At 36.8% G+C, this 72089-nt stretch overlaps 2 protein-coding genes and 1 long non-coding RNA gene across 5 annotated transcripts in view; 2 read left to right on the forward strand and 1 right to left on the reverse strand.

Annotated features, from left to right (window-relative positions):
• Positions 1–11048: 11048 nt before the first annotated feature.
• On the forward strand, positions 11049–26175 carry LOC128203066 (uncharacterized). Its single transcript, XM_052904321.1, has 4 exons — positions 11049–11173; positions 18490–20295; positions 20771–20889; positions 22117–26175. Exons 2-4 carry the CDS (start codon positions 18510–18512, stop codon positions 22255–22257), a joined length of 2046 nt encoding a protein of 681 aa, XP_052760281.1. The 5' UTR covers positions 11049–11173; positions 18490–18509; the 3' UTR covers positions 22258–26175.
• Positions 26176–33718: 7543 nt separating this feature from the next.
• On the reverse strand, positions 33719–54904 carry LOC128245729 (uncharacterized). The gene is made up of 5 exons (XM_052963956.1): positions 54749–54904; positions 42592–43177; positions 41836–41994; positions 38089–38146; positions 33719–36727 (listed from the first exon to the last, which is right to left on the reverse strand). The coding sequence occupies exons 2-5, from the start codon at positions 43147–43149 to the stop codon at positions 34455–34457; spliced, it is 3048 nt and encodes a 1015-aa protein (XP_052819916.1). The 5' UTR covers positions 43150–43177; positions 54749–54904; the 3' UTR covers positions 33719–34454.
• A 15510-nt stretch (positions 54905–70414) lies between these two features.
• Positions 70415–72089, forward strand: part of LOC128203191 (uncharacterized) — a 7221-nt gene continuing 5546 nt past the window's right edge. Inside the window, exons 1-4 of one of the 3 annotated variants that reach the window (XR_008255891.1) lie at positions 70483–70497; positions 70773–70839; positions 71499–71537; positions 71901–71988. This is a non-coding gene — a long non-coding RNA (uncharacterized LOC128203191). Of the gene's footprint in view, positions 70498–70705; positions 70840–71498; positions 71538–71900; positions 71989–72089 lie in introns of those variants that run through there. The other 2 variants (XR_008255889.1, XR_008255890.1) reach the window with 2 other exon arrangements.

Below are 72089 nucleotides of genomic sequence, written 5' to 3' on the forward strand. Positions count from 1 at the left end.
CGGTGGAGTAAAGCTCATTGATACAGTCATATTCTACGGTTGTATTTTCTACAAATCTGACACTTGATATGGAGCGAATGCGAAAAGTGGCGTTGTTGCTAATAGGGGGACATACTTTGGAGCATCTGAAGTGTGTAGTAGTGCTAAAGCTGCCGTTTGTCTGGCAGGTTAGGACATTTTTACCAACCCCAATCATACCATCAGTACACACCAGAGTGTTCTTGTGTCCAATTTTCGTCGGCAATTTTGACATAAACTCAGCGTGTGTTATGTTTGTTTCTGAAAAGCAGTATTGTCGTTTGCACGTGTATTTGTCGTCTTTTTCAGCACTGCAAACGCTGTTCCTGTCGCACGTATGATTTTCGCATTTTCCGAAACCTAAGTTAATGGGACTCAATCCTAATTTTTCATCATTGAAATCGCTCTTTAAAATGTTAATGCATTTTTTCTTTCCATCCGCTTTGAAAGTTTTTTCTTCACCAAGAAGACACAACGGCGCTTGTCTGCAAAAGCTTATAATATGACAGAGTGTTAATTCGTTACAAACTCTAACACAGGTGTTAAGTGTTGCGTTTCCGTCCAAAATGATTTCAAAGGCATTGGATATACATGGCCCTGTGTGCAAAGATAGTCCGCTGTTGTTTTGACCACTCAATACAGATTTGAAATTTATAATTTGAAAAACTATCACAAAACAGATTTGTTTTGCGATCAAGTTCAATTTTCCCATTTTGCTACATCTATAACGTTTTTTTTAAACAAGTATGTATTTTTCTTGTAAATTAATTAAAGGAGAAATCATGAGAACTGTTTAACGTTTATATCCAATTAATGCCCATAACCATGCGTGTGTTACAAAAGACTCCGACTTGCGAAGCTACTAGAATTTTGTATTTCTGTCGTACAATAACTCTTGGAATCATGGGTTTATCATTTATTCAACAGCCTTCTACAAAAGTATTGTTTAAAATAATAAAGTTGCATTGGAAATGTTGAATACAAATTCAAATTGCTTTTGACTGAATAATTATTCGTGAAAATAAGGGTTGTCACAGAACGTGACAAATGTCCCCGATTTCGGCCTTGTCATTAGTATAAACTATAAAACATATATGTTTTAAAACAGGTTTAATTAAAATCCAATTTATCTTAACAAACGCCTTCAAAAGGAGATCTATAGATCTACGAAGATTGGTTGAATGGCCGATTACACGACATTGCTGAGATACTAACTGTTGTTCATCATTGATAAACAATGTGACCTTGACATCTGAAATTAGAAGACAAATGTCAAGCGCGACATACATTCCAATGGAGCTTGACAATTTTGTTAATTTATATTAATTAATTAATTTATATTAATATTTAGCTAGGTAAGTGATCTTTTATCTCCTGACCTAAACGTCGTTTGGGCTCATCTGCTGGTCACGACCAACCTGCCTACCAAGTTTAAGCCAACGCGTTCTTAGGTTATTGATTGGAAACCATCGTTACGGACGGACGGATGACGGACGGTTGGAAGATTCGACTACTGTATCCCGCCCTTTGGGGTCATGCAAATATTGAAACTAATAAAAGGTTGAGAGCCCCCTTTGTCAAGCAAACATGCGTAGTAAAATAATAAAGCAACTTATTTATTATAATTGGGCCGATTGTTTCAGAACTTAGTTTAAGTTATAAACGTGATAAACGACATCGTGATTAACAATCGGTCCATAGTCTCTAATGAATCGATGATTTGCGAGTTAAACAAAACAAATACGATCACAAGTAAAACATTCTGTCTAGAAATTAAATAAAGACTAAAATGGTCTAATAGGAAACATATCCAATAGCGCAATGGAATCTACGGGGACGCACAAATAAATCACCTTTTATTGCTCTTTTTATACAATTCATTAATCAGTCAGTTAGAATGCAAAGTGAAGTTATTTATAAACGTAGAATAAACAAACATAGAACTAATATACATCATTAATGAATGGACGATAAGTTAGTTCCTTATTCCTTATTCCTTTTTCGAATAAGGAATAGGGAACTGGTTCCTTATTCCTTATTCAAAATAAATAATTGCAGATATGCATTAAATCACTTCTTTGTGATATTTTCATCACAATTAAACAACTTTGTGAATAAAATAATGCACGATAAGAGAAAAAAATCGAATAAGGAATAATAACTTTTTAAGTAATACATTTTTTTCCAATAACTATGCAGAAGTGGTCTACATAAAAAGTTTACAGAAATGCATTGTCTATTCAAGAAGGTTTTAGTGCTTTTAACGCCACTTTCTTAGACCAATATACGGGTTATGAAGATAATTTAATGGAAGGTTATTGTCCCAAATAACCTTTGTAATTTGGTATATTAAAGCTGCACTCTCACAGACTTACCGTTTTTACAACTTTTTATTTTTTGTCTTGGAAAGAGCAAATTTTTGCGTAGGTATCTGCAAACCAATGATATAAGATTTTTATATTAAGTTCAAAAATTGATGTTTTTTGCATTTTTCTTAAACCGTTAGTAACGGTTTAAGCCATAAAACATTAATTTTCGAACGGAAATATGAAAATCTACAATCTGATTTCTGATAATCTTCCATTAAATTATCTTCATAACCCGTATATTGGTTTAAGAAAGTGGCGTTTTACCTTAAACTATAGAAAGCTTGCTTCTGGCCTGAAGCCTCGGTTTCGTCTCAGCTCTCCAGAGCTCCCTGTTCCTGGTTATATCTATTGAAATTATCTACTAACTAGGTACCAGAATCGGATGATGTCACAATTCTGACCTAATTTCGTGATGATATCCCAAAAGCTTCCAAAAATATTGATCGGTTAATCGATAAATGTTCCTTATTCGGAATTTGGAGCGTTTCTAAAGCACTTTAAGCACTAAAACTCTCTAAAATAGACAATACATTCCATTAAACATTTTATATAGACCACTTATGCACAGTTATATTGTCGAAAAATGATAAAACGAGTAAGTTAACATTTTGAAGATTTCCAGATTTCTGTTCCTTATTCGGAGTTTGGTACGTTTTTAAAGCACTTTAAGCACTAAAACTCTCTTGAATAGACAATGCATTTCTTTAAACTTTTTATATAGACAACTTCTGCATAGTTATTTTGTCGGAAAGTGATAAAACGAGTAAGTTATTTTTTGACGCTTTCAAGATTTCTGTTCCTTATTCGGAGTTTGGTACGTTTTTTAAAGCACTTTAAGCACTAAAACTCTCTTAAATAGACAATGCATTTCTTTTATATTTTTACAAAGACCACTTCTGTACAGTTATATTGTCGAAAAAAGATAAAACGAGTAAGTTAACATTTGAAGTTTTCAAGATTTCTGTTCCTTATTCGGAGTTTGGTACGTTTTTAAAGCACTTTAAGTACTAAAACTCTCTTGAATAGACAATGCATTTCTTTAAACTTTTTATATAGACCACTTCTGCACAGTTATTTTGTCGAAAAGTGATAAAACAAGTAAGTTAACATTTTGAAGTTTTCCAGATTTCTGTTCCTTATTCGGAGTTTGGTACGTTTTTAAAGCACTTTAAGTACTAAAACTATCTTAAAGAGACAATGCATTTCTGTAAACTTTTTATGTAGACCACTTCTGCATAGTTATTTTGTCGAAAAGTGATAAACGAGTAAGTTAACATTTTGAAGTTTTCCAGATTTCTGTTCCTTATTCGGAGTTTGGTACGTTTTAAAGCACTTTAAGTACTAAAACTCTATTGATTGGACGATGCATTTATGTAAACTTTTTATGTAGACCACTTCTGCATAGTTATTTGATCAAAATATGTGTTACTTTAAAAGATGAAAATTCACCGTTTCTGTTCCTTATTCGAGTTTGAATAAGAAATAGGGAACTAGTTCCTTATTCCTTATTCGACTTAGTGTGCGTTATAAAGTACTTGGAACACTCCATCCTGCTCAATAACAACGCATTTATTCAAACTATTTGATAAGATCAATGTGCAATTGATATTTCGTAAAAAAAAACCATATATGAAGCACTTTGAAATTCAGTATTTTTTCGTAAATTCTGTTCGTTATTCGGATTTTGGAGCGTTTTTAAAGCACTTTAAGCACTAAAACTCTCTTGAATAGACAATGCATTTCTTTAAACTTTTTATATAGACAACTTTTGCATAGTTGTTTTGTCGGAAAGTGATAAAAACGAGTAAGTTAATTTTTTGAAGTTTTCCAGATTTTTGTTCCTTATTCGGAGTTTGTTACGTTTTTAAAGCACTTTAAGCACTAAAACTCTCTTAAAGAGACAATGCATTTCTTTAAACTTTTTATATTGACAACTTTTGCATAGTTATTTTGTCGAAAAGTGATAAAACGAGTAAGTTAACATTTGAAGTTTTTCAGATTTCTGTTCCTTATTCGGAGTTTGGTACGTTTTTAAAGCACTTTAAGTACTAAAACTCTCTTGAATAGACAATGCATTTCTGTAAACTTTTTATGTAGACCACTTCTGCATAGTTATCTGATCAAAATATGTGTTACTTCAAAAGTTGAAAATTCACCATTTCTGTTCCTTATTCGAGTTTGAATAAGGAATAGGGAACTAGTTCCTTATTCCTTATACGACTTAGTGTGCGTTATAAAGTACTTGGAACACTCCATCCTGCTCAATAAGACAACGCATTTTTTCAAACTATTTGATAAGATCAATGTGCAATTGATATTTCGTGAAAAAATAGCACATATGAAGCACTTTGAAATTCAGTATTTTTTCGTAAATTTTGTTCCTTATTCGGATTTTGGAGCGTTTTTAAAGCACTTTAAGCACTAAAACTCTCTTGAATAGACAATGCATTTCTTTAAACTTTTTATATAGACAACTTTTGCATAGTTATTTTGTCGAAAAGTGATAAAACGAGTAAGTTAATTTTTTGAAGTTTTCCAGATTTATGTTCCTTATTCGGAGTTTGGTACGTTTTTAAAGCACTTTAAGTACTAAAACTCTCTTGAATAGACAATGCATTTCTGTAAACTTTTAATGTAGTCCACTTCTGCATAGTTATTTGATCAAAATATGTCTTAAGTAAAAAGTTGAAAATTCACCGTGTCTGTTCCTTATTCGAGTTTGAATAAGGAATAGGGAACTAGTTCCTTATTCCTTATTCGACTTAGTGTGCGTTATAAAGAAATTGAAACTCTCCATCCCTTTAAATAAGTAAATGCATTTATTCAAGTTGTTTAAAAAGATTAATTTTTTATATTTCTTCAAAACAAATAGCAAATTAAGCACTTTGAAATTGAGTTTTTTTCGTCAATTCTGTTACTTACTCGGTTTTTGGAACGTTTTTAAAGCACTTGAAGCACTGAAACCTTCTTGAATAGACAATGCATTTCTGTAAACTTTTATGTAGTCCACTTCTGCATAGTTATTTGATCAAAATATGTCTTAAGTAAAAAGTTGAAAATTCACCGTTTCTGTTCCTTATTCGAGTTTGAATAAGTAATAGGGAACTTGTTCCTTATTCCTTATTCGACTTAGTGTGTGTTATAAAGAAATTGAAACTCACCATCCCTTTAAATAAGTAAATGCATTTATTCAAGTTGTTTAAAAAGATTAATTTTTCAAATTTCTTCAAAAAATTAGCAAATTTAGCACTTTGAAATTGATTTTTTTTTCGTAAATTCTGTTACTTATTCGGTTTTTGGAACGTTTTTAAAGCACTTGAAGCACTGAAACCTTCTTGAATAGACAATGCATTTCTGTAAACTTTTTATGTAGACCACTTCTGCTTAGTGTAAAAAAATGTATTACTTAAAAAGTTTTTATTCCTTATTCGAGTTTGAATAAGGAATAGGGAACTAGTTCCTTATTCCTTATTCGATTTTTCTATTATCGTGCATTATTTTATTCACAAAGTTGTTTAATTGTGATGAAAATATTACAAAGAAGTAATTTTATGCATATCTACAATTATTTATTTTAAATAAGGAATAAGGAACCAGTTCCCTAATCCTTATTCGAAAAAGGAATAAGGAATAAGGAACTAACTTATCGTCCATCATTTATGATATGGGAACAATACAAACTGAGTAATTTACGACATGAATGAGTGTCCTTCTTCAAGAGTAAAATGATAATTATATAAAGAACATTAATGACTATTCATAAACATAATAACAATGGCTATTTCTCTTAAACTTAAGCGCCGTGTAAACGTGGACCAGGTTACTGGAAATCTAAAAATAATCTCCTAGAAAATGCAAAATATATAACATATATATATATTGAAAATATTTTAAAAGAAATAATCCAATCAAATCTAACTAGACAAACAAATAGGAATTATGGAAGATTGAAATAAAAAATACAACTATCGAATTTTCAAGAAGAATAGGGGGAGAATGAAATAAACGTTGAGTCAACTAGGGAAAGAACATAAACAGATTCAAAAAAAACTTTGATAAAGATCAAGACGAAAGTTTATTAATAACCATTAAAAGCATGATAAATGATTTATAACAATTAAAACTATCGGAGCACAAATTTGCTCGACGGTTGATTTCATTGATCAAGGTGGAAACATACGAAATATTTCTTAGGCTTAGAAAATATCAAGGCAAACAAGAAAATTTATAAACTCACTGAAAGTTAATAATACACAAAATTCCCCTTATACGTCACACTTTAAGATTGATACAAACAATTACAATTATATTAACAACAAATACAATAGATTAAAATGTAGCAAATACATGTGTAGGTCGGTTTACAGAAGAAGGCAAAACTGCACTTTTACAAATTAAATTAAATAAAAGCTCCGGCTTGGATGGTCACACAGCTGAGTTCTTTCCACGATTTTCATATTTAATTGGTAATCATGTAATTGATTCTTTAAATGAAATATATGAGAAAGGTAAACTATCTTATACGCAAAACCAGGTGTTTTTTATTATATAAAAAGGGAGATCCCGATAATCTTGCTATAAAATTGCTGCGAAAATACTTGCAAAACGTTTGCAATCTGTTTTACCGACAATAATTAATAATGACCAACAGGGGTACTTAAAAGGTAGAAACATAAACTTCAATATAAAACAAATAAATTATAGAATAGATTTTGCTGATCTCTACTAAATGCAAGGAGCCATCTTATTTTTAGATTTTAAAAAGGCGTTTGATACCATTGAATGGCCTTTTTATTTTTTAGGGCAATGGGTAAAATCATTATATACAAATATTTATGTTAGATTTTCTAATAACGGATGTATATCCGATGGCTTTAGCATAATGCGAGGAGTTCGTCAAAGATGTCCCCTTTCTGCTCTTTTATTTAAAATAATTGTAGAAGTCCTTGCATTCAAAATAAGAACATGTGAAGCGATTGAAGGAGTAAATGTAAAAAATACCCATTTAAAAATCACACAATTTGCGAAACATACAAGCCTATTTTTGAAAAAGTACAATGAAATTGCAGCAGCTCTGTAACTTTTTCATACATCGGCAGCGTTTCCGGTATAAAACTCAACAGACTTAAACACAAGGTCTATGGATAGGCATTTCAAATGGCAATGATATTAATAGAATGTTCATTGTAAATTTCACGTCATATTATATCACATCCTTAGGTGTTTATTGTGGAAACAACAAAACTGAATGCATTAACACTAACATGGGGTAAACAATTGAACAATGCCTTTCTTGGCAAAGTCACTATAATAAAATCACTAATGCTGCCCAAACTTGCATATCTAGGTCAAACTATTTTGACTATTTGACTTTAAATCATGTTTTTTAAAACGGTTAACTTTTTTAATTTCATCTGGAATGACAAAAGAGATAACATTAAGCGTACAACTATAATAGGAAATAATCGTAGGTGGTCTGTAAGTTCATGACTTTGACTTCTTGTCCAAAATATAAACCAAACGCAAATTGGAAAATAATCGCATCATACCTTCTTGATCAATTCGGCTCAAATTATCTTGTCTTTAGTATGAATTTAGACTCACTAAAATCTCTTTTAACTTTTCAAATCTATTCTATATCAAATAGGCTACTGTATCTACAAATCGGACTTTACTTTGAGAAAGGCAGAACTGTATTAACTTTAGGTAAAAACATAGTTTTAAGTCACGCAATTTTCTAATTTCTCTTTGTAAACAAGCAATCGTTCAGCTTATACACTCAATAACATTTTTAAGGCCTCTAGAAACATAGGTTAAAAAACCATGAAAAGCTTACACGTGTGGCCTCCTGGTAGGCGTATTTATATTGCGAGAAAAGTGACCCTCTGATTATTCAGAGTAAAATTTTAACTCGCTGTTTGTAAAACGGCATTACCGACTAGCGTACACAACAGCCACACCAAACACTGACACGCTGTACATTTGACTACATTACTGACGGGCATACACAACAGCCACACATGTAACACACTGACACGCTATGTATAAGACGGCATTGCCGACGGGCGTATACAACTGCAACACAAATTAAACACTGACACGCTGTACATTTGACTACATTACTGACGGGCTTACACAACAGCCACACATGTAACACACTGACACGCTATGTATAAGACGGCATTGCCGACGGGCGTTATACAACTGCAACACAAATTAAACACTGACACGCTGTACATTTGACTACATAACTGACGTGCATACACAACAGCCACACAAGTAAAACACTGACACGCTATGTATAAGAAGGCATTACCGACGGGCTTACACAACTGCCACACAAATTAAACACTGACACGCTGTTCATTTGACTACATTACCGACGGGATAACAAACAGCCATACAAGTTAAAACACTGACACGCTGTACATTTGATTTACATAACTGATGGGCATACACAAAAGCCACACAAGAAAAACACTGACACGCTATGTATAAGACGGCATTTCCGACGGGCGTACACAACAGCCACACAAATTAAACACTGACACGCTGTACATTAGACTACATAACTGAAGGGCATACACAACAGCCACACAAGTAAAACACTGACACCCTGTTCATTTGACGGCATTACCGACGGGCGTACACAACTGCCTCACAAATTAAACACTGACACGCTATGTATAAGACGGCATTACCGACGGGCCTACACAACACCCACACAAGTAAAAGACTGACACGTTGTACATTAGACGGCATTACCGACGGGTGTACACAACTGCCTCACAAATTAAACACTGACACGCTATGTATAAGACGGCATTACCGACGGGCCTACACAACACCCACACAAGTAAAACACTGACACGCTATGTATAAGACGGCATTATCGACGGGCGTATACAACAGCCACACAAGTAAAACACTGACACGCTGTACATTAGACGGCATTATCGACGGGCCTACACAACACCCACACAAGTAAAACACTGACACGCTATGTATAAGACGGCATTACCGACGGGCTTACACAACCCCCACACAAGTAAAACACTGACACGCTATGTATAAGACGGCATTATCGACGGTCGTATACAACAGCCACACAAATAAAACACTGACACGCTGTACATTTGAATACATAGCTGACGGGCATCCACAACAGCCACCCAAGTAAAACACTGACACGTTATGTATAAGACGGCATTACCAACGGGTGTACACAACTGCCACACAAATTAAACACTGACACGCTGTACATTAGACGGCATAACTGACGGCCATATACAACAGCCACATAAGTAAAACACTGATACGCTATGTATAAGACGGCATTTCCGACGGGCGTACACAACTGCCACACAAATCAAACACTGACACGCTGTTCATTAGACGGCATTACTAACGGGCCTACACAGCTGCCGCACAAGGAAAGTCAGGAGTTCGAGACTGGATGGCTTCTTAAGGGCCACCCACCAAGCTGCTGCTTGAATAAGCTGGCTGTGGAGTTGGCAAAATGTAGTGAAGTATGCGCATATGGTCATAATCTGCAGCCAAACCGATTTCTCAAACCGTAAAACTACATTTTTATAAATACGTGTCCAAATTGTTTTTGGACGGAAATGATACAGTGGAAATATTTTTCGTTGCCAAACTGTGGAAAGTTATATCAGATATTTTCAATCGACATAAGCTGTCTAAAAGTTCCAAGAAAGCAGGTCGGAACGAGTAAGATAAGGGGGATTTTGTATAAATAAAAATGATGCGTAACTTCGAGGCGGCGCCGATGTGTCATGTTGTTCGACACTTTGGTTGTGCGATACAGATTGGATACAATGATATGTGAGTCAGGTCACTCACGCCTAGTTTTAGTTTAGCACTATTAATTTACTTTACCCTGATTATATTTAAAGCTGACCGCTTAATTATAGAATCACGCTCGTTTCCTGGTTAATAACCGTTCTTATATGGTACCCTTTTACTTAAACTAGAACTGATAATCCTGAAAGAATCCAAAGATCCGCTCCAAGATTCATCACCAAAGATTATTCATCTCGCCAAGAAGCTGCGTCGCTGCCATGTTGAAATAACTTGAATTGCCATCTTTTCAAGACAGAAGGAGGCATCACAACGTTTAACCTTCACGTACCATATGGTGAAATAGCACGTGACGGCCATTGACATACGAGACTGCCTTATTCCTCAGATACGTTCAATTAGGAATAACACTTTTAAAGATCATATCAATGACAATTAAGTAAAAAATACATATGTAAAACAATGTTGTTGCTTTTCAAAATCGGACAACTTCAAACATTTCTTCTTTATCAGAACTATACTGTATAGGACTGGAATAAACTTAGTTACTCATCTGAGAACTTTTACTAACGCGGAACGCGCACTCCCCCGTCGCCAATATTGGTATGTACGACGTACCATACCTGTACAGATACAGATCTACATAGTTTATAAGCGGTAATGTATTTACATGGGTAAACTACATCAAGTAAAAAAATCATTTTATTATCCATAAAGATTTCCATCTAAATTTTCATTTAAGAACATGGCTTATTGGTGTTGAGTTCATGTTCATACGCTACAAGGGGAAGTAACCGTTGTATATGGATTAACCAAATTGCATACGGTACCAGCTGTAGTGTTTAGACGTGTTTAGTTAGACCCGAAAACGAAACATTCCGAAACAGAAGGAAGTTCAACAAAAAACAAAGACGGAAGATTAAAATCTGTTATTATGACTTAGTTATTTACTGTTTTAATTTTTGGTCAGTATCCTATTTATGAATAAACCCTGCATGCAAACGTTATTTATTCCAATGTCAAAGACAATGTAGTTGGTCTGCTCAGAAGACGAATGTGTTTTGTCAATTAGCAGTGTCCTAATTTCTAAAGAAAGATTTATAAGATAAGATTACATAATATTTAATTCGAGTAAAATATGTCAACAATACAACATATGTGAGCTATTGAACAAAGTTTGAGGCAAAGTTGGTTTGAAAAAGGTTGAATTTTAACACTTAAGATTTGATTTGCATGGTTTAAAACAATTAGTACAAACCCCAAATTTACTCGAGCAATCCGAACTTCTACACATACAGTTTAGTCGCCAATAACTTTCTCAAAACAGACAATATTGACAGAAAACAGCTGATTTAAATGAACTTATATTTTCAAACTTGCAAAAAGACATGATAATGAGATGTATTTTAATGTCTTTAATAAAAGCTAGCCTATATCCTTAAGTAATAAAATGAGACATGTGCTTGTGATTATAACAAATTGTTCATGCTATAAAATGCTTATAGTTCTTTCAGAAGTTCCATAATCTTGCCCTCAGTGACATTATCCAAACATTTCTTAAGTTTATTAAAACACACATCAATATCAATATCAAATCAGGCAAATTGATCAACTCTTTACTAACAAGGAAGTCCTTAAACCTGTTATACCACTCATCTGTTTTCTGTTTGGTGACTTTTGACCTCTTCATTTCCAAATCTGTCTCTGTCCGGGAGCTGATAATATGTTTGTTTCTGTTTAGAAATGCATAATACCATTTCTTACCAGGCCGACCTGAATTAAAAGGTGTCTTTTTTTTCTCTCGTTTCACAACATCTTGCACAAAATCTAAAAATTCACATGGTTTTAAACCAAGCCCACGCTGTGCCATTTCACTAAGCCACTCAGCCATTTTCTCCTCCTCAGCTTCAGTAAAAACAGAATTTGGACCTTTACACTTAAACAAGTCTACTTCTCCTGAATAACGTCTATACAGAAAGGAATAAGTAAGTGAGTTTTCCTCTGCTGCTTTCCGCAATGATTTTCCTTCCTTACTTACACTAAATAATGCCTTCCTCAGTCTTTGTCTCTTGTCAGGGGTCATTCTTCTACCATACTTCTTTAGAATAGTCTCTGCCTTTTTCTGGGTAGGAGTTGCTGGCCCTTTACGTTTTGGACACATGTACTTGTAACACAGATAGCATCATGGGAAAATAAATAGGTCACCATCGAAGGTAAACAAAGTGTATTCATATCTGCTAAAGGTTCCTGAAAACAATAACAGCGTTTAAATAACATTTTCTTTGATAATAATAATTATAGATAGTAAGTTTAACGATTTTGATTCGCTACTGGAGAAGATTCGTTACTGGCAACCAAACTGTACATCCGTAATAGGTGGACCCAAGATTTGATTGCAACATTTACATTCGCAGTATGTTCAAAAACATTTAAGCAAGCATGTCATTTTGTGTTACACCTGTTTGACTTATGATACAAAACTGTTTGACATATGTTACATTGAATTTATTGTTTACATGTATTCATACAGTACACTCCTCGCGGAACTACCACATTCCGTTTTCCTCGGCGGATTTTGGTCATCGCGGACACGACATCCAATTTATCATAATCCTCTTTCCTCGGTGTTTTCACTCGTTCACCCTCCGTGGCTGATCAGTGGACCATATAATTACAATCGCCGCGTTACTCTGGAGTGTAAACACCGCGAAACTCCGAGGAAACCGATAAGAATCTCCTACTGTACATGTATCTGATTTTGTGTAATTTATTTCAATACTGTTCTGTTATTGTATTGTTTCAATATTTTTGCTTACTTGCACATAAGACTCGTAATCCTTTGACCGCGCAAAAATCCAATATAGTTACATCGATGTCCATTTTTGACCAAGTTCTAATTATATCTAAACTCATTTGACTTCCAACAGTCCCAGTTACTTAAAGTAATGTAAACAATCTATTTGCTACGTATATTCAATTAATTTCTCTCAACTGTTTTACATTTAAACATGCAGTTTGATAAAGAATGCATTTTTCGCAATAACAAACATGCCAGATAACCAAAAGTAGTCTAAATTTAGCGTATAATACGTCACTACAAAATTTGCATATCACGTGTCTTCCACATTGTCAAAAATACTAGATTGCGTTTCATACGTATAATTTCTAATTATTAACTAAGAAGTTATAATTTCAATATTTTTAAGCACAATATTCATACCAACACCATAACTTTCATAATAAGTTCAATTGAAAGCTGAACTATATTCATTTAGAGTAGGAAATAGATTACGCCAATATATCATACATGTAGATTAAATCGGCGATTTTTTAAACCACAGAACATGAGTTACCATTATACTTTTTTAAAGTCATAATTAACAATGCAATTTAGATATTATCTAGAATGCGGAAAAAAATATTTATCACAAAGTAAATAGTGACAGAAAAAATATTCACACTTACATGGTACTCAACACCTGTATATTACTCTAAGCCAATTTATTTCTCAACAACACAAAAGCTGCATGATGTAATTATGGTAAATAAACAACACATGGTGTTATATCTTAAATGTGTGCGGATATCAACATGCAATTAACGAATATTAGTTGAAAGGTAAATTAATAACCGAACGGGATAAAGATGTATTGTTTTATTGAATAGGTATTCTTTTTAGCTCATCTGTCACTTTGTGACAAGGTGAGCTTTTGTGATCGCCTTTTGTCCGGCGTCCGTCGTGCGGCGTCCGTCAACAATTTACTTAAAAGACGTCTGCTCCTTAACCGCTGGGCCAATATTAGTAAAACTTCATAGGGATGTTCCTTGGTTGGTCTTCTATCAAAGTTGTTCAAAGAATTCATTTCCATGCAGAACTCTGGTTGCCAAAGCAACCAAAAGGAAAAACTTTAAAAACCTTCTTCTCCCAAACCACAAGGCTTAGGCCGTTGATATATGGTAGGTAGGATCACCAAATGGTCCTCTACCAAGATTGTTCAAATTATGGCCCTTGGGTCAAAATTGGCCCCGCCCCGGGGGGTCATGGGTTTTCTCTATATGTTTATAGTGAAAACTTAAAAAATCTTCTCCTCTGAACTTACTTGGCCTAGAACTTAGATATTTGTCATGATTCATCGTCTAGTGGACCTCAACAAAGTTTGTTCAAATTACGGCCCTGGGATCAAAATTGGCCCTGCTCCGGGGGGTCATGGGTATTCTCTATATGTTAATAGTTAAAACTTCAAAAATCTTCTCCTCAGAACTTACTTGGACTAGAGCTTAGATATTTGGCATGATTCATCATCTAGTGGACCTTTACAAAGATTGTTCAAATTATGGCCTTGGGGTCAAAATTGGCCCCGCCCCGGGGGATCATGGGTATTCTCTATATGTTTATAGTGAAAACTTCAAAAATCTTTTCTTTTGAACTTACCTGGATTAGAGCTTAGATATTTGGCATGATTCATCGTCTAGTGGACCTCTACAAAGATTGTTCAAATTATGGCCTTGGGGTCAAAATTGGCCCCACCCCGGAGGGTCATGGGTATACTTGATATGTTTATAGTTAAAACTTCAAAAATCTTCTCCTCTTAACTTACTTGGACTAGAGCTTAGATATTTGGCATGGTTCATCGTCTAGTGGACCTTTACAAAGATTGTTCATATTATGGCCTTTGGGTCAAAATTGGTCCCGCCCCGGGGGGTCATGGGTTTTCTCTATATGTTGATAGTGAAAACTTCAAAAATCTTCTCCTTTGAACTTACTTGGACTAGAGCTTAGATATTTGGCATGATTCATCGTCTAGTGGACCTCTACAAAGATTGTTCAAATTAAAGCCTTGGGGTCAAAATTGGCCCCACCCCGGGGAGTCATGGGTTTTCTCTATATGTTGATAGTGAAAACTTCAAAAATCTTCTCCTTTGAACTTACTTGGACTAGAGCTTAGATATTTGGCATGATTCATCGTCTAGTGGACCTCTACAAAGTTTGTTCAAATAATGGCCCGGGGGTCAAAATTGGCCCCGCCCATGGGTGGTCATGGGTTTTCTCTATATGTTAATAGTAAAAAAAAATCAAAAATCTCCTCTGAACTTATGTTGCTTAGAGCTTAGATATTTGGCATGATTCATCTTCTAGTGGACCTCTACAAAGATTGTTCAAATTATGGCCTTGGGGTCAAAACTGGCCCCGCCCCGGGGGGTTAGGGTATTCTCTATATGTTTATAGTTTAAACTTCAAAAATCTTCTCCTCTGAACTTACTTGGACTAGAGCTTTATTTGGCATGATTCATCGTCTAGTGGACCTCGACAAAGATTGTTCAAATTATGGCCTTGAGGTCAAAATTGGCCCCGCCCCCTTGGGGAGTCATGGGTTTTCTCTATATGTTTATAGTGAAAACTTCACTAGTAAAGTCAAGTAACGTCTTAAGTTAAACTGGATAACATATTTAGTACACATACCAATTTTCAATATGGGCCACATACAACAATTAATAACAAATATACATATATAGATACACATGTAAAATCAAGTAGTGACAAGAGCTTAGATATTTGGCATGATATATCATCTAGTTGACTTGTACCAATATTGTTCAATCTTTGGCCCTGGGGTCAAAAAATGGCCCCACCCGGGCGGTCATTGGTTTCCTTATATATGTATATGATGAAAACTTAAAAAATCTTCTTCTCCGAAACCAAAAGGCGAAGGCCTTAGATATTTGGTATGAAGCATTGTTTATCGGACCACTATTAAGATTGTACAAACTTTAGCCCTGGGGTGAAAATTGGCCAAACCCCATGTTCATAGGATTAGGTTTTCAATATTTGTATATAATGGAAGAATGTGCAATATATGACAGGTGAGCGATTCAGGGCCATTTGGCCCTCTTGTTTTTTTTACGAGAAAAATTGATTTTTATAAACGAAATCAGTGCAAATGTAATTATTTATTTTCAATAGTAGCAATGTAGTAGCAAAGCATACACCTCAGAGTTCCGCTTTGAGGGCAATAAAACAACACGATCACCGGCAATACTGGCAATAAAACCCTGACGGCAGATAACGAGCAACTTGGCGAAACTCTGCGGATTTTAGCGAGGAAAAAGCTTACGTATTCAGCTGATGTCCGCAATAAATTAAAAACCCTGAGAGTGACCGAGGAAAGTGGTAGTTCCGTGTGGAGTGTACTGTATATGCAAAGTAGTCTTGTCGAATGCTAGTCCATATAAATAGCCGCTTCAGAGTCTTTGACGATTTTTGATTTGGCAACTCTACACATCCATACCACACTTGTTGTTTTCCTAGCCAAGAATGACAGTTCCCAGCGCTAAGTATATTGAGCGGAAAGATAATGGGCACCTGCTAGATGGTTTTAAAATGGCGATGCTTTATTGACAGAAGTTGATCTAAATTAAACTAATTTTTTGTGCTTCATTAAACACTTAAGTGTAATAAGTAAAAGGTATTGGCTAACTTTTACTTATTACACTTAAGTGTTTAATGAAGCACAGACAATTAATGTATAACTTTTGTGTTTTTATTTAACAGTGATATATAAAGTATTGTTAAGTTACAGTTCAAGAATAAGTTTACATTGGTATGGATCAGTCGACTTGTGGCGTTTAGGGAACAGACTGAATATCCAAATGTTAAAAAAGTTCCCTAAGGCCACACCAAATTGATGTTTCGTTCCGCGGATTTACCGCTCCTACTTTTTTGAAAATGTAAAAAAAATATTATTTTTTGAGCGCCCGCTCCTGTATTTTAATCGCCAGCCAGATTTTGGTTGAAATAAAAAATATTTAAAGGCTGAAGAAATAATCAATTATAATTTTTTCTGCGCTAGTGTAAGTGTTTTTGTAAAGGGAAGTAACCGATGTGTGGTGTTTTATACTGTATATCGATCGGTTTAGCTTTGGTTCCAAAAAATTCAATCAAAGTGGCGGCGTCCGGTTTAAACACTATGGCTAGAATTTTGGAAATTTAATCTTATTTTTTACAATAAATGTGTTTTGACCATGCTAGAAGTCATTGTTCATCGTCTGATGCACTCAAGGATCATTAATTGAATCAATAATTATGCAATTTAAAATGTGTATCTGACACTGGTTGCTTTAATATTGGGTTATTAGTGATTCTTTTTGGATGAAAATCGGAATGATGAACAATGACTCAATTAAGTATTATTTGATTCATGGCAAAATACAAATGACCAGAATTTTACCGTATGAGGTCGATGCTGAAAAAGGCTTCACTTAACAGGAACATGATTCATTGTTGTTCCAAATTGATGTATCAAAGTCATTTTTGACCAAATTCGGACAAAACAACAGTTTCAAACTAATTTCTTGTCACAAATAGCGATATTAGTACGGATAGACCAAAAAAAGGGTAAGACTAAAGTAAGTTTATCACTTTAATTTTTTATTTTAACAATTAGCAAAATTGGGGATTTTTAAAACATCTCACTGACCATAAAATACACTTAACATACCCTTGACCTTTTCATGTCGATAAGCAAATACCATTGCATTTACTGTGATATTCAAAACGAAATAAAGTCAAGAAATTGAAATGTATATGGAGTCTGATGTTTGATGATGCCAGTGTAGAATATAATTTTTTAAACAACCGAAATCAATCCTAATGAATGTCTAAATACATTTGCAAATGATGTTAAAGTGATTCAGGTACATTTATATAAGTCTTTTCAAACTTTCTCCTGAAAGCAGCTTTCCTTTTTATTATAAATGATCGTCATACTTAAAATATGTTTTAATTAAATTAGAAATAGGTTTATCCATATAAAGTGTGTACTAAAAACTGATGAATAAAGAGTATGAATTCGGCCATATTCCCAATGTTCTAAAGGCTCAGTTTAAGATTGCATTCAAATGGGTTTAAAAGCAATTTTGTTGAACAATCTCTCCTATTTATATTGATTATAAGAACAATATATTTGCTCTTCACTCGCTTCGGTTTTTAATTTTTTTTTGGGAAAAATCTGAGGAACGAAACATTAATTTGGTGTGGCCTAAACGCGCATTATTGTGGCTAGTCTGATGTAGGGAATTTAAAAACGGTTCTTATTCAGTGTGCAGGTTTCCTAAAAGATACATGCCCAAGGCATCTAATAAGACATTTACAGTATATATGATGGATACCATTGTTTATATTTAAAAATTTGAACTGAAATATTGATCCTGTTTCCAATTCTTTCAGAATGTAAATCACCATGGCAAAGACAACTGATCCATCAATTATTTTGTTTAATTTCAGACAAGGCTGGTGTTATAAAGATGGATATTTGCAAGCTTCTACTTACGATGGTGATAGCCTTGTCAACGTGGACACAGGCAGTATTTGTTAAACAGTCTATTCCGGTCCCTGAAGACAAGTATGTGATCGCATGTCCATCTGAGTGTCAGTGTTCGCACAAGGAAATGACAGCAGAGTGTCAATTTGACAGTTACGAAGATTACTCCATGAAAAAACTGTTACCATGGCAACTTACTGTGCTTCGAATTCATGGTACATCTTCAACTTGGCAGACTTGCATGCATTCTGTCAAACATGTGTTATTGAAAGGCTTAGAAGATGTTGAAAACACAGAGGACAGTTTTAATGATGTGTTTTCGGGATTAAGAAGTTTGGACATTCAGTACATTCCGGTTGAAAAGATCTCAAATTCTGACTTAATGGTTTTCAAAAATCTGTCATTTTTAAGTTTGTCTCATAGTAAAATTTCCGCCATTGAATCTCATGCTTTTGACACTATGTCGTATCTGGAAACCTTGAAACTCAGTTGGAATAACATTTCAACTCTTGGAAAATATCTATTCAAGGATTTGAAAGCCTTAATAGTCCTTGATGTTGGATATAACAGCATAGAGAAGTTAGATGCAGAAGATTTGAATGGGCTTTTTAGCTTGGAAGTGCTAGACTTGCAGAGCAATTTGCTAAGACAAGTAGAGACATTTATTCTGGATTTAAACTTAAATGCGCTACAATCCTTAAATCTTAGAAGCAATAAATTGTCATACATTTCCAAATCAGGTGTTGAACAGCTCTTGCGTTTATCCAGTGTTGACTTGAGCAGCAATGCATTTGAATGTACATGTATGAATGAAGAATTGATAAGAATGCATATGCTGAAACCAACCTTGTTCGAAACTGAAACTTCCTGCAGTGGCCCAAAAGACTTGAACGGCATGAAATTCAAAGAGCTTGATATCTACACACTGCCTTGTAAAGAACCCGAAATTTCAAATATGACCAATAGCCTGAAGGTTAATAATCAAGAAAATCTTGTCATTAGATGTAATGTTCAAGCCTCGGCACCATTTGCGGTCTATTGGGTTACGCCTTTGGGGGATAAATTTACACAACTAGACACTAAAGAGACGTTTCCTGATCAGTATGAGGAAATGATGACTGAAAAAACATATTATGGACATCACTCATTCCTGGTTTCCAAAATATACATGACGAGAGACTTTTCGCTGGTAATTGAGACGGTTAGAGGCTACTTTGATGGTGAATTCGTATGTGTAGCTGAAAACTCATTAGGGAGTGTAAATGAATCAACTACAATTGCAGTCACTTCAGAAGTTAAAACTGTGTACATCAATAGCATCTTCATTGGTGCATACACCTCCAGTGCAATGCTATTTCTTGGTACATTAATTGGATTGGTGCGAATGTTACTGAACAAGTGTTGTCATATTGATAAATGCTGCTGCTGTTCATGTTCATCGGACGATTTGTTGGTTGTTGATAAGCGGAAAAATGAAAATGGGAACATTGAAACAACGTATGCTAATAGCGACAGTATTGGATACATGGATGAAGATTCCATTTTTCAAAGCGGTAGAAATACCCCACCTGATCCTCCTGTGAATTCACCAACTTTGAGATGCTCCCCAGATAAGTGTGTCACACCAACCAATAGCGAGATGGATCCTAGCAAGGGGTCATCTCAACACATCTGGGAACAGCTGGATGAAGTGAGATCGAGGCTCTACTACGGAGCTGGCAGGAAAATTGAGAAAGTCCGATCACATGTTCGCTCCTTTACTGATACAGGTAAACTTTACTTTGTATATATTGATTTCGGGTGTTGCGCAAAAAGACATATTGCCTATTTTACTAAAAATAATTGTATTGATGACTTTAGTCTAGACAAGTTGATCATTAGTTTCATTTATCTGTTACATATGCCATAGAGAAAACAGTGAAATCTTTTTGTACATATATATATATATATATATATATATATCTTTTTCAAAAAGAAAATGTATGTTGAACATAATATGAATCGTGTTATTTTATTCCCCTTTATGCAACAGCAATGCCTATTTTCCCCTATCAAAGGGCCTGGCCACCATTCTGTCAAATGTGAAAAAAAGACTGAAATGAATGTAGTTTTCAGTAAAGCATAAAGAGCAAATAGTTATATATATGTATAATTTTACAAATTCTGATTAAAAACGATTAACCATTTCTGTGATGTTAAAACCGACTTATTTTATTTGAATGCCTAATGAAATATTTTGTACAGGTTCCCTGAAAATTCGTGAGATGAAGGACGCAGGTAGCATGAAGATTCAGTCTATCAAAGAGTCAGGCTCCCATGCGGCCTCTGTGGCGAAAAAGACCGTCACCAGCGGTATGTTCCAGGTAAGAGAAGGCTTTACTTGGTTCTTATTTAGATTTATATGTAGATGAATGCATTTTTTGAGAAAAACTCATTCATTTATCTTAAATGATATATTTCTAACAAAATGTTTTGCTCAAGGCTTAAAAAAAGTTTGTTTATATTTATCACCAACTCAATTGTTTTATTGCCAAAAAAAAAGTAAAAATGAGGTGTACATGTACAATAATTTTCTGAAAAAAAATGCATTTTACCAATTAACAACTAGATTTTTTCAGCATCAAACGATGCATTAGTTCTTTGTGCATTGAATATGAAATTAAAAATGCCTTAGACAATAATTTAACATGACCAATGAAAAAAATAAAAACCCTACCTACCGACCAATATCTTTTGAGCATGTACATGTTACCAGAAGCAAACCTATTTCTTTTAAGGCACTAATGATGTTAATAAGTATGTCAATTAGGGTGATATGATTTTAAACATACAAATAGTGAAGTATCCAGTGATTTTTCTAACCATTTTGTAAATTGGTCCAGGGGACTTGTAAAAATATTAACACCAAAATAGTGAAAACTGCTGATTTTTAAACAATTATTTTTGTTGACTTCAATGCTTATAAAAGAACATCATGTATAAGAAGGAATTTACTACAATCCTTCGCTAAAATGATGGATGAAAATGATATATATATATATATATATATATATATATATATATATGTATATATATGATATACAGATAAAACTATTCAGATTTGTGACATATGTTACTGCGTCTGTTATTAATCTTTTCTTGAGCGGTGAATAGGGGCTGATTTTGACCCCATTTTAAGTAGAGAAAAAAGTTACTTTTACCAAAAAATACCTTTAATTTCATCGTTTTTTGGAAGTTCATTGAACAATAATTGTGGGTTACTGTATATCTTGATAAACTCTATATCAAAATATGAGTTTAATGTTTCACTCGTCATACATGTAGCTGGTTTGGCATGCGTAATCCCAAACTTGTGTTGAAAGAAAATCATTGACATCTTTTTTTGATACAAAATCATTTAATTAAAATTTGATGTGATTTTTCAATTAGATATTTTCTATTGATATTCATGAATAATAAGAATGATATGTAAAAACAGGTTTTGTTTTTGGTGTATGATAGCAATATATTTCACAGAGTCAAGTGAGCGCTAATTGTTATATTTCAGGAAGGGCTTATAACAGTTACATTTATCCTGTAATGTATTTCAGGTAAAGTACAGCGTGCAGTCCATCAAGGAGTTTTGTGGCACTGGAGAAATGGGTCCGGGGACAGTTTCCATGGTTTCTGTCTCCACAGACGTCGACACACATGAAGAAGTTAAAATCGTCCGATCCCATACGTTTGTGTAGCAAATGTCGTGTTCCGAAAGCCACATTATTTTTAATGCAGATGTGTACAATCTGTAAAATAGCGATGATGACATAAACAAAGTTGAAAAAATGTGACTTATGACTTCATAAAAGCGACAACAAGATTTATCCAGGTGATGTAATTGGAAAAAATAATGTTTAAGACGAATTAAATAAAGTAGGGATACAATCATATGTATTTTAAAGCTGAACTCTCACAGATTGACCAATTTGGCAACTTTTACAGTTTTTGTCTTTTGTCTTAGTATCAGCTGATTTTGGCATCAATGTTTTCAAATCAGTCAGATAGGATATATAGCACAACAGAACAGATCTCAAGTCTTTGGTAATCTGCCGAAATTTTCATTTTCCTTAAAACAAGTATAGGCTCATTCTAAGACAAAAAAATAAAATAAAAGTTGTCTAAATGGTCAATCTGTGAGAGTGCAGCTTTAAAACATCTATGAATGCCTCAGCAGCCTGCTAGTGCTTTACAATACTAAATTTTAAAAGATCACAAGAATCTTTTAGATATGCAAATAAGTGTGATAGCCAGATGATAAGGCCAAGATTGTAGATGTAGATTTAATGTTATCACTCCTTTCAAAATCATTATAAAAAATTACCGTAAACATTATGCATAAAATGTGTTATGTTTTGGAGAAATTGTTAGACTAGTGTTGCTGTTTCAGTTATAAAACTACTGGGTGCTGTAGAAAAGGGACAGGTTGCTTTGGGTAAAAAGGGCACATTGTATCTGCTGTGACCATTTTTAGTAATACCGGTAATATTATAAGTTTGACAAAAAATATATGAAATGATTTAATTAAAGTTCTTTTAGATTTCAAATGCAATATTAATAAAGTTTGAATATATTTATAATCATGTACATGTAATAAGCTTTAAAATTAAAAAAGTGAAAGTTTGATTATCTTAAGCTTTCAATTATATGAAGGGCGCACTTGTTGGTCTCCATGGGATTATGCTACCCGAAAAAAAAGCAGGGTGCAGCACCCGCGTATAACTCACAAGCTTAATTAAACCCTATAAGATAGATTTTTATTGTTAGATGTACAGTACTACATGTTTTTTTATATATATTTTATACATAAATTTATATATATAAAGTATATACTTAAAGTTTATGCACACAATATATATATTTGTCCAGAAAAACTCGACATTTTAAACAATGAGTTAATCAAAAAATAATTTAAATGTTTCTCTTATTTTAGCTCGTTTCTCTGTGAAAATAACTGTGAAAGCACATTGTACATTGTACTTGGTGGAAAAATCTATGACTATATTGCGGTTAAGAATTCATTCAGCTATAATATTGGGTGTTGTTTAAATTAATATCAATAATTTGTTGTTGTTTTTAATCAACTATAAGCATGAAATAAAAAGATAATTGTTTGTCTAGTGTAAGATTGCGATGTATTTCACCTCATGAACACAAAAAATATATATTTCACTCATGGCAAAGTTCATGCGGTGAAATATATTGCTTTAATCTTACACTGAAACAAACAAATATCTTCTTTGTAAACAGTGCATTGACTTGCCATTTCATATTTCAATGCCTTTAATACTCATGTGATATATGGTTTGTTTGTGACATGGATGCTTGATATGCTGTAGAGGGCTTGGATTTTGTGACAGTTTGATTTTCATGAATATTTCTGGTTTGAATTTAAGATTTTTGCTTATCAAAATATGTTATACATGAGAGGTAATTCAATACAGACTTTATTGAACATTTTTTTTAAATTGATAGAAAAAAGCCTTTACAAATTTTGTATTGAATAATCACAAATTTGATATTACTGAAGGAATGAATTGCCGGATTGATGTCATTATCGGGGATATGAACTCAGTTGGGCTGGTTCAAGTATGAGTGGAATGTTTAAAGCATCTAATATCTTTTGATAGAAATCAGCCCAGTCTATTTCCTAGGTGACATTCTCAAAATCTGTCAAAATCCTGCCTTTCAGGAATCACCTTCTGTCTTAAGTCCCCTAAATGTCTGTGGCCCCTGGTCGGACCAATCAATGATAGGTGCCTTCTCAACACTGCACAGGGATGTCATCCTTCGAAAGTATAAATTTGTCATATGTTCATATTTAGATATGATGAGGATTAATCTGTGGAAGTTACTGGACCAATCAATAAATAACATAACATGCCAAGATATTGTTAGTATCATGTAAAAAATCTTTATCATTAAATTGTCTATAAGAATGATGTTCATCATGTTGTATTTTTATTTTATTCATAAACATGTACACAAATTTGTTTGAACACCTGCACACGATTTGGATATAGTAAAATAAACATACCTGATTTCTCTTTATGAAAGTACAATATTAACAGAATATTGGATTGATGGTATTGAAATGTATTGTACGATAATAGTTCATGTTCTATAGGGATCTAATAACTGTAGCTAAATAATTATATATGTGGGCTGAATTGTAACAGTAGTGTCCATTAACTACCGTGAGTGGTCAACATTATATTTTGTCCAATGAGAAGACAGTAAACATCAAATTTGCAAAATCAGCAGTCAGTCTTTATTAATTGTAATCAGGTCAAGTGGTAGATATAAACTGTGTTAATTCAATTCAATTCAATTCAATTGAGTGGGTAGTTTACACAATGTTATGTAGACCACTAAAAAATTAAAGGTTGCTAGTATGGACTAATAGCAAATAAATGGTTGTGCGACTGTGTGGCATCAACCCTTTATTTTTGTAATTACCCACTAACAACCTTGAACCATTAGTTACCTATTATATATGTAATTAAATGTCATGTTACAGCTTTTTGAAGCCAGTGGTCTTTCAATGGTCTTTTAGTGGTCTTTCAAAAAAAATATGAGTGCCTTTGAAACAACTTCTGATTTTTGTAAACAATATGTAGGAGGCAAATCGAAGCCAAGCTCTTGTTGTTTCATTTCTCATTTACAATATACAGTTCTAAGACTTTGATTTTATTCTGTAAAGTGTAAATCATGTATATATGCCATGCACTGGTTGTTATGATGCTGTGTATTTATTTATATGCAAAGTGAAGTGTACTGTTAGTACTTATTATTATATATGCTTGGTTTAATTGCAATGCTTTTATTGGTCGGGAGGCTGTCACATGACATTACATGTATATAGACAGTTATATACCCAGGCAAAAAGTGGCAATTTCATTGGCAAAGTTTTGTGTGTGATATTTTTGTCAACAAAATCCCATGCTTTACAGGGACCATATATAATATTGGGACAATATTCCCCTTGTTTTCAATGGTAAAATTGGAGACTAGAAATAGAATTATCGTCAATCATGTCATTTCGTGAAAGTAACATTTTTGACGCAAGTAATGAAAAATAGTTGTAAGAATATGTTTTTATAGGAATATTATTGCTACAAGCATATAATAAAACACTTTCAGACTGACGATATCTGTTTATACCCTGTTTTATGAACCACATAAAGTGATAATTACCAGACCTCCTCTCCCTGAACGTCACTTTTTATTGTCCATAAAATGGAATATAACACCTGACTATCAGTCAATATGCTAATTGCTCAGAACTTAATGAAAGAAAGCAACGTCATTTAAACTATATCATTACCTTTAAAAGGAATACTTGTTTGTGATCTGCTCATATGTTTAAGTAGAACATGTACAGCTGGAAAAACCGTCACAAACCTTGCTAAAAATATTGCAGATCATAAGCGTTTTGATTCAAGTTTCAGAGCTATAACTATTTGAAAATTAATGCAGACGTAAATGACGTTCTTAACTTTAAATGAGTTCTGAACAATTGGCCCTTTATCTGTGAATTATTATTGGTTACATAGATTTGTAAGCAGATGTCTTAATCCTTTTTGTTTGATTAAAATAAATCTAACACAAAGTTCTGTTCCTATCATTATTTTATTAATCCTTTTTGTTTGATTAAAATAAATCTAACACAAAGTTCTGTTCCTATCATTATTTTATAATTTGTGCCTAAATAAATGTCCGTCATGACTAAATACCGGCACTGAAATTACAATATACAGAGAGAGGATTTACTTTATTTGGAAATCTTACACAGAGAATGTTATTAATTTATTCCAAGACTGCAATTGCTTCATACCAAGACTAATAACTTCATACAGAGACTGCAATTGATTAATACAAAGACTTTAATAACTTTATAATGAGACTATAATTACATTATACTGAGACTGCAGTGGCTTCATATGGAGACTGCAATTACTTCATACCCAGAGCAAAATTACATCATACAGAGACTTTTATAACTTATACTGAGACTGCAGTTACTTCATATCGAGAATGCAATTACATCATACAGACACTTTTATAGCTTTATACTGAGACTGCAATTACCTTATATGGAAACTGCAGTTACTTCATATCGAGAATGCAATTACATCATACAGACACTTTTATAGCTTTATACTGAGACTAATTACCTTATATGGAAACTGCAGTTACTTCATATCGAGAATGCAATTACATCATACAGACACTTTTATAGCTTTATACTGAGACTAATTACCTTATATGGAAACTGCAGTTACTTCATATCGAGAATGCAATTACATCATACAGACACTTTTATAGCTTTATACTGAGACTAATTACCTTATATGGAAACTGCAGTTACTTCATATCGAGAATGCAATTACATCATACAGACACTTTTATAGCTTTATACTGAGACTAATTACCTTATATGGAAACTGCAGTAACTTCATATCGAGAATGCAATTACATCATACAGACACTTTTATAGCTTTATACTGAGACTAATTACCTTATATGGAAACTGCAGTAACTTCATATCGAGAATGCAATTACATCATACAGACACTTTTATAGCTTTATACTGAGACTAATTACCTTATATGGAAACTGCAGTTACTTCATATCGAGAATGCAATTACATCATACAGACACTTTTATAGCTTTATACTGAGACTGCAGTTACTTCATATGGAAACTGCAGTTACTTCATATCGAGAATGCAATTACATCATACAGACACTTTTATAGCTTTATACTGAGACTGTAATTACCTTATATGGAAACTGCAGTTACTTCATATCGAGAATGCAATTACATCATACAGACACTTTTATAGCTTTATACTGAGACTGCAATTACCTTATATGGAAACTGCAGTTACTTCATATCGAGAATGCAATTACATCATACAGACACTTTTATAGCTTTATACTGAGACTAATTACCTTATATGGAAACTGCAGTTACTTCATATCGAGAATGCAATTACATCATACAGACACTTTTATAGCTTTATACTGAGACTGTAATTACTTTAAACCGACACTGTTTTACCATTCTACCGAAACTTTTATTTATTCATATTGAGACTGTCATTACATTGAACTGAGATTGACATTACTTTATACTGAGGCTTGAATTAGTTTTAAACTTGATGATATCGCTGGTGTTAAAAATGTTTTGCACTAAGGTCAAGAAAAAACCTTTCATTAAAACGATGATTTTGGGTAAGGAAGTGTTTGCAAGAAATAACATTTCTTTAGAGCAACGATAAAACTCCCTATTGGACACTGTAAAATATGTGTACCATTTTCACATAATTAAAGCGCGCAATTGGTACAGTTTTGAAAACTAAATTCCGCTTCCCCGCCTCATTTTGTAATTGTCATTGCCCTGACAACACATCAGTTACTCGTATAATATTTTATCAATACTGTTACAGCTCGCAATTCTCCTGAGTTACACTAAAATGTCAATCAATCTCGTACATATGAGCTTTTTTACCAATCCCAGTTGATGACCAATACTAATAATTGACGAACCGTCACATGTCAGGGGATCGAATCTTAGACCCTCTGATTCAGAAACCGATGAGGTAACACATTAAGCCATCGCCATAAATGAAAAATAAATAAGAAAATATTGAGTTGAATGTCGCATTACTTCCATAACGCATAGAAAATCTTCTTTTTGAAGCGATAAGGGCCTTGGTTGAGAAATGCCAAGACGACAGCACTGTAAACAAGCGAAAACGTTTAACTGCTAGTGGAAAATATAAATATAAAATTAAAATATGTCCATACAAGGGAAAGTTACAGCCCGGACACGAGTTATCGGACACACGGACGGACGGACGGACGGTGCGATTTTAATATGCCCACCTTAGGGGGCATACAAATATGAGACCTTCATATCGGTATTCGCGGCGCTGTCAGATGGGGCGGAAGAACACCCAATCGCCTCTTTGCTTTCCAGCTTATCAGCGTCCACGGCCAGTTTTCTGTTCTGAACCTTCTTGCCTTTGTCCTCCTCTCGTCCAGGAAGTCATCCCGCATAATGGTGACCATTAGCTCCTTTTCTTCGGCGTTAAAGCTCACCTGTATTGAATATTACATACAAGTTATGCCTAAAATGAAATATATATATAGTGTTCTCCCTCTTCAAAAGAAGATTCTTTTCACGAAGTTGAAATTTTCTCCTAAGACGCATTATGAATACGGCCCTGGTGTCTTATGAGAGAGGCGGACTGGTTTAAGGTTGGCCCGTCTAGGGTGACGGCAAATGACAAGCCCCTTGTGGTCACCTTCGCATCTTGAGCTGGTAAAGAATTATGGAAAATCATTAACAAGATAGTGATTTAATAAATTCGATATAATTGTATTAATAGTGTACAATTAACAATTTTTAGTCAGAAAATATGGGCGCATTTTATTACCCTTTTCTTCTTTGAAATATAAAGTAATCTTCGACGATACAGTGAGGGGGCGCCGGTTGCCCCGGCCACCCCATGGAGCCGCTGGCGTATTAGAACACCCTTACTGTAAGATATCTATCCGTCTTTTTTACTTGTAGATGGGGCGTTTCCAGGATTCGTTGAAGCCCACACCACGCTTCGTTGTTGACATGACATGTGTGTGCGTGTGTGTGCGCGTGTGTGTGCGCGTGTGTGTGTGCGCGTGTGTGCGCGCGTGTGCGCGTGTGTGTGCGTGCGTGCGCGTGTGCGCGCGTGTGTGCGCGTGCGTGCGTGCGCGCGTGTGTGCGTGTGTGTGCATATGTGTGTGCGAGTGTGTGAGTGATAAAGAATGCCTTTCTACACAACATGGAAATGTTTAGGCATATATATATATATATATATATATATTCTTTATGCATTATGTAAATATGATATATGTTGAAAAATAAATGATAAAAAAAGAGTTACTGGCCACGCAGCGTGACCGAGTGTCGGATTTTTCGATCCGGACCGAAATTACATAATTGATATTTTCCTTGCATATCTAAAATCATGAATTTGTGGAAAAAATGACGTAGAAAAAGCCCTTTTGAACATTTCACAAAAAGCGCGTGCGACGTTGGGTACTGACATCAAAAAGCGCAGTAATCTTAAATCACTATTGACGTCAAATAGTTCCTCTAAAATCGGTTTTACGATTATTTATTTTCAATTTCAATTAAAGGTATTGCATACTTTTATTTCTGATTGCGCTGTTTTGAAATGGCATGATATACTTTCTATCGACCATATAATAAAAGAAATAAGGCTAGGCATTTCCGGTGAATTCAGCCATACCCCCCCCCCCCATGCCAGATGAGTCACGCGCTGTGACGTAATATTGTTAATTTATTTTATTACACACTTTATGTAACCATTAATATGATATATCAATAGATGAGGTTCATTAACATGAACTTTTCAAAAAATATTCATTGAAAACAAAACAAAATAATCCTTAAAAGACGTGAAACTGACGGGACTTATTGACGTAAGCAGTGAATAAAAAAATACTGCGCGCCATGATGTCAGTAAACATCTTCGCACGCGCTTTTTGGGTAAAATGTACCAAAATGCGCTTTTTAAGATGTGCTAGAAAAAATACCAATTATGAGTTTCTGTTCCAGATAGAAAACTTCGATGGAATAAACGTGTTGTTTTCGTTTATGAGGTGATTTTCAACGCGTAAACGTTTATGCGGCGACGCTCAACGCATAAAGCAGAAATTGCGTATATGGGGTGCAACTTTGACTTTTTGCCACATAAAGAGGATTAACCTAACCATTTATTATGAAGCTAAAAAATATTTCAACAAAAACGATGGTGATGACGTTGATGATGATGATGATGATGATGATGATGATGATGATGATGATGATGATCAAGATGATGATGATGATGATGATGATAATAATTATGATAGTTATGATGATGCTGGCGTTGGTAATAATGATGATGGTGGGGATGATGATGATGGTGGTGGTTGTTATGGAGATGATGGTGGTGGTTGTGATTGTGGAGATGATGATGGTGGTTGTGATGATGATGATGATGATGATGATGATGATGATGGTGATGGTTGTGGGGATGATGATGGTGGTAGTGGTTGTGATTGTGGTGATGATCATAGTGGTTGTGATGATGTTGTTGATTATGGTGATGATTAAGATTAGGGCGTTGCATATTACTGTCATTTTAAAGAAAATATGGGAAAAGTTGGCATGCAAGTTGAGCCAAAATGGAAGTTGAAAATAAACCCTTAGAGTGTTCAAATGACTAGTGCATTAAAACACAATCAATGAAAGAAAGAAGTCCGTGATGACCCTATTATTAGTGACGTAGAAAGTATGTAGTTATCGGCCTAGCGGCCTTGCGGCCTAAAATGATATCTATTTTCTTATAAAACAAAGAAATATTAACTGAGTAATAAGCACTCACGATTACTCTGAGGCGATTATCAACATTCTTTTTTTTTAAAAAGTCGAACTAGCAGTCAGCTTTTCAAAGCATGTGAACATGCCTCTTCTTCTATTTTTTATGTATATTCTGTGTTTTTATGCCCAAATTATCACTCTTAAGCAATTGTAAACCTTTTTTTTAACTGTTGATCGAACACTTCAGCGGCCTAGCGGTGTGAAGTTCAGCAGCCTAAAATGGTATATATACATGCGTGTTCTTCCAAAACAATGATTAATCTATGGTTTAACAATTTTGCTAAATACAAAAAATAAAAATGCTGATATTCGCTTTAATGGATTTTTTAGGCAGCTTTGTCGAGTTTTGGGCGAAATGCAGACAGGATGGTGATTTGTGATAGAAACCATAACTTTGTCATTTTTTAGAGAAGGAAAGGCATGTATAAATGGTTTATATTAGAAACCAATTTTAGGCCGCTAGGCGGGTGAACTGCTTGATCGACTATTTTGAAAAAGATAGTTGCTTTAGAGTGATTATTTGTGCATAAAACAGTAAATATATCATTGGTTTCGAAGAACAGGCATGTTTAATGCTTTAAAATAGCTAACTACTTTATCGACATTAAAAAAAATGTTGATAATAGCTTCTATGTGTTAATTTGTGCATAAAAAACAGATACATGTACTATGTCATTGTTTTAAGAGAGAATGCATGTAAACATGCTTTGAAATAGGATTCAATTTTAGGCCGCTAGGCCGCCAACTTCTCGCCGCTAGGCCGCCAGGCCGCTAACTTCAAGTTGCTAGGCCGCTAACTTCACGCCGCTAGGCCGATAACTTCACGCCGCTAGGCCGCTAGGACGCATGGCCGCTTACTTCACGTACATGCTAAAAGTGCGCATTGTCAAGGGTACATGCCCGTCAGTCTGACAATAAGGCAAGAATATATGTTACGTCATAGGACGATTCAGTTTTCTGAATGTCCCTAATGACGGTGTTGTGCTTTGTAGTAACATTTATTCCATCCTTTAGTCGGGTTAAACGTCATTTTACATTAAGTAAAAAACATCGGTCCTTTAACTACAGTTCAAGCCAACGTGGAAGTCGAGCCAAGCGAGTTCGAGTCAATGGGTTTCGACTGTCAACACTATTTTTAAAATAACTGGTATTAACGGGGAAGACCAACCCAGTAAATTTAAAATTGGAAAAATACGCCATCACTGCGAAAGCTACATATAAATATACATGTATATAGTGTCGTAAGCGATGGGATATCTGCAGTAAGTAAGATTCAATGCGTTGTACTCAAAATTCAATATTAAGATTTTGACAATTTGGAATTCTCCTCTTCTTGCAAATGTATTATATAGTGTCTTTTGAATATTTGATCTCTGATTTTTATACATTAGATTATCTGTTAGGTATCCCTACCAATGTATTACATTTACTCAGAGCGGCGCAACAAAAACGATGCACGGCGAACGCCAACAACTGTGTTTGTATTTCTAAGAACGGGCATAGCTCTAGAAAAAGCAATTTGAATATCTTGAACGATCGATGTTCAGTAACGGCACAAAGGTTGAAAATACGTAACGACGCAGATGCCGTCCGCATACGACATTACAACCGCCATACAGTGAGAAATCGGCTTATAAGAGCGGGGCATACGCTGCATGAGACCTATCGTGACATGATTCTCACGTGGCGTCACCGTCAAGTTTGTCGTCAGGGGACGGTCGACAATCGTGCTCGTCGATGGCGTTTCGTGATATTAAGTGATGTATCACGATTTAATATAACCAATGCTGACAAGGGACTGCGTTTATACAGGCGGCGCCATGAACGCAACGCACGTTACTGCATATTGCAATATATCCGTTTGGGTGGCGGCAATCAATTTAAATTAAATTTCACCTGACAGCATTATGATTAATTTGCGACTTTCTGCATAATTTGATTTCCACAGGATTGTTGTTTTTTAAAATATATTATTCATTTGTGGTTTGGTTATTACATACAGCCTTAATTCAACCATTGTAGCGTTTTTATTTACATCCGTTTATTAGTAAGGATTTGCGAATGTGCGATGAGGCCAAATATTATTTGTTCACGGCAGATCATGCAAATAGCTTACTTTTCCTCCTGGACTGCGAATAAACCCACTCAATATATTAAGTACACTTTATCATCATCATCATCATCATCATCATCATCATCATCACCATCGCCGTCGTTACCATGGCTTCCACCATCATAATCATCGTCTCAAGCTAAACCACCACCACCACCATCATCATCACCATCATCATCGACGTCGTGGTTGTTGTCATCATTATAATACTTATATTCATCATTCTAACACATTTTCATACTCATCGTATTAACCACTACAACCATCACCATCATCATCATCGTCGTTACCACGGCTACCGCCATCATCATCGACGTCGTCGACATCGTCTCAACCACAACCACCACAATCATCATCATCATCATCACCAACTTCTTCATCATCATCATCATCGTCGTCGGCGTCGTGGTTGTAGTCAACATCATCATACGTATACTCATCATTCTAACACATTTTCATCCTTATCGTATTAACCACCACAACCACCACCGTCATCATCATCATCATCATCATCATCATCGTAATCGTTACCACCACCGCCATCACCACAATCATCATCATCATTCTAACACATCCTCACCCTCATTGTATTAAATACAAATCAAATAATACTTTCAACGTTTAATCATATATTCTTCAATTATAATCAAATTGTGTGATATGTTAAATAATAGGCAATTATATATTCTAGCTATAATTTTGGTAACTAAATCTACTCAATGTTTGGTTATTTCTTTTGTAGTATTTGTTGATACATAATATCATTTTGTAGATTTCATAATAATGTGAAATTTATGTAATTGATTATAAACATAAAAAGTCAACGTGTTATTGGTATATTCCTCTAATACAGAATATAAAATACAGCTGAGCAAGGATGCCATTGTAAATAAAGAAAAAACTAAATATAACCCATTAATTCATAATCCATTTAAGCGAAGTAAATACGTAACATTTATCAAATGATATCGCTTTAAACTAGGAAATGAGTTGCTTTATTAAGAGATTCTTTTAAAAAATGTCCAAGTTAAACCGACTATTGCACGTGTTGATTACGGACTTGTGTGTTATAATTAAAAAAGAAAGTTTTCATCCCCATCAGATATGTTTAATTACACCTGCCCCAACGACATTGCTGTGTACAGTTAAATCTATTTTTGGATGCATGCAAATACACAACATAAATCAAATTAACTGAATACACATAGAAAGTGGGTGATAATAATTAGTTCCTGGAAAAAGTAACATATATTTCTATAAATAGAATGACACTTTCATTGATTGTTTCACTGTTTTTCATCAAATATGAATTCCCATAGTCGATGCTAACATTCAACTTATTGTTCACATTTTGGTGAATTTGAAATGACGCTCTTCACTCCAATCGTTAAACTCGAGAACCTTGAATGACGGCGAACTGTTCATATGTTCTAGGATGTCTTTCATCTCACTGGCAGGTTCCACCGTGCAGAGCCGCATGTGGCATGTAATGGTGTGTGGTATGTTCTTCATCGTCTCTATCAGACTCCGCACCGCCTCAGCTGTCATTGTCACATTCCCAAGTGTAATATAGGTGATTGAGGCTGGAGGGAGGAGGTGGAGCTCACCTAGATCTGTACACAGTATGTCAAGGCGTTGTAACTGAGGGAGACTTGGTAGTGTATCCACAAGTAACTGGACATTCTTAACGCTAACTAAATCAACATGTTGTAGTTTACTCCACCTTTGATCGTGTTTAAATAATCTAAATATGTACTTTTCAACATTCGATGATACACCAAATAAGTTACATGTTGTAATATGTGTTGGATCAACCTGCACACGTGTTGTATTGTCTCCCTCTATACGCAGATCTTCCAGCCTGTGACACTGGGACAGGTCATACTGCCCATCACGCTTATACAGTTCCACTGCTTTGAGGGAGTCGGAGGAGGATGTGATCACCTCCTGCAGCTCTTCCCCATTAATTTGATCATTGCATACCCAGATGTCTAGTGACTGAATACGTTCCTTGTTTATCATCATCAGCTTTTTTAACACTACGACATTGTTACTATGAATCCAGAAGTGTGCGAGATAGAGCGGTATGTCACCATAGTTGTTCGCCTTGGCTTCACGGTGCCCGGAGAGAATCAGGGCCTGAAGTAGTTCAGCCTCTCTATTGTAGATTGATGGTTGGTATGGTGGTCTAGAACTATTGATCCATGAAGACATTTGCACACCGAGCTCGGGCTTCATTCCACATATGAAAATAAATGTCTGAGAAACATCTCCCAAGATATTTTCCTTATTATCTTGTTCGTACTTGTTTGATAGCTGACTGTAGTCGTTTTCATTCAAACATAAATGAAGAGCCGCTAAAAACTCTTGAAGTGTTTTATGAAAGAATGAAAAGTGAGATGATCTCTTGATCAACGAGTTGGATTTCTTCTCCGTGAGTAAGCCTGACTTCAATGCAAATTCAACCTGCTCCCTGCTCAACAAAACGTTGACTGTTTTGTTGCTGAAAACAACAGACGAATCTCTGCACCCTGAATACAAAGTTGTGTATGCTAACTTTGCCAGCGCAAGGTATACCATGGGATTTTGCGTGAAGCATTCATGTTCCTTTAATACTGATGGCAGTTCAATTTCCGGAATGTTATGCCCGCTTTGCATATAACTAAGTCTACATGATAGCATGTTTATCACGCCAGCATAAATGTCACATTTTGAATCGGTTAACGATTTGCCCTCGAACCACAGGCACACGAGCTGGGTGATACTGATAGGTGCTGACAATAATCCTTCAAGATCCTTCTCTGACACCATTTTCATGAAAGCCTCTGGTGTCCGTTCATCCTTATTTCCCTCATTAAGAATGTTGATGATATTTTCCACGAGTTGCCTTGTGTCTGCAGCTCCTTCTATTTCAAGATAGTTGTCGATCTTTGAGTCCTGCACTCTAAACTGTGACAGTCGCCAGGGACGCGTTGTCGTGAGGAGTGTGGCCTTGTTGGCCGAATTTCGGAAAGGGGTGACTTTTTCCTCAGTTGTGCAGGTACAGTTTACGTTTTCCGGATGGGTCCATTCGTCGAGGCCGTCAGCTACGATTAAACATTTTTCACTTTCCAGCACCGTCTGCAATAGCCGGAAGCCATCATCGGCATCCTTCTCGTGATAGATTTTACGTATAAGTTGATCCTTGATCATTTGTGCTAGATCACACGTTTTACCTGAATCTCGTAGGGTGACACGAAACAAAAATGCAAACTCTTTGAAGAATTCTGGGTCGGCGAAGCTTGTTTTAATACCGACGTTTTCCTCCGCTGGTAAATACTGGTGAGTCCATTCCAGGGCACACATTACGGAGAATGTGGATTTGCCATTGCCCGGTTCTCCAACAAGGAAAACGTTTCTGAGCAACTGATCTTCTTTTAAGAAAACATCTGAAAATTTTACAACATTTTGTCCGCTTTCTTCCTTGTCAATTTTGCCGATTTTTCTATGATCTTTCTCCACAATTTTCGGTAACACGTAGAATTTGTTGAGTTTGGCGTTCTTATCTCCAAGAATGGGAGATATCGGCATGTCGGCCAAAGTGGTTCGGTAATGGTTTGCCAAACGTAGTCGTAGTCCTGTAGTAATGGAAAAATAAAACATTAAAAATAAAAAAGTTACGAACATATACGTATGCATTATCACAAAACACTTGGTGAACACTTCATTTTCCGGATTGTAAAATCCGACCCGAGGGCACGTGCGTTGCCAGGTAACGAGTATGCCAAGTTATCGTCTACGCAGCGTGCCCGAGGGTCGGATTTTTCTATCCGGCACGGATTCCTAGCATACCGTTAATTACATTCTTTTATGAAGAAAAGACATAAAAAGGCGTATTTTTGTACATTTCACCCAAAAGGCCCCCAAGGTCCGGGGGTATACCGGTGATAGCCGGTGAATTTGGCCGTGTTTTTACCATCCTGGTGGCCCCGAAGTGCCGAGTGAATGCGGTGGTTTTGTATGTATAATTCGCGCCAAATATAGCGGGGAATGTGCCTAACTTATGGTCTCTGGGGCGCGGGAGCATTTGGCGGGGATTTGACTATCAGTTCGTCCCCGCAGGACGGGGATTTACCCTGTCTTGGCTAGAACGAAAGTCAAAGTCCCAGCTCTTCCCCGGACCTGGAGGGGCCGTGGTTACATTTGACAGGTGCATAAAGTCAATGATGATGGAACAACTCATATATTGTTAAATCATAATTATGATTAAATTAAGTGTATTATAAAAGAAATTGAAAGTAGTATGTCAGAGCGCGTGACTCTTCTGGCATGGGGGTGCCAGATGGAATTTTCCAGCATGGCTGAAATCACCAATTACCTTTTCGGTGTGCTAGATTATCACAAGACACTTGGAACAGAATATAAGAAGCAGAATTATCACGAGACGCTTAGTACAGAATATAAGTAGCAGCATTATCACAAGACGCTTGGTACAGAAGATAAGAAGCAGCATTATCACAAGACGCTTGGTACAGAAGATAAGAAGCAGCATTATCACAAGACGCTTGGTACAGAAGATAAGAAGCAGCATTATCACAAGACGCTTGGTACAGAAGATATGAAGCAGCATTATCACAAGACGCTTGGTACAGAAGATAAGAAGCAGCATTATTACAAGACGCTTGGTACAGAAGATAAGAAGCAGCATTATCACAAGATGCTTAGTACAGAAGATAAGAAGCAGCATTACCACAAGACGCTTGGTAACAAGATAGGCAGCAGAATTGAAGTGGTGGTATGAGTTTGAAGATGTATGAGTACATACAAAGTTTCAACACTATCTTTCATTCTTAATGAAAGTTACTGGGCGAAGGCCATGTTTCTTTTTTATAAACAGCGACCAACACCCTACTTCTCATAAGCAGACCCAAGCTAGCTACTCTACACACTGTTTCATCAATATTCATATACATCACTTTGATCAAAAAGCGTCTCTTACGTTCCTTCGACATCTCCCCTTCTTTCTCAGCAATGATCTTGAAATCGTCTGTTTGCAGCTGTCAACAAAACAGATCAAGACATAAAGCATCCCATAATTCAAAGACTATGTTATAAAATAATATACATACAGAATTTTAACGGAAAATAATTTGACTATATTAGTTTCCTATGTACTATGTCATAGAGATGACATGTGCAAATAAAACTATTTTTATCTAGTGATCACGACTAAATTACTCGTTCCAATGACTTGTATGTTGATGCCACGACTAAAAAATTTCGCTTTAGTACGTTTAAGACGTGGGAGGGTTCGTGACCCATCGGTAAGCAACCTTGGTTTGGCCTCGCTTCTAATAAGGTCAAATAGGGACTCCCACCTACACTTAAGACCGTTGATCTAATTAGATGCAAGGTCAAATAGGGTCCACGACCATCATTAAATTCCGGTGATCTACTAGTAATTAGGTACATGGTCAATTAATCGGTGATTCAATTAAGTGCAAAGTCAAAAAGGTACCCCACCAACACTAAAGTCAGGTGATCTTATTAGGTGCACGGTCAAACAGGGACCCCACTTACACTAAAGTTCAGTGATTTTAGGTGCACGGTCAAACAGGGACCCCACTTACACTAAAAATCAGTGATTTTAGGTGCACGGTCAAACAGGGACCCCACTTACACTAAAGTTCAGTGATTTTAGGTGCACGGTCAAACAGGGACCCCACTTACACTAAAGTTCAATGATTTTAGGTGCACGGTCAAACAGGGACCCCACCTACACTAAAGTTCAGTGATTTTTTTAGGTGCAAGGTCAAATAGAGGCCCCAACCTACTCTGAAGTTCGGTGATCTTTTTAGGTGCACAGTCAAATAGGGACCCTCACCTTCACGAAAGTCCGGTGATCTAATGAGGTGCACGGTCAAATAGGGACCCCCAACTACACTAAAGTTCGGTGATCTAATTAGGTGCAAGGTCAAATAGGGTCCCCCGACTACACTAGAGTCCGATGATCTTTTTAGGTGCAAGGTCAAATAGGGACCCCACCAACACAAACGTCCGGTAATCTGATTAGATGTAAGGTCAAATAGGGACCCCCATAATTATACACTAACTTCCGGTGATCTAATTAGGTGCAATGTGAAATAGGGACCCCACCTACACTAACGTCCGGAGATTTAATCAGGTACATGGTCAAATAGGGGCCCCACCTACACTAAAGTCTGGTGATCTAATTAGGTGGATCAAATATGGCCCCGACCTACACTAAAGTTTGTTGATCTAATTAAATGGAGGGTCAAATAGGGACCCGCACCTTCACTAAAGTCCGTTGATCTAATTAGGTGCAAGTACAAATAGGGACCCCACCTTCACTAAAGTCCGGTGATCTAATTAGGTGCAAGGTCAAATAGGGACCCCACCTTCACTAAAGTCCGATGATCTAATTAGGTGGATCAAATAGGGCCCCGACCTACACTAAAGTTTGTTGATCAAATTAAGTGGAGGGTCAAATAGGGACCCCACCTTCACTAAAGTCCGGTGATCTAATTAAGTGGGAGGTCAAATAGGGACCCCACCTTCACTAAAGTCCGGTGATCTAATTAGGTGGATCAAATAGGGCCCCGACCTACACTAAAGTTTGTTGATCTAATTAAGTGGAGAGTCAAATAGGGACCCCACCTTCACTAAAGTCCGGTGATCTAATTAGGTGCAAGGTCAAATAGGGGCCCCACCTTCACTAAAGTCCGTTGGTTTAATTAAGTGCTAGGTAAAATAATGACCCCATCTACACTAAAGTCCGGTAATCTAATTAGGTGCAAGGTCAAATACGGACCCCCACCTACACTAGAGTCTGGTGATTTAATTAGGTGGATCAAATAGGGCCCCGACCTACACTAAAGTTTGTTGATCTAATTAAGTGGAGGGTCAAATAGGGACCCCACCTACACTAAAGTCCGGTGATCTAATTAGGTGTATCAAATAGGGCCCCGACCAACACTAAAGTTTGTTGATGTAATTAAGTGGAGGGTCAAATAGGGACCCCACCTTCACTAAAGTCCGGTGATCTAATTAAGTGCACGGTCAAATAGGGACCCCACCTTCACTAAAGTCAGGTGATCTAATTAAGTGGATCAAATAAGGCCCTTACCTACACTTAAGTCCGGTGATCTAATTAAGTGAATCAAATAGGGACCCCACCTACACTTAAGTCCGGTGATCTAATTAAGTGGATCAAATAGGGACCCCCACCTACACTATAGTCTGTTGATATTATTAAGTGCACGGTCAAATAGTGACCCCACCAACAGTAAAGTCCGTTGATATAATTAAGTGCAAGGTCGAATAGGGGCCCCCACCTACACTAATGTCTGTTGATCTGATAAGGTACAAGGTCAAGTAGGGTCTTAAGTCCGGTGACGAGGTCAAACCATACTATTTTAAATTGTATTCAATATACGCATACCTGACCCGCACAAAAGGTAGTCCACTCGATATAATTCGCAATCGCTCCTCTTACACATGAGTACACAAATATCTTTGCACGAGTTTATCGAATCTGATACAAAAAAGGACACTGCAATCATACCTTTTATCAGCTGTTTCACGGCCTCGCACCCTCTAGTCGGTATGATAGTTTCGTTATGTCCTCTAGGATATAAGTTCATACCTGGTGAAGCACTTCTACGGTTTTTTGAGCTTAGGGTATGCTAGTTTAATTGTGTCCCATAACATAATAAGTCAATTCCGGGTGCACACATGCACAGAAGTTAGCAGTCAAGTCGTTTGCGAAGTTTCACCGTGCATAATAAAATTATTTTTAATAATCATGCGTGAACTACACAAAAAATAGTACACACATTATAATTTAAAAGTACTCTTCCAGCAAGTTAATATGCATTTCTACATGTGTCGACTGAATTTAATACAATAAAAGTAAACGTTAACTCATACCCTTTCTCATACCTGTTCTGTGGCGTGTTGTGAATTACAACGGTATGCTGGTTCAGCTGTGTCATCTATCATGTAAAGTCACACCTGTTTTTAAAATCTGTTCCACTGAGTGTGGTACCTTGCATCGGTATGCTAGTTCAGCTGTGTCATCTATCATGTAAAGTCACACCTGTTTTTAAAATCTGTTCCACGGAGTGTGGTGCCTTGCATCGGTATGCTAGTTCAGCTGTGTCATCTATCGCGTACAGTCAAACCTGTTTAAGTTCCACGGCGTGTCGTGCCTTGGGTCGGTATGCTAGTTCAATTTTGTCATCTCTCTTGTAAAGTCATACCTGTTTAATCTGTTCCACGGCGTGTCGTGCCTTGGGTCGGTATGCTAGTTCAGTTGCGTCATCTATCTTGTAAAGCCATAACTGTTAAATCTGTTCCACGGCGTGTCGTGCCTAGGTCCGGTATGCTAGTTCAATTTTGTCATCTCTCTCTTTTAAAGTCATACCTGTTTAATCTGTTCCACGGCGTGTCGTGCCTTGGGTCGGTATGCTAGTTCAGTTGCGTCATCTATCTTGTAAAGCCATACCTGTGTAGTCTGTTCCACGGCGTGTCGTGCCTAGGGACGGTATGCTAGTTCAATTTTGTCATCTTTCTTGTAAAGTCATACCTGAATAATCTGTTTAGTCCGCTATCATGTAAATTCGTACCTTCTTAAGCTGTTCCACGGCGTGCTATGACTTGAGTCGGTATGCTAGTTCAGTTTTGTCATCTATCATTTAACTCTTTAACTGCATTTAATTCGTACCTCCTTAAGCTGTTCCACGGCGTGTTGCGCCTTGGGTCGGTTTGCTAGTTCAGTCTTATCCTCCAGCAGGGTGCGGAGCTTGAACACGAAGTCCACTAGTTCTGTGTCCATGACCCTCTGGTCATTGGAGTGGCGTACGCGTCGACCAATGTCCCGAACCTTAAATGTTATGTTTGAAATAAGTATTGTCTAACATAGCTTGTTGTTGTGGTGAACATGGCCCAAATGGAAATGCATTTAATATGAAGAAACTAGTACATGCACGTTAAGACTCCGTGGTTTATGTCATAAGTCGCAAATGTACAAAATTATCAATTATATAGTGTATTTGTAATGGTTGCCATGGTTTTAAATGAGTATACATGGAACCTTATATATATATACTTATAATACTAAAAAATCTGCATTAATAATGCACATTCTTTAAAGCGGCATTCTCACAAATTGACCGTTAAGACAACATTTTTTATATTTTGTCTGGGAATGAGCCAATGTTGGTGTTAATGTCTGGAAACCAGTGATATAATGATAATACAGTGAGATGTTGTATGGAAAAAAGCGTTAGTAAAAAATGAGTTTCTCTGCAGTTCTTAAGTAAGTTGTCTTATATGACTGAATTAAATGTATTGATGTGCGAAATCAGCTGAATTTGAGATAAAAATATAATAAACGTCAAAACTGTCAATCTGTGAGAGTGCAGCTTTAAAAAGTCAACGGAATCGTATAATATGATCATAGTGTGATAAATATGTTTACCTCTGTTAATAAATTTTGCTGTGTCGCAACGTTAAACGACAGTTTGTTCTGGAAATCCTTGCAATTCATCATGACGCTGATCACTCCGTTAAAGTCACTGTCTTTGATGGAGGACACGGTCTTGTAGCCATCAGGAGGCAGGAAACACTTGCCTATCTCCCAGGGAATGGTGCCCCATTTGTCGGCGTTCGTATTCTTCCATGATGGTCCCGAAAACCTGTGATGTTTGTCAATTTCATCACGGACGCCTTCACAAATCCCATTTGGACAAGGAGCATACAGTTTTTGAGGACAGTTATGAAATCTACAGTTTCTAGTACTGGTGCATATCCCACGAGTTGGGCACTTCAACACGTTTTCTGTGAAACAATGTGCACATGCTGCCCCGGATGGAAGACCCTTGGATGTTCTAACGGTGCTATAGATGTCCTGGTGAACGCATGTCAGTACGTCCTCCAGGAAATCTTGTAATCCGTCCTTGGTGATGTTGAGGGCGAGGGCGGCCTTTACCCAGTTCTGGGCTTCCTTCTCCTTTAATGATTCTCTATAAGAGGCCATTGTTTTGCCATTAGATCTTATTCAATACCTGGTAAAAGAAACAAGTCACTGAGTATTACTTACATTACAAAAGTCCCCTTCGGATTCTTAAACAAATTGAAATTACTAGCATTAAAATAAGAGCTGCACTATCACAAAGTTACTGTTTGCCAACTTATTTATTATTGTCTTGGAATGAGCCATTTTTTGCATACATATCTGCAAACTAGTGGTATAAGACTGCTGACAAAAGATCAGATTGTAGATTTTCATATTTCCATCGAAAATTGATATTTTATGGCTAAAAGAGTTACTTAAACGGTTTAAAAAACCCGCATAAAACGTCAGTTTTTTTAACTAAACTATGAAAATCTGCGATCTGATTTTTGTCAGCAGTCGTAGACGTCTATCACTGGTTTCCATTCATTTCATATAAATTGGCTCGTTCCAAGACAATAAAAAAATAAAAAGTTGTCAAAACGTTCAATCTATGAGAGTGCAGCTTTAAAAAAGTGTTGAAATAGCAACCTCATTTTTCACGACGTAAATTAAAAATATTATTGGCTTGCATTATATCCCTATTTCCCTCTATCCGCATATTACATTACATGAAATAAGTTTTAATACTTCATTATACAGGGCAAAGATCCAGTTAAGAGAATGACATTTTTTCTGTTATAATACGACCCTTTTCATGTGTAGTAAATTGATTCTTTATGTTTCCATGGCAACCACATTTTTGTCTGGCGCGTTCGACATATCAAGTTTTTAAACACTTTTTAGTTACATATGTTAAGATCGAGTCTAAGTAACATTTTCACTATTTGTCGAACAATAAAATAAAATGATGTGCATGATATTCGGACGGATATCCCCTACGGTGAAATCGGTAGGGGGTTAAAATCACAGGGGTTTCTAATATATATAAGAGAGAAACCCCTGTGGTTAAAATTATTACATAATATACAGCATAAAAGTATTTAAGTAATAACCTTTGTAATGGTTCACCGTTATTATATTGTTTACCAAAATAATCAATTTAATGCGATGCAGTCGCATAGCTCTTTATTTTGGTAAATACATACTGACATAACCCTTAAAGCTGCACTCTCACAGATTTACCATTTTAACAACTTCTTTTTTTTTTATCTTGGATACAGCATTTTTTTTACGTAAATATCTGCAAACCAATGATTTAAGATTGCTGACAAAAATCAGATTCTAGATTTTTATATTAATGTTTTATGAACCGTTACTAACAGTTTAAGAAAAATGCATTAAAAATCATTTTTTGAACTTAAATATAAAATTCTATGATCTATTTTTTTGTCAGCAGTCTTATATACCTGGTTTTTATGCATTTTCGCAAATATTGGGTCATTTCAAGACAACGAATAAAAAAGTTGACAAAACGTTCAATCTGTGAGAGTGCAGCTTTAAAACAGCTTAGTATTCGAGAGAATATTTTGTCTACTGGTTCAGCTACTATAACAGCTGACTGCTAATTTTCTTAAGTGAATGTAAGATTTTAAAAATACTGTATAATTTCGACCTCCAATCGCAGGTTCGATGAGTCAGAGTATATACAAATTTATTTTAGCTCGATTGTGACGAAAGTTATGCTTATAGAATCACTCCCGGGTCCATTTCCTGGGCAGAAACCAGTACTGTGTCCATTTTGAGAGGCCATGAGAAAGTACCCCTGGTGGGGATTGAACCCCTTGGGTGAGAGGCGGGCACCTTAACCACTAGAGCACTCTCACCCTGATGGGGATCAAACCTAAAACCTCTTGGATGAGAGGCGGACACCTATACCACCAGACCACTCTCACCCTGATGGGGATTGAACCCCTTGGGTGAGAGGCGGACACCTAAACCACTAGACCACTCTCACCCTGATGGGGATTAAACCCCAACATCTTGGGTGAGAGGCAGACACCTAAACCACTAGACCACTCTCACCCTGGTGAGGACTGAACCCCCTGGGTGAGAGACGGGCACCTATACCACTAGACCACTCTCACCCTGGTGGGGATTGAACCCCTTGGATGAGCTCAGGCAGACACCTAAACCACTAGACCACTCTCACCCTGGTGGGGATTGAACCCCTTGGGTGAGAGGCGGACACCTAAACCACTAGACCACTCTCACCATGGTGGGGATTGAACCCCTTGGGTGAGAGGCGGGCACCTATACCACTAGACCACTCTCACCCTGGTGGGGATTGAACCCCTTGGGTGAGAGGCGGACACCTAAACCACTAGACCACTCTCACCCTGGTGGGGATTGAACCCCTTGGGTGAGAGGCGGGCACCTATACCACTAGACCACTCTCACCCTGGCTGGTGGGGATTGAACCCCTTGGGTGAGAGGCGGGCACCTAAACCACTAGACCACTCTCACCCTGGTGGGGATTGAACCCCTTGGGTGAGAGGCGGGCACCTATACCACTAGACCACTCTCACCCTGGTGGGGATTGAACCCCTTGGGTGAGAGGCGGGCACCTAAACCACTAGACCACTCTCACCCTGGTGGGGATTGAACCGCTTGGATGAGAGGCGGGCACCTAAACCACAAGACCACTCTCACCCTGGTGGGGATTGAACCCCTTGGGTGAGAGGCGGCACCTAAACCACTAGACCACTCTCACCCTGGTGGGGATTGAACCCCAACATCTTGGGTGAGAGGCGGGCACCTATACCACTAGACCACTCTCACCCTGGTGGGGATTGAACCCCCTGGGTGAGAGACGGGCACCTATACCACTAGACCACTCTCACCCTGGTGGGGATTATACCCCTTGGATGAGAGGCGGACACCTAAACCACTAGACCACTCTCACCCTGGTGGGGATTGAACCAATTGGATGAGAGGCAGACACCTAAACCACTAGACCACTCTCACCCTGGTGGGGATTGAACCTCTTGGATGAAAGGCGGACACCTATACCACTAGACCACTCTCACCATGGTGAGGATGGAACCTCTTGGGTGAGAGGCGGGCACCTAAACCACTAGACCACTCTCACCCTGGTGGGGATTGAACCCCAACATCTTGGGTGAGAGGCGGGCACCTATACCACTAGACCACTCTCACCCTGGTGGGGATTGAACCCCTTGGGTGAGAGGCGGACATCTATACCACTAGACCACTCTCACCCTGGTGGGGATTGAACCCCTTGGGTGAGAGACGGGCACCTATACCACTAGACCATTCTCACCTTGGTGGGGATTGAACCCCTTGGATGAGAGGCGGACACCTATACCACTAGACCACTCTCACCCTGGTGGGGATTGAACCTCTTGGATGAGAGGCGGGCACCTATACCACTAGACCACTCTCACCCTGGTGGGGATCAAACCCACCTCTTGGGTCAGAGGCAGACACCTATACCACTAGACCACTCTCACCCTGGTGGGGATCAAACCCACCTCTTGGATGAGAGGCAGACACCTATACCACTAGACCACTCTCACCCTGGTGGGGATCAAACCCACAACCGCTTGGGTCAGAAGCGGACACCTATACCACTAGACCACTCTCACCCTGATGGGGATCAAACCCAAAACCTCTTGGATGAGAGGCGGACACCTATACCACTAGACCACTCTCACCCGTCTCGTGATAAATCCAATCCATGGAACCCATAGCATCATCACTGGTGAACGAGAATGATTAAATTGATGCTAATCCGTGGTCTAGTGGTACCGCACTTGACTATCAATCTATGGGTAGGAGGTTCGACTCCCTTGCAGGCCTCAGCCTATAATATATAGTAGTATCAGGTATCAGCAGATCAGGTAAATGAAATTATAAAACTATGCTTCATTCACTTTTTTTTCAGTATATGTGTAGATGCACTGTTATAATACAGTATTATTCATTGTATTTATAGTTATCCTTCTTACCTGATTTATATGTTTGTTGTATAACATTTACGTTAAGTTTTATTCTATAAGACTGTATGTTTCTTTGTATATGTTCTGATTATCATGTGTCATGTGTCTTCATATCGGAGGAAATAAAGAATCCCTCTTTACTTATCTACATGACATGTTAGAATAATTAATGTGATTGTGTTAAAAATAAGGTACAGTACAGCCTTTTAGCTCACAGAGTCACTGTTAATATCTAAATAATACAGGGCTTTCTCTGGCCATTTTGGGAAAAAGACCCTGGACATTTTGGGAAATTTTGCGTCGTGAAAATGCCGAAATTGGGAAATTTTACAGTTAAAAGAAAAAGCTGTGTAGTCTCCTGAGAATTAGGAAATGATTTAATATTAGTTTATTTTCCCTTTAAAAGACCCAAAATGGCTGAAATATCAATCCTTGGGTTGTAAATATCTATTGCAATCAATCATGACAGATAATATTTCATACTGACCTCTGAATGTGATAGGAAAATCAATGATTTCCGAAATCTATTATCAAAAAAACTTTACATGACATGACTTATTAGGATGTTGCAAATGAACCAATACAGATAAAAAGACTTTCTAAAAAAAATCAAAAAATCTTTAATTGGTATTTTTTTCTGAAAATTGGGAAAAATACCTTATATTTTGCTTTGGGAATGGGTCTGATAGTTGGACCCTTGGTTACTATAGAAAAAGCCATGTAATCATACACCAAATTGATGATTATGTGTTACTAATTTAGTGATGGGCAATCGATTGAATTTTACAATCGATTATCGGTTACAATCGGAGACCATCAACCGATTAGACATCGGCTATAATCTGATATTATAGAGCAGTGGTTGCTAGTGACATACTTGAAGGTAATAATCAGGCTCTGTAAGCTGAATTTAATGTATAAACCAAAGAATAGAACTTAAATTTTTATTTTTCAGGAAACTAACAAACATAAAACAGAAAAAATATATGGGTGCTTTTCAAAATAATGAGGCTTTTTCTTTTATCTCTCCTAACTTTTATTCCTTTCACATTTGGGAAGTATTTTCAGACACATTATGGGCCAATCAATCTTGTTAAGAAAATTGTTGAGTTTCAAATGGATGGCTCAATCAGCAAAAAAGTTGTGTAAGAATATGTTGCTAAATTTGTCCCCTGTGCACCCAAAAAAGTGTGACATTTTACATGAAGACCTTTATTCAAATGAGTTTTATTTTTGGAAACTGAATGGTATAGTATTTTGATATTGTTTTTTTATGTAACTGAACCCTTTCTCATTTTAAAAAACATACTTTAAATAAAAAAATATGTATTAACTTAACCTAATTTTAATGTCATATATGGCGGACCCCCATTCATTTAAAAAAGAAGATAGAATATTCAATTCACATTGAGAACACTACCATTCCATTTAAGCACAATTTATATTAAATTACTATGTTATTTTAATAATTTTAACCTGTCAGCTTTATATAAATGACATAGTTTTATTATTTCATATATATATTATTTTGTCTGTAACTCAGATGCATGTCTTATTACTCCAAAATGTCCCCTGTGCACCTTTTCTGTTGTTAGTCGTCAGATTTCTATGATTTCTTCAATAAAATGATATTTTGCTGTATTTCCCAGAAAAGAAAGTTACAACAAATGCAAAAACAGTTTTCAGCCTCTCACATACAGAGATGTGAAGCATCTGCATGGTTTAAAGTAATGTCCCCTGTGCACCCTGTTTTAGCAGTTCAATAAAATGTCATAACTGACAAATATGGTGCTATTTCCACACTCTGAGAAGTGTGTATGTTATATTTAGGCATCACTTGATAGTTTAGCAACTTGATTGTAAGTGTGTTATAAATACTGTTTGTTTATTATTTAATTATAAAGCCATTAAATGTTTACTTTTAAAGGTTTATTAAATTAATTTAAATACAGTTTCAATATTGAGGCACATAAGATAACATATTTTGTTTAAATATTCTATTTTGATTTTATCATAACAACTAAATAACATTGAATCAAATTGAAATTATTCATGTAATGCTTTTATATGTGCAAGGCATTATATGCTTCAATTCAGTGCACAGGGGACTTTTTTATATGGATAGCACATAAACCAGATTATCAGTCTGTACGAAAGTTCGTCGGACCTCGGCTCCCGCCGGTAATAAATGGCGAGGTCCGGCAATCGCATGTATATTATCGGCCCGTGTGTCCGGCAATAATTTTAGGGAAAAATCTGTTGTTTATTAATTATGTGTCAAAAGTGTTTCTTGTTAATTTAATCAACTAACCTATGTTTAAAACATAAATTCAGGGCTTTCTATTGACCCGGGTTTTGACGCACAGAAATCGTAAATGACCCGAAATTGACGCATCATTAATTTGTGCAATGCGTCAGTTTTAACCCGGGATAATTTCAGTGCAAGAGTCAGTATCATTTGAAAGGAGCAGCAAGGCTAGCTCTAAATGTTTGTTTAATCAATAAAGTCAAAAGCAATTAACTGCCGAAGTGACAAGTGATTATCAATCTGGAATCTGGAATGACGTAATTATAAACTCCGCCCATTATGCAAATTAACGGATATATTCGGCTTTTTCGCTAAGAACGATGGTTTGAAAAACAACAATGCTAAATATAAAAATAAAATTATATCTTGTCTTACATGAAATTAATGAAATTTGTGTTTGTTCTTGATGTGTAACAGAAAGGAATAAAGATTTTTCGTAGCACATGGTCTAAAAAGCGCGAGAAACAGGTGCACGCTTACTTCCTGTCAATTTTAATGAAAGTGAAAGAAGAACTGCGTAAATCGTTGTCAGTGTAAAGTTTTATAACAAAAGAGTTTTATTGTTATGCGATTAATGAAAAATAAAAAAAACAATGTTGCAATTTTGACAATAGGAACGTTGAATGTTTTTGTTTACTTCAGGAAAAAATATGAAAAACTTGAAAGTGAAACTGAAAGTACAAATATGTTGTTGCAACTATAACAGGGTTCCCGCTGGCGATCGCCATTGTCGCCATTTGCGACAAAATCGCAAAAGTGGCGACAACTTTTCATATTTGGCGAATTTATGGCGACAACGATTGTTTTCTAAAATATTTTCTTAAAATGACGTAAGTGGTGCCCATGCGGCCTGCATGATAATCGATTCTGTCACTGTCATAAATCAAGCGCATCTGCTGGTGCGACAACAAAAATTAATCCGATAATTAGGGCAAGCAGTCACGGCCCAGTCAACACCTCGCTAATTATTGCAGAATTTTATTGCTTTCACGGATAAACAATGGCATCCTTTAACTGTTAGGTCTCTTATGAGCTAAACATTTTTAATATTTAGCCCAACCGCTTTGTTGTTGCGTAATTATCGTGTTAGTTTTAAAAATGCAATTCATAGAATTTTATGTTGTCGGAGAGTCACGTGATATGCAAATTTCGTAATGACGTTTACGTGCTAAAAATAGATTTGCTTTCGGTTTTGTCGCAATTTGTAATTGCTATAAATGCAGCATTCTAAGGTTTCAAAAAGTGTCAAAAAGATTAACAGAAATCATTGGGTATGCTTACAAATAAATATAATTAAACCCCATTTGATAAGGCTTCTAATAAGTTGGCTGGAGTAAAGAGTAGGTAGATGAATTTCTATTAGGAAAGTTACGGCTCTAGTTCGACAATGTATATTTTTTTCAGTTTCCATTTATTTTAAATTTATCTCATAACTTCACAATTGTATTCTTTAATGCTATGACACTTTTGTATGCAGGCATTAGACTGAAATCAACATATTGATGTTTATGTCCCATTTATGCAATATTTTCATATTTTTTTATTTATATACTAGTCCATATACAATGTATTTTCCCAATAGAATAACAACTTGCCAATATATTGTGCTTCATTTACAACAAAATGTTATGTTTTTGCGCGACAATGTGCTAATTAAATGGAATTTAACCCCATGAGCTTCAGGGGGCTTCGCCCCCTTATCCCCCACAAGGGCGCTGCCCTGGATCCGTAAGGGGGCCTTTCGCGGCCCCCTTAACCCCCCGCGAAAAAGTGGCGACAACTTTTTAGAACCCAGGGGGAACCCTGTATAAAACAATCGATGGTGCATATAGGAGTCTGACAAGGATGCATAGGGTTACATAACGAGTAATACATGCATAATTCCTGTTGCACTGAACATGCATTAAATAAATAATACGTTCATAGGAGTCAAAACATATTTTTCCAAGGAATTTGTTTACCACCCAAGAGACTGAGAAGGAAATAAGACAACAAGGTATTCCATAAGATTATATTTCTTATTCCTTGATTTTTTTCTAGAATTGAAAGTGGATTAATACCGCTGATCTTTATAGAAAATAGAAATTGTATTTTTTATTTATGTTTCGGAAGCTATCAAACCAAGTATATATTATCATTATTTTGCAATGCCATCTTATGACAGATAATAACTATTATTTATGAAGAACGACCAAGAATTTAGAAATAAAACGGACAATGACTCTTAAAGATATGATTTTCACTCTTGAAAATCAGACCTCATTCATCAGAGGTTTGATAATGATAAATCTAATGGTATGGTGCGCATAGCATACTCTGGTTTTATATTACGAGAATGACTAAAATGTACATAAAATTTTCGGACCTGCAAAAACTGGTCCGGTCCTGCAATGCAGACAGTATTGCAGGACCTCGTGTCCTGCAATGTGATACTGACTTTCGTACAGACTGGATTATAATTCTGTACAGGAAATAAGTACCCTAATGGAAAAGCTTGTAGTTAAGCTTCCTTTTCCATAGAGATCACATAGAAAATATGAAAACAAATGAAGAAAAGACTGTTGAAAACATTAAAACAATGAAGTCTAGGAAGCGCAGAGAATGACTTAGGAAAGATCAAAAGTTGCAGAAAATGTATGACAGAGATCAAGATACTCAGAGAAAAAGAGCAGAATTTGCCAGGTATTGCTCAACACACACAGTTGAAGCAGCATCAGTTCAGAAAAAGCACAACATGCAAAACATAACCCCTTCAAAGGGATTCCATGGCATGGGCCTCCACAATTAACCGTCTGGTAAACCAAAGTGAAGGTCTTAAAATAAGTCATCATCATGTTGTAGAAAATTACGCAATTGGTGAAGTCTGTCAGTCCTAGTCATTAAAAAAGTAGGCACACCAACTAAATCAGGAAAAAAATAGAAAGGCAGCTGGTATACACAAGTAATGCTAAGAATATGTGGAGTTGCAAGAAAAGTCTTTGGCAATTTGAGCGCCTAAAAAGGGACAAAAGTAAAACCATGTCAAAGTCAGGTGAACTTAAATCCTTGTGGAAACCACAAGTTGGGAATTTTCTTGAATTTAATTCTTGAATAATGCCTAATAAAACAGATGCTATTCTATTGAGTAGGATGCCAAAGACAAAGAGGCATCTTTTAATTTAGACATGTTCACAAAAGTGTTTAATGGTAACAGGGGCATTGAGACCAAAAACTTTATTCCACTCTGTGAACATATTTTATTCCATTGATTAGAAATTTAGTTTTGTAGGCTCTAATGTAATCTTTCAAACATTTACAGTATTGTTTCAAGCTTTACTGAAAGTACAGTTTCTCTTATTGTAAAAATGTTTACCAGGAACAGTTCAGTTACAAAAATAATTACATTATCAAAAATATTACTTGCATTATGATTTGTCCCCTGTGCACCCTTTCCATTACATAACAAAGAACTTAACATGTATAAATTCTAGTACTTTATATTACCATTGATGATATTTTCTTATTTTTGGACTCAATTTGAAGTAATAAATGTTATATATGTGACTGTTTGCTGTAAGTTGTTCTCTTAGCCACTATTTTCCATTTGCATCATTACATGCTGTTGAATTTTGAGGAAATTGTTGTGAAAAATGTGATACTGAAGAAATTTTGAGGAATACACTCTAACATATACACAGAAATGTCTTAAGTTGATCACAAATAATGTTTTTATTAACATAAAAGTGAATATAAATGCATATTATATTGGCTTTCAATATGTGTCCCCTGTGCACCGAAAAATAGTTCAATTTTGAAATGAAAAATTTGGCAATTGTAAATTACAATACATTCTTGAAATTTGGTATGTGGTCTATAAAGATGCATAAGGTGAGGTAAATGTAGATCTTTCCCTTATTTGATTCTTGTTTTAATTACAGCAAAAACTTTGTGAGGTAACAAATTACTTTTGGTTTCAAATTTAGACAAAATGTGTTGATTTTTTTTATTTTTCTTAAACAACTGAATTATTATGCACATGACTACACACAGGTACCAATTACTGATTATAAAATTCAGAAAAAGCATCTGATTTATGCTAGGTTCTTGTCATAAGACACTTTTATAGATCACCCATATTGTTAGAAATGTTTGCAATATTTGGATTTAAGGTCAAAATATATTTTTTATTTGTATTTCCTGATACTTTCCCAAAGTTATTTCCATGTAATTTGAAGTATTTACTTTCATGTAAAATAGGTGACAATCATGAAATCTGGGTTTGAATTTTCAACCCCTATGTCACATTTTTGCCTCATTATTTTGAAAAGCACCCACAGGGTTCGAATTTAGACTCGCATACTCGCAAAATGCGAGCGACATTTGGAAATTGCGAGTGACTTTTATTCAAGCTCGCAAAATTCTGTGAGTGGCTTTTTCTAGACCACAAAATGTTAAAAGGAAAGTAGAATTAACATGAACTTAATTCCACTATGTAGTCAAGTGTAAACAGCCTATAAGTGGCATGTTTACACTACCGGTATAAAGAAGACAGTACGGAGTAACGCTCTAGTAGGTTTTTCAAAAATAGAACAAATACGGAAAAAGCCGAGTTTTATCTCGAATCTTTCCAGGATGCTCCGATGCGTGCATAATTACAAAGTAAATACGAATGACGTAATCACCTAGCTCAATCATTGGCTAAATTTAGCGCTTTTGCGCACTATGTGTAAACCCCATCATCCTTTGAATATATTTCCGCCCAACTGTCAAAATGAATAGACTTCGTTGATCGATATGTTTCATGGTCCAAAATATCCACGCTACATTTACTGTTGCTTTTTTTTATTTTAAATTTATTATTTTATTGTTTTTAATACTTATAGACTAATGAAATCTGTAGCGTGCTTGTCGAATGGGTATTAAATTACCCGATGGCGTGGGTAAATATACAAAGTGAACAATGTCAAATTATTGGACAGCTTTGTTATCAAAAAGCTGCCAGCATCAGACGAGTCTTTCCATACCCCCCAAATAGAATAAGCCATCAACAAGTTCTAGTAGTCGAGTCACTCAAGATTGATACTTTTTAATATTCATAATATGTCTTAGGTGTTAATTTCTACTTTAATTAGACAATATTATAAGGGAATAAAGCAAATAATAAAATTGCAAGTTGATTTGTCATTTTGCGAGTTGCCTCAAAATGCACTCGCAAAATTTTGCGAGTGCTCCTCAAAGTTAAATTCGAACCCTGACCCATATATTAAAGTTAAAAAGAAAAACATTAAACTGAAATGTATACATCAGAAATTTCAAAGTCACCAGTATGAATCTACCAGTAAATGTTTGTTTAGAAATATTGTCTGATCAATGAGATATGGGTTCATTCTACATCTCTTCTTGCTCATCACCTGTGATCTAGAATTCTAGTTACCTTTTTTGCGTAAGCCTTTTTGCAAAGGCAACAATACGCCTTGCTTATGTCAAGGTTTTTTTTGGTTGGAGGTCCTGGTTTGATTTTTCTAAATGCAAAAAAGAGCCTGACTTTGGATTTTGCTTTTCCACCCGGCACCAATACAGCATATCGCCATTGTCGTCTGCCATTCTTACGTATTGTACCCAAAGAAAAATGAGCAGAAATGTCGGCAAGATAAAAAATCGTAAATGAATACTGAGTAACCTCCCTTGATAAATTTGTTTGATATTCCGCGATAATCGATTATGATAATTTACAATCGATTATCGCCGATTTTGAAGCTTTCCGATTAATTTTCGATTATAATCGATCATCGGCCCATCACTATGATTCACAGCCTATAAATAAGTATGCGCTGGGATACCAGGATGATTTTTCACAAAGCTTATGCACCAGTCAATTGTAACCACGCCCCCAGGTCCGGGGAATAGCGAGGACTAAAGTAAATTCAATTTTGCCACTTCCCTTGTTTCGTTTTTAAAAATTCGGAGCACTTCGGCCTTTTTTATCGAAACCATCTCGGATGTTTGTTGGTACATTAGTAGAGAGTAATTCCATTTTTTTTATCATTAATTAAATGTAGTGTTTAAGCTTGTAGTTATTATTCTTTGTTTAAATTGATTGCCAGTGAAGTGTATTCTCTAGAGTTTAGTCATTAAGTTTAACTGCTAAATTAAACTACGAAATGATCTACTTGAAGCGGACTAAACATATGGATTTCTGAGTTGGTAAACCGTCCAGGTTGTTTACGAAAACATAGCCGAGGAGTTCCGGATGTCAACACGAAATAAAAATACGCCGCCCTAATACCCCACACTGGTTATCAAACACTGTCTAGCATATGTTCCTAAACTGCTTTTGCTTTTGCCTCCCTTAAGGGATTTACTTATTTATCATTCCAATCAGATCAATGAATTGGGATTATGTAGTAAACACATGATTTTACAGACGCCAAAAATTGATTTTAAGACAAAAATTAAATTCACGTTCAAACGTTCTACGGACGTACCTATGCATACTTTAGTTTGCCCGGGGGTTACTATGCACACTCCGGAACGCCCGGGCGTACCTATGCACACTCCAGAACGCCCGAGCGTACCTATGCACACTCCAGATTGCCCGTAAGAGCGTATGTACACACCGGATCGCCCCTTGCGTCCCTATGAATACGCGAGAACGCCCGGCGTCTATATCCATTCTCTAAAGAGCCCGGGCGTACCAATGCATACTCAAGAACGCCCGGGCGTACCAATGCATACACCAGAGTATCTATGCAAACTTCAAAACATCCGATAGTACGCATGCATACTCCAGAGTGCCCGGGCGTACCTATGCTTATTCCAGAACGGCTGGACTTAACTATGCATACATTAGAGTGCCCGGGCGTACCTATGTATAATCGAGAGTAGCCAGGCGTACCTATGCATATTCCAGAGTACCCGGGCGTACCTATGCATACACAAGAGTACCCGGGAGTACCCTAGGCATACTCGAAAACGCCCGGGCTTGCATATCCATACTTCAGAGAGCACAGGCGTACCCATGCATATTCCAGAACGCCCAGGTGTACATATGCACACCACAGAGTGCCCGGGAATACCAATGCATACTCCAGAGCGCCCGGGTATACCCATACATATAATAGAACGCCCGGACGTACCAATGAATGCTCAAAACGCCCGAGCGTACCTATGCATACTACAGTACGCTCGGACGTACCTATGCATACTCCGAAGTGCCTGGGCGTACCTAGGCATACTCAAGAGTGCAAGGATATACCTTTGCATAATCCAGAGTGCCCGAATGTACCTTTGCATACCCCAGTACGCCCGGGCGTACCTTTGCATACTCCAGTACGCCCGGAAATACCAATGCATTCTCCAGAGTGCCCGGGCGTACCAATGGATACTCAAGAACGCCAGGATGTATCAATGCAAACTCCAGAGTGCCCGGGCGTACTTTTGCATACATCAGTTCGCCCCGAGATTCCTTTGTATACTTCACAGTGCCCCGGCCTACTCCAGATTGCCCGGGCATACCTTTGCACACTTCAGAGTTCTCGTGCGTACATATCCATACACAAAAGCGCCTGGGCATACCTATGCACACTCAAGAGTGCCCGGGCGAACTATGAATACTCCACAGTAACTGGGTGTACATATGCATACACCAGAACGCCCGGGCGTACCTATGCATACTTTAAAGTGTTCGGGCGTACCATGGCATACGCCACAGAGCCCGGACGTACCTATTCATACTTCAGAGAGCCCGGGCGAACCTTTGCATAATACAGAGTACGCAGGCGTATCTTTGCATACACCAGTACGTCGGACGTACATATGCATACTCCAGAGTGCCCGAGTGTACCTTGCATACTCCAGAGTGCCAGGGCATACCTTTACATACTCCAGAGTGCCCATGATGTACCTGTTCATATTCCAATACGCTAGGGCATACTTTTGCATACTACAGAATACGCAGGCGTATCTATGCAAACTCAAGAGTGCCCGGGTGTATCTATAAATACTCCAGTACGCCCGGGCTTATGTCTGCATGCACCAGAACGCCCGGGCGTTGCTGCGTATATTGCAAAACGCCCGGGCGTACCTATTCATTCTTCAGAATCCCAGTGCGAACTTATGCATACAACAGAACTACCAGTCATACCTATGCACACTCAAGAACGCCCGGGCTTACATATGCATATACCAGAACCCCCGGTCGGGAGTGCCCGACCGTGACTATGGATACTCTTGAATACCCCGACCTATCTTTGCATACTACAGAGTACGCGGACGTATCTTTGCATACTCTAGTACGGCCGGTCGTACCTATGCATACTCCAGAGTATCTGGGCGTATCTTAGCATAATCCTGGGCGTAACTATGAATAATCCTGAACGCCGGACAAACATTTGCATACTCCAAAGTGCCCGGGTGTACCTTTGCATACCCCAGAATAAAAGGGCGTACATGCATATATTCCGGAGTGCCCGGACGTACATTGGCATACCCCAGAGTGCCAGGATGCATACTCCAGAGTGTTTTAAGCGTACCTTTGCATTCTCCAGAGTTCCCAGGCATACCTTTGCATACTCCACAGATTCGAGGCGTACCTATGCATAATCCAGTACGCCAGTACATACCTATGCATACTACAGAGCGCCCGGGCGTATTCCAGATCGTCATGTTGAACCTTAGCACACTCCAGAGTGTCCGGGCGTACCTTTGCATTGCATACTCCAGAGTGCCCTTCGTACCCTTGCATACTCCAGAATGCCTGAACGTACCTTTGCATTCTCCAGAATGCCCAGGCGTATCTTTGCATTCTCATGAATTCAAAGGCGTTTCTTTGCATTCTCCAGAATATCCTGGCGTACCTTTGCGAACTCCAGAAAGCCCGGGCGTATCTTTTGCATTCTCTAGAGTGCCCGGGTTTACCTTTGCACACTCCAGAGTGACCGGGCGTACATATACATTCTACAGAGTTCGCGGGCGTACCTTTGCATACGCCAGTACTAGCGCATACTACAGAATGCCCGGGCATACCTATTTATAATCCAGAGTGCCCGGACGTACCTTTGCATACCCCATAGATCCCTGGCGTAACTATGCATCCCCCATAGTGCCCGGGCGTACCTATGCATACTCCAGACTACCCGAGTGTACCTCAAGAATACTCAAGAACAAACGGGTGTATCTTAACATACTCAAGAGTACACGGGCGTACCTTTGCATACTCCAGTACGTCCGGGCATACTCTAGAGTGCCTGGACGTACCTATGCATACTCCGCCGAGCCAGGCGTTATTATACATATTACAGAGTGACCGGGCGTATCTTTGCATACTCCAGAACGCCTGAGAATATCTATGCATTCTCCAGAACGCAAGGGCGTACCTATACATAATCCAGAGTGACTGGGCGAACCTATGCATACTACAGAGTACGCGGGCGTACCTGTGCATAAAACAGAGTGACCGGGCGTACCTATGCATAATCCATAGTGACTGCGCGAGCCTATGCATACTCTAGAGTGCCCAGGCGTACCAATGGATACTCTAGAGTGCCCGGGCGTACCAATGGATACTCTAGAGTGCCCGGGCGTACCAATGGATACTCTAGAGTGCCCGGGCGTACCAATGGATACTCCAGAATGCCCGGGCAAATCTATGCATACTCCAGAGTTCCTGGACGTACCTATGCATACTCCAAAGTTCCCGGGCGTACCTATGCATACTCCAAAGTTCCCGGGCGTACCTATACATACTCCAGAGTTCCCGGGCGTACCTATACATACTCTAGAGTGACCGGGCGTATCTTTGCATACTCCAGAACGCCTGAGAATATCTATGCATTCTCCAGAACGCAAGGGCGTACCTATACATAATCCAGAGTGACTGGGCGAACCTATGCATACTACAGAGTACGCGGGCGTACCTGTGCATAAAACAGAGTGACCGGGCGTACCTATGCATAATCCATAGTGACTGCGCGAGCCTATGCATACTCTAGAGTGCCCGGGCGTACCAATGGATACTCCAGAATGCCCGGGCAAACCTATGCATACTCCAGAGTTCCTGGACGTACCTATGCATACTCCAGAGTTCCCGGACGTACCTATGCATACTCCAGAGTGCCCGGGCGTACCTATGCATACTCCAGAGTTCCTGGACGTACCTATGCATACTCCAGAGTTCCTGGACGTACCTATGCATACTCCAGAGTTCCCGGACGTAGCTATGCATACTCCAGAGTGCCTGGACGTACCTATGCATACTCCAGAGTTCCTGGACGTATCTATGCATACTCCAGAGTTCCCGGACGTAGCTATGCATACTCCAGAGTTCCTGGACGTACCTATGCATACTCCAGAGTGCCTGGACGTACCTATGCATACTCCAGAGTTCCTGGACGTACCTATGCATACTCCAGAGTTCCCGGACGTACCTATGCATACTCCAGAGTTCCCGGACGTACCTATGCATACTCCAGAGTTCCCGGACGTACCTATGCATACTCCAGAGTGCCTGGACGTACCTATGCATACTCCAGAGTTCCCGGACGTACCTATGCATACTCCAGAGTTCCTGGACGTACCTATGCATACTCCAGAGTTCCCGGACGTACCTATGCATACTCCAGAGTTCCCGGACGTACCTATGCATACTCCAGAGTTCCCGGACGTACCTATGCATACTCCAGAGTTCCCGGACGTACCTATGCATACTCCAGAGTTCCCGGGCGTAGCTATGCATACTCCAGAGAACCCGGGCGTACCCTTGCATACTCCAGAATGCTTGAGCGTACCTTTGCATACCCCAGAGTGCCCGGGCATACATATACATTCTACAGATTTCGCGGGCGTACCTTGCATACTCCAGTACTAGCGGGCGTACCTATGCATACCTCAGAATGCCCTGGCGTACCTATGCATACTCAAAAACGCCCGGTGTATCTTAACATACTCAAGAGTACCCGGGCGTACCTTTGCATACTCCCGATTGCCCGGGCGTACCTATGCATACCCCAAAATGCCCGGGCGTACATATGCATACTCCAGTATGCCCGGGCGTACCTTTGCGTGTGCCTGGACGTACCTATGCATACCCCAGAGTGCCTGGGCGTACCTTTGCATATTCCAGTATGCCCGGGCGTACATATGCATACTCCAGTATGCCCGGGCGTACCTTTGCGTGTGCCTGGACGTACTTTGCATACTCCAGTATTCCTGGGCGTACCTTTGCATACTCCAGTATGCCCGGGCGTACATATGCATACTCCAGTATTCCCGGGCGTACCTTTGCATACTCCAGTGTGCCTGGACGTACTTATGCATACCCCGGAGTGCCCGGGCGTACCTATGCATACCCCAGAATGCCCGGGCATACCTTTGCATACTCCAGAGTGCCCGGGCGTATCTTAGCATAATCCTGGGCGTAACTATGTTACTCCAGTGTGTATAGAGTACCCGGGCGTGCTTTTAATACCCTAGAATGCCCGGGCGAATCTTTGCATACTCCAGAGGGCCAAGGCGTACCTTTGCGAGCTCCAGAACGTATAAATAAGGGTGTCCTTTTCTCCCACCTCAGATAGGTAGATCCAAAAATTTAGCCATGCCAGTAATTAATTCTTGCCCACGGGCAAAGATAAACCATGAACCCGTATGGAACTCCTTTTTATTGCCATCACACAATAACCTCCCTTTTTGAAGATCGTCGTCTGTAGCCTCATTGAAACATTATTATGGGGCAATATTAAAAATCCTCATTAATGGTTTTTCACTTCAAATGGCTCCATTAATAGTCCCGCTCCACTGGCGCCGGATTTTCAAACTCAATCGTTTTTTTTTTTAAATAAAAAAAAATCTTATAATTCAGAACTTAAAATTTTAATTCCGAATATGTGAAAAAATATTGAAAAATATTTTTTTATATATATAAATATGCACTTTACACTGTATGATATACTAACCGTCGTCTGTAGTAACATGGAAAACTGGTCTTGTGGCAATATTTCGAATACTTATTAATTATTTCTCGCTTCAAATGGCACCATTCAAGAAATAATGCTGCACTCTACTCAGAACTATTTGAAGAACGATTTGACGTTAACATAATCTGAGTCACTGCACGCATATCCATGACAACCATGAATTATCACATATCTATACGCATTTATGTTCACTACGCACAAAATAGTTCAAACGAAAATATACACTGTTACTTGATTTTGTTTAATTGAGGTGGGAGAAAAGGCATCTATGCAAGATAGGTTCACCAAACACCTCGCGCAGTGTGTTCTGCGGACACTCGGTAAACTAAACCTCGTTTCCGCAAAACACCCTACGCTCGGTTCCTGATGAACTTCACTTACACTCTTGGCCATGGAAGATACTTATAATCTTATACTCTCGGCCATGGAAGATACGTATTATAATCATATCCTCAAAGGTTCTGCAATTAAAGTATATTGTTTGCGTAAATGTAAAAATAAAGTAACAAATTGAGGAGAATTTAAACATTAGCAAACAAACAAAAATATAACTTACCAACATTAGCATCGGCTGCCCAAATGAATAATGAATATGAGAAATATAGCGTGTGTGCAAACATAATCAGAACAGTCTTTATCTCTTGAAATACATCCAGTTCAAACTTGTCAAATCCAGATAAAAATACTCGTGATTTTAGTTTGCGCAGAGACAAGAATAGATAAAGAGTTTGGATTTTTGTGGGTGTCATCCATTTCCATTGGTCACAAGTATGGCATAGGTACAAGGACACTAATTGGATGTTTGAATGGTGAAATAAAATCATATTCCGATAATTCTAAATAATCGATCAATCGAGTGAAGCAAATCTAAGTTACAATGTAGCTGACTATTGTGCTTCTCATATTTGTTCGTTTTACACTTTACTTTTAGATTTTATAAATCACTGCTGCATTTCTATATTTCAATATAATAAACACATGTACTTTAAAAAGAGTGTATTAGAACTTATCAATCGAGTGACCAACGACTGCGCTAAGATGCGATGTATTTCATTAAAACTGCATCTATATACATAAAAAAGAGTTGATAATTTGTTTTCTCCTTCTATACCTTGATGTTTGTTTGCACGTACAGTTAAAATGACCTGATTGTTAGATTGTTAGGACAACACACTCGTCCGTAAGATAGGCTTGAAAGTCACCTTCAGATTCAAATATCAGTAATCATGGTCATATCATAAAGAGCAAATACTTCAAACACTTGTAACGTGCAAGTTCCCATGTTTGTCAAATTGTTTATCACCCAGAGTCATTATGTTAATTTGTGATGTTTGCCGTGCAGGAGAATGTCAGCAAATCAAATCGAATTCCTTTGAATTAGGAAATGCTTGTCGGAAGATGGCAACCTCAAAAGGTGTTAAATTTAGAAAATATGGTAAGTGGGAAATTGTCTTGAATTCGAGGACCCCGATCTCTTAACGTGTCGTCACTGCAGTATGGGACGTTGTGTTGTCCATTTGCAATATACCATTTTCGAGAAGAATCCCCGGTAAATCATCAGCTGAATGTCTAAAAACATGATAAACATTTATTTTCTGCATCTCTTTGACATCTGGACCTTCTTTTAAGGTGGGGATCCGCTTAGTTTTCATACGGCCGACTGTGACTTAATTTTGGGAAAGTCTCGTCTGTTGCTATTATTCTATTCAATGTTTTGGGGAAGTCTCGTCTGTTGCTATTATTCTATTCAATGTTTTGGGGAAGTCTCGTCTGTTGCTATTATTCTATTCAATATTTTGAGGAAGTCTCGTCTGTTGCTATTATTCTATTCAATGTTTTGAGGAAGTCTCGTCTGTTGCTATTATTCTATTCAATGTTTTGAGGAAGTCTCGTCTGTTGCCATTATTCTATTCAATGTTTTGGGGAAGTCTCGTCTGTTGCTATTATTCTATTCAATGTTTTGGGGAAGTCTCGTCTGTTGCTATTATTCTATTCAATGTTTAGGGGAAGTCTCGTCTGTTGCTATTATTCTATTCAATGTTTTGGGGAAGTCTCGTCTGTTGCTATTATTCTATTCAATGTTTTGGGGAAGTCTCGCCTGTTGCTATTATTCTATTCAATGCTTTGGGGAAGTCTCGTCTGGGTTTTTTTCTATTCAATGTATCGTCCTACCGCTTGAACCACGGAAGGAAAGCCCTGGAATCACGCATACGGCGTTCTTTTTCATGATCTTTAACAGACGTGGGACCCAGCGTGCATGAACCTTCAAGCAATATTTGTTTAAAGTAAAACTTATTTGTTAAAATGCATGTCATAAAAAACCATGAATTAATACAATAAAGTTTTTACAAATCCTTTACCTTGACAAGTTAGTTTATTAAATAACTTTCGATTTTTTCCTGACCTTATCGAATTAGATCTACATTTCTTTGACATATAAATGCTTTGGAGTTACTTATGAATGAATAGTTTGATATCTAATTATTAGTGCACACACCTTTGAAATTTGTTGATCCCTAGTAAAGTATTCTATCAATTGTTCGATAGCCGATATTGAACACTTCGGATAGCGTCCTGACCTTTAACCGTCGGCCCTTCGCTAATAAGTCAGCGACTGACGTCACCAACGTCACACCGTAATTATTTCATTCTCTACCCTAATCATCTTCAAGGCTCTTTCTGGCGTCATAAAAACGCCGATGCCATTCAGAAACCAGAGTGCAACTGGCATTGTTCTTAACGCTAGTCTGTATCATGGTGTATGATTGTGTAGATGTCTTCCCTAGTTTATTACAAAACCTGATAACTGCCCGAGCGTATATGCGATCTTATGACGCCATTTTGTAGATTGTGAACGTTGCTACTAGTGTGGAATGTTACTTGTTTTTTTCATGCTTTTCGATAAAATATGGAGTTTTATCAGTGAGATAACAACAGTGAAAATATAAACGTGATATTTTCACTGCAAAATAAGCTGAAGGCTCAGGTTTCATTCCATCCATCTCAAAAGTGATATGCATTATCAGCCAAGTGCAGACCTATTCACATCCTGGCTACACAACTAGTACATTCATCAGCTTTACTGATTTGAACCAGGGACATTTATACTGGTAGACTAGCATTTTACCATTCTGTGCTGGCCAGTAAAGTCCTCAATTTAATAAGATTTCAAATGTATATACTATTGTTCTTTATTTTTTGCCAACTCTGTTTCAACTGAACTTTCTAAATGAATAAGAACTTTCACAAATAATTACAATATCTCTGACAACAAATACCTGCATTTATGTGTTTCTTGTGCAATCTGTCAGCTTTGGTAGGCTCAGGTTTCATTTCATCCATCTCAATACTTATAACTTCTAGTCTGATGTATTGCCATCCAATTTTTAATTCATGTCAGGCAGTCATTTAAGCTGTGTTCCAGTTGATTGTATCAGATGATGTTAACAATGCTAGCCATGTAGCTAGGAATTTCTCAATCTGAAAGTTTACAAAAGAACATGGCCTGAATATTTAATAAAAAGATGAAAATGGATGATGTGTTCTAAAGTAAACCTGTAAGAGAAAAGGTGCTACTGGTATGGTGCTTGAACCCGTGACCATGTGAACACTTGCATGGAGATCTATCAAACTGAGCTAACCGGGTAACTGATTTTAGGCAATTCTCTATTTAGCTCAACAATTGACTGGTGCAATATGCATTATAAAGACAATTAATCAAACACTTAAAGCAATAGTCCAAATAATAGTAACTTGACTGATCTTTTTACAAATTTTGAAATGGCAGATCCTTCACGTACAATTTTTTTGTACTAAAAGTTGGTAGTTATTTCGATCGGCATTATTATTATTATGAGTTATTATGAGTTTGATGAGTGTTTTTCTTCATTTCATAATCATACTGTCAAAAAATAATGAAATAAACTGTTATACATGGAGAGCACCTGCAAGGCTGTGGTATATAGATTTACAACAGTCGGAGCCTTTTGGCCTTGGCCGAGTTGTTACGGTTATGTATACAAGATGACTGGTCTATCTCTAGTTTATATGAGTGGTCGAGTTGTTATATGCTAGGTAAAATGGTTGTGTTTAAATGCATTAAATGCTTGTTTTGTGAAAAAAATCTTTGCACTTGCATGGTAAAAACTAAAATACATATTACCAGTCATCAAACTTACACTTGAGGATGAACAAGCCCGAATTCTTATATTATTGCTTGGAATAAAGATTTTTAACAATCCCTGCTATAAACAATTCAGCGGGCTTTAAGCAAGCCGGAAGACGTTTTACCAGTGTAGGCTTGCAGACTTGTGTTAATTTCAACCACTGTATTATTATATATAACCCTTTAATATCTATTTCAAAAAAACTGGTTAAGGTCACAAATCTGAACACTTTTTGAGGTTTTTCATTAGCTTGGAGAGCAGTAGTATAAAAATTGGAGTTTCGCGGCCATTTTGTTTGGTCGTGCGGTGGTTCTGTCGGTGGTTCCATTGTTTGCGCATGCGCAAGTTTGAAATTGACTTTCGCGGCCATTTTGTTTGGTGGTGCGGTGGTTCTGTCGGTGGTTCCATTGTTTACGCATGCGCAAGTTTGAAATTGACTTTCGCGGCCATCTTTGGCGATTTCCCGCTTTAAGCGGTTATGTTTAACCATTGTTTAAAATCCAAGACAAAGGGTCATTGCTAACAGTGAAAGACATTCAAATTTAATGAACGGTGATATGAACTTTTCACCTTGCAAAACCATACTCATTTTTCCGTTAACATAACATTAGCCAAGATGAGTTCCGTTATCACCATCAATACAATATTTTTATATATCAATTCAACTCCCAAAAGGAGCGATAGGGAGAACAATCTTAACATGTTAACAATAACATTTATCATAGAAATGGTCACGATTGTTATAATGATTGTACTTGATACCTTTTAAAAGGGGCTCATGATCATTTTACATAAAATATTGATAAAGGTTATATTGAGCTGACCTAACAGTTGAGAGGTTATGATAACAACTATTGTTTTCTACATTCATCAAATTTTTCAAAAGTTTTTTTTCAATCCCTTTTACAAGTAATAAACAAAATTTGATCTCACTAGTTAGGAAAATTACAACGTTTTTTTCCCTTTAATGATTTTATATGATTTCTTTGTTTCAAAGAATAACGATTCATACACGAATGTTTTGGAAGAAAGTTTAAGACAAAGGTTTCAAAATGTTCATTTTAAAACTTTGAAAAGACGTTTGTTGTCCTTGTTCATCAGCAGATACAGTTTTTTCATTACCACAGAGATTTATAATGTCTCTGTTCAAAAAAATAATAATGTTTTCCATTTTTACAAAGGGTAAAAGAAGGTAACTCGCGGTCATCTTTGACGATTCTGGCGGGTCCCATCACAGGCAGGTCCGCGGAATGTTGACGGGTGCATTGTTTGATTGAGAGTATTCATTTCAATGTAGTTTATGGTACGACACGAAGATAGCACTATCGTCTTTATCAGATCAGGGTTATGTATGCCAAAGGACAACGCTCCAAAGTTTCTAACAATGATTTACGCATCATTTGTTTAATAGTATTGCCTTTAATTGTTGTCCCCTTATCACACGATGTACTATATTATAACCCCCTCTATCTTTTTAAGTGATCAAACTTCTGATTATTTAAGGTGAAAAAGCACATGTCATTGACGCATTGTAATGAAAAGTCGGTTAAATGATGTGTTGAAAGTCCAAAAGACGGGACTGTCACTATTATCGTTATCATACATTTAGTTTATCATCCAGGCTAACTAAATCTAGTACAATGAGGTGATCTATCACAGTAGGTCACTAATTAAACCGTTGTCCAACGCTCGATTTATTACACACTCCTTTGTGTGAGAAGATAATGATAATTTTCCTCTTTAAAAATCTCTTTTTGAGATCAATATTAGTCATTACTGTGTTGTTTTAATCTTTGGTTAGAATCAGAAAGCCCCATGCGATATTTTGTTTTGTATGTTATTAAACTAGTTTGTAATTAATCATTGTTATTGTACATAGTTTAATTAACTGTCACCAAGCAATCCTGTACATATTGATATTAAACAGATTTATAACATCATCTTTTTCACAGGTTTGATTTCATGAAACTTTTGCAGTATTATATACTTTATATTAAATGTTTACTTGTAATCATGATTGGTTGATCCAATAATTTACAAAGAGGTACCTTAATAACCTTCGTATTACTAGTACTTGATTTTGTACCCTGGTTTTGACAGATTTATGACGAATGATATATTGGCTAAAGAGGAGAAAGGGGGAAATGACTTTCCTTCAGCAGGTGTTCAAATTGTTCCAGGTAATATTTGCTTCTTGAGAAAAACATTTAACAACTATGCTATTGTAATGTGAGTACCTATAGTCTTGTGCATTCAACGAACATTGAAAATTGTACTTATGCCCGTTCTAGAAAAAAAAGCAATTATTCACTTGCAAATGATTTTATCCGCGATGGCATTGATGACAAATTCTAGTCACTGAAATAGGTATAGCAAGACATACTCTAATTTAAAACATACAGCAGATATTTGATATGAAAGCTATACTTTCAGCAATTACAAGTCAAACTCATCTAATTTAACAACATTGTTATACATTTTAGCAAGTGTGGTGATAAAATTCAGTATTGCTACTGTACATTAGGTGGATAGGGCAATTGGATTCTGTCAGATGTACGCTCCAGACAGACAAGGAGGTGGAGGACGAACTGATCACACATTAATATACATCATTAAACTTATAAATTTAGCATGTGTCTTTTAATTGGATGTGCGTTTGAAATTGACTCTCGCGGCCATCTTTGGCGGTTTCCCGCGTTAGCGGCCATATTTAACCATTGTTTGAAATCCAAGACAAAGGGTCATTGTTTAACTGGGTCTCCATTGATTAACAGTATTCATTTCAATAGAAGGGATATAAACAATAGCATTGTCACACTAACCACATCAGTGTATTGTATGTCAAAGGACAACTCATCCAACGTTTCTAACATAGGGTTATCGACCTAGGATCTATTTAATGGTATTGTTTTCCCTCATCAGACGATGGACTTATCATAACCTCCACCATCTTTATATGTGATCAAACGGATTCTTTTATATGTAAGATCCCAGGTCATTGACAAACAAAAGTTCATCAGAACCCAGCCATCGCGTGATCGAAAGTGATTTCAAGAAATTGAATGACTAAAACCTGACCGTTTAGTGTCAATTCGTACAACAACACCATATCTAATAGCCACCCAATTACTCTCCGACGTACCCATTGTAATAACTTAAAAGTGAAGACAGTTAAATGAGCTGCTGATGGCTCAAAAGACGAGATTGTCGTTATCATATATCTAGTTTATCATTCAGGGTGACTAAAGCTCTTCCACTGTGGTGAGCTATCACAATAAATCACTTATTAAACCATTGTCAAATGCCAGCGCTCGATTCACTGGACTCTGTTTATCATTATGGACACCTCCGTTGAACCTTACAATGACATGAAAGTTTTTCAAACAACTTACTAAATCTTTTATTTTGACCACCAAAAGTAGGTTTTGAAGATATAACAGTTTTGTCCTCTCTTAGCTTCTTTTGAGTTTCACTATTTTTATTAAATCGGTAAAGGATTCACACAATTTCTTTATCAAATAACCTCATACCTTAAAGGTATGATGTATCGTTTACATTTCATTAAATCAACACTACAGAAATGTTAAGATGTGTTCGATCTTATTGTAATGAAAACGTGAATGTTTTTTATTATTTATTTTTGTGTATAACTATTTCATTCCATTAATACAATATTTTAAAATTTAACAAGACCAAATTTAGATTTATAAGTTGAGGACATGTCTGACGAGCTATTTTATACCATTCCGGTATGTTGTATCAATAAATAAAATATCAGACAAGATTTTAATATTTATTTTCTTATAAATACAATACAATGCAACTACAAATAAAGTTGATTATAATTGAATTCAAACAATTTGTTTAACAAAGATCATACATTTTTATTTTATTTTTTTATTTATTTTAGGTTACATTTTAACAGTAGAGCAGTAGATAACATCACATGAAATTAGATGTAATTTGGTATAAAACATAGAAATTATATCTCTTGTATCTTATAATGTCCATAAGCATATGATTTAATTCCATCTTCTAATAAAAATCTTTAGTCATCAAAACTAGATAATCCTACTTTGCTGATTGTTTCCAGATAAATTTTATGGTTATGACTTCTTAATGAATGCATTGTTGAGTGCATTTGAGAATTATTAAATAATACATGTTTATAATCATTAAGAGTCAATGATTTTTTAACAACCGCTTTTGATATCCCTTTTGCTCTTTTCTCGTCTATATCATCACACTTAAATGCATACATTTTCGATCGCAAACCGCAATATTCACTAATACATTTCTCATTTGTTTCACTTTTCATTTTTCCCATTACTTTTTTGTTGAAGTCACTATATAAAAAATAATCTTTAGGGAAATCTGAAGTGTCAAACAAATGTGAATAGGCCAACATATCTTGGAAAATGTCCGGTGTTGTACATGATACTAAAAATGAATCTGTGTCCGTTAATTCTAGCTCAACGTTGCTACCATACACATAAACTTTTCAAATGATTATAATAAAAATCGTACATGGTATATTTTGACAAATCAAGGATACTCATTCCAACAAAAATTGGTTTATTTAATTTAATTTTTTTGCGACTTAATTCAACACCAACAAGGTCTTCAGAAAAAATCCGGTGCATCTTATAAGTGGGTTTGGATGACACCTTCTGTAGTCGTTTTTCTGTATGAACAAGTTCTACGGACCGATGCTTCCGAAGATTTTCCATGGTTTTTCCTGAAAGTAAACAAAATTTTTGGTAAGTAACTTTTCATCATGTTAATCTTTACTCTGAACTGCTCAATATATGTTTTTATGATGGTATCCGTCGTTATCTTAGATACCTGTGTTTTGGATGAGGGATATGAAAATGGGACCGAAAAATACACTTTTTACTTGCCGGTAGTTAGTTTTGGTCAGTTTTACTTTAGGTTCCTAATTGTACATGAGCACTTGTAAGCGTCTGATTGAAGATGAATGAAATACCAAAAAGTGAAACTACGCCTGACAATTATTGAACAGTTGTTTTTGTAGATAAGTATTAGTGGTATGGAAGTGACAATAAATTTATTGTATAAATTACATACGGGCAGATCATACAAAAATGATAACAATGTAATAATTAACACGAACCCCAAAAAAACAAACAAAAAAACCAACAAAAAAAACCTTACCGAAGACCGAGTTGTTCATGAGTTTGAAGAAGTTCTTCTCGAAAGCAGTCTTGGCTTGTTGTCGCATTTTGGTGTTGAACCCAACGTAGGGTTTCATGAAAGCCTCTTGTTGGAACTCTAATACTTTATGTATTTTTTTCAATTTTAGACCGAGTTGGAGATACAGTTGCAGGTTGCGATAGTGAAGTACATAATTCTGTTTGTTTTCTAAAGTGGTGAGTAATTTTTCCACCTTTGCTCTGGTTTGAAGTTCCTCACTGTTGTGTAAATGTTTCAACACATGTTGAGCATAAGGAGATAATTTTTCATTGGGTGTGAATTTACGTTCCGGAGCTAATGGGTAGTCGTTATGACTGTCATGTAAATGTTTTGGATATTCTAGATCTACTTCTAGAATATACCCCTTAGATCCATCCTCTGGTATTTTTTCAGGTTCAAAAGTATCAATTTCTTCCTTCTGTAAAAACTTAAAGAATGTTACTTACTCGGAAACTCAATAGTAAATGAACTAGTTTGTCAAATGTTTTGGTGGGAAAATATTCCACCAAAATGTGAATTTGGCGGGAAAAAAGTTCGCCAAACATTTGAATTTTAAACATTTGAATTTCAAATACTATAGGGAATCCATTTCAATTTGTTAATTATCTTTGTTTTTCCCCTTTTGTTTTGTTTTGACTTTATTTCTTTGAGATTCTCATTTTTTTCTTATTTTTTTTAGGTTTTTCAAAAAACTTGTTTAAACGTTTCACGACTAGTCTTTTCTGTAAATTTCCGTCATTTTGAATTGATTTTTTCTGTAACTTCCCGCCATTTTGAGTCAACCTTTTCTGTGAATTCTTACCATTTTGTTGTAATACCATGTTATTGTTTTTAGAAGGTTGACTGTTTTGTAAACTTCCATCACATTTAGAGAGTAAGTATTCATACTTTGATTTAGGAATTAACACTAATTCTTGAGCCATGATTCACTGGGTTTAATTAACGCTAAAAACTGTTTGAAATATTTTAACAGAATGGCTTTCCTCCTTTATTGAGAGAGTCTTTTGGATATTACTTTACGTATGACATGTCTATATCGTTTCAAGTTCTTTTTATCCTTTTCTGGAATGACAAGATTTCCCCTGATAGCATTGTAAATTACCTCTATAAGTGCAGCCAATTGAGATTTTGTTAAGTTTTTTATCAACATTTTTTGTTGTTTTTCATTGGTGTTGATCATAAATTTTAAAAAATGTCTCTCCTACTGTAGTTTATCTTCCATTTTTCTCCTTTTCAGGTAGAAATACAATGGGGGTTTGATGTGGAAAGATGTCTGTACGAAGTTTATATAACGGGTTAGAATGTGGACTTACATCCACCAGAAGGTAACTATATTTCTTGTTTGTGGCTTTTCTATAGGCATCCATAAAATAATGCGTTTCACCGGGAAACATTTGTTTGGCTAATGCTTGAATTTGTAATTTAT

The sequence above is a fragment of the Mya arenaria genome, chromosome 9 (genome assembly GCF_026914265.1).
Source record: "Mya arenaria isolate MELC-2E11 chromosome 9, ASM2691426v1".
In the NCBI taxonomy this organism is placed as follows: domain Eukaryota; kingdom Metazoa; phylum Mollusca; class Bivalvia; order Myida; family Myidae; genus Mya; species Mya arenaria.

Excerpts from the sequence above, each read along its gene's own strand:
- LOC128203066 (XM_052904321.1), top strand. The coding sequence starts at position 18,510 with ATGGATATTTGCAAGCTTCTACTTACGATGGTGATAGCCTTGTCAACG. Across the intron at positions 20,296-20,770 it reads TCGCTCCTTTACTGATACAG|GTTCCCTGAAAATTCGTGAG; the intron begins GTAAACTTTACT and ends TATTTTGTACAG. Across the intron at positions 20,890-22,116 it reads TCACCAGCGGTATGTTCCAG|GTAAAGTACAGCGTGCAGTC; the intron begins GTAAGAGAAGGC and ends AATGTATTTCAG.
- LOC128245729 (XM_052963956.1), bottom strand. The coding sequence starts at position 43,149 with ATGGCCTCTTATAGAGAATCATTAAAGGAGAAGGAAGCCCAGAACTGG. Across the intron at positions 38,147-41,835 it reads CCGTGGAACAGCTTAAGGAG|CTGCAAACAGACGATTTCAA; the intron begins GTACGAATTAAA and ends TTTTGTTGACAG. Across the intron at positions 36,728-38,088 it reads AGGGGAGATGTCGAAGGAAC|GACTACGACTACGTTTGGCA; the intron begins GTAAGAGACGCT and ends CCATTACTACAG.